The 65,526-nt window shown below is 37.0% G+C and overlaps 4 protein-coding genes across 4 annotated transcripts; 3 read left to right on the forward strand and 1 right to left on the reverse strand.

The window, feature by feature from the left end:
• Nucleotides 1-5,851: 5,851 nt before the first annotated feature.
• On the forward strand, nucleotides 5,852-7,616 carry LOC121426785 (histamine H2 receptor-like). Its single transcript, XM_041623186.1, has one exon. It carries the CDS (start codon nucleotides 5,925-5,927, stop codon nucleotides 7,005-7,007), a length of 1,083 nt encoding a protein of 360 aa, XP_041479120.1. The 5' UTR covers nucleotides 5,852-5,924; the 3' UTR covers nucleotides 7,008-7,616.
• Nucleotides 7,617-14,761: 7,145 nt separating this feature from the next.
• LOC121426758 lies at nucleotides 14,762-24,906 on the forward strand. Its single transcript, XM_041623144.1, has 6 exons — nucleotides 14,762-15,391; nucleotides 16,933-17,123; nucleotides 18,081-18,269; nucleotides 19,719-19,832; nucleotides 21,890-22,028; nucleotides 24,104-24,906. Exons 1-6 carry the CDS (start codon nucleotides 14,889-14,891, stop codon nucleotides 24,285-24,287), a joined length of 1,320 nt encoding a protein of 439 aa, XP_041479078.1. The 5' UTR covers nucleotides 14,762-14,888; the 3' UTR covers nucleotides 24,288-24,906.
• Nucleotides 24,907-30,293: 5,387 nt separating this feature from the next.
• LOC121426432 (monocarboxylate transporter 10-like) lies at nucleotides 30,294-38,260 on the reverse strand. The gene is made up of 7 exons (XM_041622730.1): nucleotides 38,228-38,260; nucleotides 37,139-37,435; nucleotides 36,408-36,528; nucleotides 35,606-35,849; nucleotides 34,859-35,084; nucleotides 34,244-34,387; nucleotides 30,294-30,768 (listed from the first exon to the last, which is right to left on the reverse strand). Exons 1-7 carry the CDS (start codon nucleotides 38,235-38,237, stop codon nucleotides 30,566-30,568), a joined length of 1,245 nt encoding a protein of 414 aa, XP_041478664.1. The 5' UTR covers nucleotides 38,238-38,260; the 3' UTR covers nucleotides 30,294-30,565.
• LOC121426433 lies at nucleotides 38,261-46,765 on the forward strand. The gene is made up of 2 exons (XM_041622731.1): nucleotides 38,261-38,594; nucleotides 44,873-46,765. The coding sequence occupies exon 2, from the start codon at nucleotides 44,873-44,875 to the stop codon at nucleotides 45,617-45,619; it is 747 nt and encodes a 248-aa protein (XP_041478665.1). The 5' UTR covers nucleotides 38,261-38,594; the 3' UTR covers nucleotides 45,620-46,765.
• The last annotated feature ends 18,761 nt before the right edge of the window (nucleotides 46,766-65,526 follow it).

Below are 65,526 nucleotides of genomic sequence, written 5' to 3' on the forward strand. Positions count from 1 at the left end.
AAACTTCAATTTTCATCTTATCTATGTAGGTCGGTGCATTTCCAACGTTTTATTTGGCAGACTGAGCATCCAGTTTAATTGGAAAGACTTTGTATTGGCTTCATAACCAATCGCTGCCGAACCCGCCTCGATTGATACATGTCAATTAATTGCAGAGGGCTCTATATTACTGAAGCATGCATGGATAAAACATCAGTTACTGAGCCTTTATGATTATTATGTTTTTTTTTGTCGACAACTTTCTTTGAATTATGTTTGAACTTGCTTTCGAGCTTGAAGGCACCAGTTCGGATTCTCACATTGTAGCGCGACATCGAACAGAGAGCAAGACTGTCTGTTGATTTTTTTTATCTACAGGATATGATTCATGAAAATTCGTGCATTACGTAAGTTTCATTTTCAGATAATTCATTAATTTTCAATTGATTATGCTGGATGCTACGTGTTGTTGTATTTTCAGCTTTCCGTCAATAAAAGGAAGACAGAACGAAAAGAGGAAATATCGAAAGACAAAAATATGAAGACCCCCCCCCAAAAAAAAAAGGAAAAAAAAATTGCCAAGAATAAAAGTATGTATTCTGTATCTAACTATCTTTTAACATTTGTTTAATTGATGTGTTCAAATAATCATCTTTTAATAATTAGAATAGTTAGGCCCATACGTGTGGCTTACAGTTTAACTAAACAATCTCTTAATGTTTCAGAGAATTAAAGAAGGACATTTAGTGTCTTGGACATGTTGAAATCGATTTCAAAGTGGTTATGTCATTTTGTCGTATTAAATTCACCCATATAAGCCTACTATGAGATTAATCTATATTCGAACATGAAAAAAAAATCTTATAGAGACAATTAAGACAATTTTTTAAATCATATTCGTGCCGAAAAGGATATTTTATTCGCTATGAAAGATACTCGTTTTCATGAAACTTCATACTATATTGTTAAAATAAAGATTGTATTTTTCTAGTCCTGTCCGAGTACGGTTTCTTTATACTTTTGAGTACGCTGCAAAAAAAAAAGCAGCCCGGTATCTACTCTGTTAGAAAAATTATCCTTAAAATAAAAGAAGTTCCTGCAGCAGAGTCTCGAGAACACTTGTAATCTTACCAGATTACGTAATTTTACAGGAAATTTGTGTTTGGTGTATGGAACCTTACAAATTTCCTTCAGGAAAATACCCTTTCCTCCTTTTTAAACAGACATGTTCTGTAAAATTGCAGAAAAATTCCTGTTTTGTGAATTTAAAGAATGATTATGTTATTGCTTTCTGCAAAATCTTCTTTTTCTCTGCAAAATCAGGTTTTTTTAACAGTGTATATCAGAAAACACCAGGAAACTGTTGAAACAACATCAGTTAAGAATTTAGTCGATATTTGGTTTAACGCTTAGTGTTGTACCTGTGTGGTATTAGCATAAAGCCAAAATGGTGTTGTTTCCTCTGCTGTAGTTTACACTTTGAAAAAAACTATCCCTAATTGAATAAAATACAAAATGGGGATATTTTTTTCACACAATACAGTTAGGATATCGACTCATCTACCAGATGATTCAAGTATTTTTTTGACAAAATGTTACGCTTGCGTGAGAACTGCCAATCTTTTAAAAGCTTGCAAAAATCGGTTTTGCGCAGAAATTACGATTTGCGCTATATTTCAGTGGGTAAGACAAAATAACGAAGCAATTGTTTTGTTCATTTTTAACTTCTGAGAGACATTTTGGGTCAATGGAATAAAACAATCGCATTGTAACTTTGTATAACAACGTTTCTATGCGATTAAACCCCGGATTAAACATTTTAGGCTTAGTTAAACAAAACATTTAGGCTGTTTGTGTCAACTGGATATGAGGACATAAAATGAAACATATCATTTGCAATATGTGCAATAATCTTTTGTTGGATATATATCTTGTTCTTTATTAAAACTGTCTATTAAACTGTCATTTTTTTCAGATCGAAATATCAAAATTTTCAGGTCGCGCTTCGTCTCGCATCTATTGTTCTTTTAGGTACACATCTTAATCATTGGTACCAAAAATCTTAGAATATTTAGCTTTCAGGTCAGAATATAAAGAAATTTCAGCTCGCTCTCGGCACTCGCATTACCTGTGTAGTGATATATGAATCCCCATGAGTTAAAACAAACAGTCCTAAACATGTACCTTTTCCCTGTTTTCATGTCATTATACTATAAAAAAAAAATCAGCTCGCGCTTCACGCTAGCATTAATTTGTTGGTGAGAATATATGTGTCTATTTCTCATGAGTCATATACATAGCGAGAGAGAGAGAGATACTATGTGTGTGTGTCTGTCTTTCTGTGAGGGTGTTTGTGGGTGAGTTTGTTCGTTTTGTGTGATCGAGCTCCTTTGGAACGTTGATTCATAATTTTGCCCCCCCTTCCAAATCTGAAAAATGGATCGACGCCCCTGCATCAAGTTCATGATCTCTACATCATTATCGTCTCCCTTTTTTCATATAACGATTTTCAAGTTCTGCACAAATCATTTTCACGAGCTTTTTCAAAGTGTTGCTCACCGAAGCGGGAGGGAGGATTTTCGAAGTGCAAACCTTTTTGATACGCACTGTATAAATTTCGAGCTGGTGTTAATATAACACCGGTATTTCTACAGGTCATAGAGCATTTTCAGATTTTATTTCTTACCTGGAAGGAATGTGCATTTTATGCCTGTGATTAAAGGCTAATATCACAAATCACAAATTTCAACATAAATCATCATTATTTATCAGTAGATCTTTCCATTTTCTACAGTTCCTCAGTTAGTGGGTAACTGATTCCAGCGCACTGAAAAGTTTCAAAATTAGCGAGATGTGTGGAGGAAATTATATATACATTTTTAATTCAACATTAATAAGATGTTGAATATCTTCTTTCTCGGAGTGGGGTCACATTTGCCATAATGCAAATGAATAGAACCCGCTTTTGCATTGCTCGATTTGTCACCAATTCAATTTATTTCACCTTCTTTGCTGGTGGATCACTATTGAGGATTTATTCGTGTTAGCTATCAATCAGTGATATTGATATTTATAATTAAACGAGTTTCGATTTACCATTTGTATAAATTCCGCATCTGAAATCAACGAATCTCACCTATTTCAAAATGTCAATTCATTCCAAATTCTTGTCACAGCTTCGGATGCCATTTTGTGGATTTAATGACTACCTTTTACGAAGATGAATTTTGAGAATATTGTACTCGAAAACAGCAAATTAGTTTTCGTGATATTTCAGACAGTTAACATCTCAACGTATGAGCTTTTTGTTTGTATTGGTCATGAACATTTCGATTGACGATTCATATTTTCTATTCTGAGGTTTGTAAATGATAGATGTAGCACTTACGAGTAATTGTAAATTCATGCTTGATTCAGTTTGTGCTGACGTTGCCTGGGTTTTGGGCTTCATATAAATATAATTTCATAATTCAATCGGAAAGTGATAGCTCAATTTTGCAATTCGCATATGCGAGTTTTGCTTTTATAAGTATACACGATGCCACTCAGTCAACACATTACCAATACTTTGAGGTTATATAAATAACCATTCTCGCGCACCAGATAAATTTATATATTTATTTCACAAGGCCCATTATCGATTTAAGCGATCAATATAATTTTACGAATCACTAAATAATTCAAGGAGGCATTGAGTCAATGCCTAAAAAACAGGTTGAGAGGAGCTTGGAATTGCAAATTATATATTGTACCTAATGGCTGCTATAAATATAATAAACCATCAGCCCAAATTGGTCATATCTAATAAAAATACACGTTTAGAAAAGGAGCTTGGGAAAGGGAAAAAAAAGAGTTTATACGCTATTGCAGATCTGTTTTTGATAATTAATTCATTGGCCTTATCAACGCAAATAATAAACTGTAACATAATCCCATACATGAGATTTTGGAAGCACATCAAACAACCCAAAACGAAAGATATGAATAAAAATAAATGATTGTAGGCCTATTATGCTGAAGGTTTTTTTAATTCGTCTAATGTCAATTCATCCAATTGCCAACTCATCTGATATCATCAGGTCTACCATCAGTTTGCACTATCCACATGGTCTAACTGCCATTTCCTCCTTTCACCATTTCATCTAATAACCAGTTGGTCCAATGGCCATTTAGTCTATATACCATTTGGTCCAATTTGACTTGTGCAAAATGAATGAAAATGAAAATGGATATCAGACCAAATCTGGTTATGAGACGTAATGGTGATTAGACGAAGTAACGATTGGACCAAATGATATTGAACTAAAAGGTTGTTAGACGAACTGCTGATGGACGGAATGGCATTAGACTAAATCAAAGTAAACTATTTGGTGAGTGGACGAGTTGACAACTGACGAATTGGCAATCTGCTAAGTAGTCCCATCGGCACCAAACCGACTCCGAACTGACAGAATGCTAAGTTATTGAAAATAACGTATTAGTCTTTATCGGTAAGGAGTCGGTTTCTCTACATATAGTTTGACTGTGACAAAGAGATAACAAAGTAATTGATACTAGGCACCGCGTTTCATAGGCGGCGGAAGCGGGGTACGTGGGAGGGGGGGGGGGTCAGGTCCCCCTAAATTTGAGATGGAAGGACGGACCCCCTAATTTTTTTTATAACTTTTTTTTTTGCTTGTCAAATTTTTTTACCTCCGTCCATCACAAATTTTCAGGTGGACCCCCCCCCCCTAATTTGTTTGGCTGCCGCCGCCAATGCCGCGATTCAACTGAAATTTCCTCATTCTGTAGGCTGCAGTATTTGCCATGTTTGAAAGGCATCAGCTTACTGACAAAGAGATGAACAAGTAATTATGCCATGTAAATACAAGAATATGAAAGATAAACAAATGAGATGTGCGATGATTGGAGCAACTTCAATCATCATTTCCATGATTTCGGAATAAGACAGACAATCAATTTCTCTCCTGTTCTGCTTTTCATTATGGTTTAGACAGTTGTTCTTAACTTCATACCCAATACTTTCATAATTATGTGTTATTTCTATCTTTACCACAGGCTTCCTCTACATGCATGATCGTCTTTAAAGCAATGATGACTGGTGAACTGGAAGAAAACAACAAGAAAAACAACTGAACCATTAACTACATGATATACTTTTGTGAATAAAATCTTCCAGGATTGACACCCATTATTACAAGCCTGCTATTAAGCGATCTTCATGAATGACGTCATGGGCTGTATGGAATATATCCCAGTGTTGATATAGCTCTCCAATCGACCATAACAACAATATTACAAACTCTCATATGATTGTCGTCATGGCACATCACTCGTATATTGCCCTATCATCTTGAAAGAGCTACAACTCAGAATGAAATTAATGAGATAATAATTACCTTCTCATACGGACAATATTTCTCAGAGATATTCGATATTTCATGCACCTCTTGAATTTTCTTTCATAGAACGGAGTTAAATTACTTATTCTACTGAATGCTTGGCTACAGCTTCTGAAAGTTTAGAGCATCTCGTCTTTACCTCACATCCGCGGCACAAAATATTGGATTATCTATATTTTGATGGTGGTTTTATCATATAGCATGAGTGGATGTGATCATCCCAAAAGGCGGTGCTTCCCCAATGCACTTCGACAGATGTAACAAATAATTAATCTTTAAGGAGTTTCCAAGAATAATTTACTGAGTATTATTATGAATGTTCATTCATTCATAAAATAACTTAAATAAGCAATAAAAAACATGACGAATAATGTGGAACATTCATAAAGTAAGCTGAGTGAAAACAATTGCCTTGAATCTTTACGAAAATTTGGGGCCAAATGTTTTAGTAAATGAAATCTGATATCAGGATTAATCATTTTCGTGGCTTCATTTGAAAATCGCTATCTTCTGATCGAGAGTTATATTCTAGAGGATATCGTCATGTGTGAGACGGCGAACTGCACTGACGCAGATGAACCCATAGTGTACCAGAACTACTCAGAGAGAATCATCTACGCCACGGTCACCGGCTTGATCTCCATCTCTGGTGCCTTCGGGAACACCTTGGTCATACTTGCGGTGTTCATCAGCAAGAAACTACGGAACAAAACCAACACCTTCGTCGTCAACCTCGCCATCGCAGACTTGATAAGCTGCCTGAACCTTCCCTGGACAGCCCTGGCACTGCTTTGTGAGGACGAGTGGCCTTTGCCAGACTGGATCTGCATGTGGGAAGGTATGATCCTGATGGTCAGCACCGGTTGTAGTCTGTACACTCTTGGTGGCATCGCGCTAAGCCGGGCTTGCCTGATTACATTGCCGAACCATCGGTACCATGAGATCCTGACCCCCAAAACTCTCTTTGGCCTCATTATGATTTTCTGGTTGATACCAGTGACGACATCCATCGTTCCGTACATAGTTTCAGACAGCTTCTTCGGCTTCAATGAGCGGTACAGCATGTGCATCTGGAACACTACGCATCCCTTCTCGCCCTATTACAACTTGATACTTGCCATTACCTTCTACCCCGTCCCACTCTTTATCATCTTCTTTAGCTATTTCCGCATCTGGCGCCATGTTCGTACTAATTCTCGTCGCATGGCCCGGGTCACCACCAGGATCGTCACGGTCTCTGGGCAGTTGGCCGGCCTGGCCAGGAAGAGCACATTCAGCAAGAGGCAGATGTCTGTCACGAAGAACCTCTTCATCATCATCGTTGTCTTTCTCATCTTGATATCACCCTACAGCATCCAGTTGGTCATACCAGGAGGCGAGAGATTGGTTCCTGCCTTCGGGATGATCTTCCTGTTCAATTCCTGTGTTAATCCGTTCATTTACGGAACGCGCCACCCTGACTTTAAGGTTGCCTTCAGAAGCATCTTGCGATGTCCCGTGAGGTCAAACCAGTTGATGGATTCGACAGCTTCGGCCGGTTTGCGTGTTCAGCCTTTGATAAGGAGACCAGCCCAAAGAGATACTGAATTCATTGCTCCGAATTCGACAAGCTCTTCAGAATCATAGTAATGAAGTTCGGTGGCCTCAATGCAGGTGATATTGGAGACACGAATTGCTATGTCATGCAAATCAGATTGACGAGGAATAATTAGTGGCAACTGCGTTAAACTGTGTTTATTCACCCCACCCCAATTGTCATTCCGATAATTTTTTCATCTGTAATGAACTTAGATGCCCTGGGCCAAGAATTCAATTTTGTAGTTCTCGTGAGTTTTGCAAAAACACGAATCTCTTGGTCACAGAATAGGCAACGGATTGAGGGATCTGGCGAATGCACGAGTCCTATGCTGTTATACATGTATATACCTTTCTGAGTTTCCTGATTCCCCGCAAAATGCAGATCTAGATAATTGAGGAAATAATTATATTGGATGTTTTCTTTCTTGTGCAATAGTAGGCTTACTTATCTCTTATGAATGTGTTATTTGATGATTGATGGAAAAAAATGAATGTTAGAAAAGTCGAATTATATACATGCGATCCGCATTTACCGAATGGCTATCCTGTGTTAGTTACAAATGACTTTTGGATGTGAAATTATAGAAGTGGGTTTTCAGTGTTATCGTTCATTTTCAGTCTGGTCTAGTCCTTTGAATGATAGTGTAGAAGTAACAATTCAATCCTACATAAGTGAAGTGATCGTTATGTCTATTTTCTTCACAAAATGATGGTCAAGTTCACTCTTTTAATATGTTTACTGAAATAATGGGGGTTCAAGCCCTCATCGCCCCCGGTTCCACGATGTTATAAAGAATCAAAGATGAAAACGGAAGCCATTGAAAACAAAATTTTATTAAACCTTCCCAAATGGTTGTGATTGTTGAGAACGAATGTATGCTGATTATCTTTTAATCATTAAAGTACAATTACATTACATTTAAGAAATCATCCAATTTGATTACTTGATATTGTCTTATTGAATGATGGGTTGATAATAATGTTCGATTGGTTCACACACTCTTAAAGGTGGTGCATTTTGCATTAAGCACTTTATTTGTTTTAGTGTCACTGGCATGGGGGCCTAAATTGGAGCCATGCACCCTCCCCCTCCCCTCCCCCCCAAAAAAAATGTTTCACGACCAAGGAAAGAAAAGGAAAGGGAGAGAGGGAAGAAAACACAACATTTTATTCTTGATATTATATCAAAATCTATACAAAAATAGGTCTTTTTAAAAAAAGATTGAAGATTTGTTCGGTCGCTTCACACCCTCGCATCTTTTTCTTAACCTTTGTTCCAACCGCTAAACTTAGCCACTCATTTTTTTTTAGCTTATTCCGCCACTGCTTTTTAGTGTGTGAGTGAATTAGTGAAAATTATTTTGATTGATTGATTGTTAATTATTGGTTGATTGATTGTTTGACCGATTCAACGATTGATTGATTGATTGATTGATTGATTGATTCTTTTATCCTTTCATTTATTTATTTATCCCTTCATTTATTTATCTATTTGTATATTGCTTGATTGATGAATTTGTGGTTGGTTAGTTAATTGAATAATTGATTGATTGGTTGATTGATTGATTGATTGAAATTTAATTCAATTCAAATCTTTATTTCATTTCTATTCAACATGTTTAAACACAATACAAAGTAATACAAATCGGATACAATTTTACAGATGAGCATTCTTATCTCATAAAAAAAAGATTGATTGACTAGTCCGGTTACACTTCGTAATTCCAAAGGTTCTTTATTCCGAAGGTTCGTAATTCCGAAAAACGTAAATTGCCTATACCTCGATGTTCGTTAATCCGAAAACGAAAAAGGGTTCGTTAATCCGAAAATTAAATAAGTTTCGTATTTCCGAAAATGAAATAAATACATTTTGGTAACAAGAACGGTGTTGTTCTTGCAAGATAACAGGATATTATGCAATGATAAACTAACAAACGATTATATATGTGTGTGTTGTTGCCAAAGCATTTATTGATTTAAGTGCACTTACATGCCAAAAAGGGCATTTGGTGCAAACGGATATTTTCACCAATATCATCTGTGTAAAGAAGTTGTGTGTTTTTGTAGTAATTAAGTTGAGCGAAGTTTTTTTAATTGATTTCTGATTGATAACATATATTTAGGTTTTATTTTTCGCGAGAAAGCGTGGCAAGCAAGCGGTTTGGCAAAAAATCAAATCTGAAGTTGTAAAACTCGCTTTTTTGGTCAATTATGGACTTAATTACTGTTAAAAGGGCATTATTGTGAGATGTTGCGAGCGAATGACGAGCTCAAACTTTTGGAAATTTCATGTAGGCCTAATAAGACATAATATTAATAATAATAACATTGGTATTATTTACCAAGGCATTATTTTTATTTTTATTACTAGCAGAAGCTCTTATTAAAAATGACATCCCCCAATTTTCAACGAAAACTATAGCTCGCGCTTCGCGCTTGCATTATTTAACAAGGGCTTTTGATATTATTACATATTAACTTTATTTTTATAATAATTATTGGCTATTAGGAATACCCTTTCAAAGAAAAAAAAAAAAAACAACTTTAAAGCTGCCGATCCGGGAAATTGTGGGTGAAAAAAAATTCGCCCCCCCCATTGGCGAAAGTTGGATCCGCCGGGGGAGGGGGTAGCAGGGGGCACTTGTACCCCTAAAAAATAACAGGGAAATGCTATTTTTCTAAAATGGGGAATTCTTTTTTTTTCTTCAAAATAAATACTTTATTTAAAGTATACATTTTAGATTAATTTTCAGGAGAAGCTCTTATTAAAAATGACATCCCCTCCAATACAAATCCTATTTTCTGGAGGTTACTCGAAAACGACCAACACACTTAATCCCCTAGCTGCATCTTTAAACCATTTGCTTGGACAGCATTTGCTCAGATTAAATCGAAATTAAGCGTATGTTTGATCCGGGCGCCTATTCTTAGATCAATACATGCTTTGGCCACAAAAAAAAACAAATCATCGTTCGTTAGTTTATCATTGCATAATATCATATTATCTTGCTAGAACAGCACCGTTCTTTTTACCAAAATGAATTAATTTCATTTTTGGAAATACGAACCTTATTTAATTTTCGGATTAACGAACCTTATTTCGTTTTCGGATGTACGAACCTCATTTCGTTTTCGGATTTACGAACCTTCGGAATTACGAACCTCATTTTGTTTTTGGACTAACGAACCTTCGGAATTACGAACCTTATTTCGTTTTCGGATTAACGTACCTTCGGAATTACGAACCTTCGGAATAACCGAACCTTCGGAATAAGGAAGCTTCGGAATTACGAATGTATGCGGACTAGTCCCTTCATAATACAAAATAATATTTCTACATAATCATGACGGAAATTCATTGACAGAAAAGAGTTTGAATGAAAATGAGTTTCTGCTCGTAATATGAATGTCAGATCTGTATATGAATTTATAATACATGTGGATACATCATCTTTACAGCGTGTCTAACGTCGCGTGATGTATTATGAAGAACCGCCCAGGTAGCATGTTTTCATTTCATTGAGAACACCGATGGCACAAAGGACAATTTCGCGTCTAAATAGGCTCTTGAGGTCGTGTATTGTCATTATGAAAACAATATGGTCAGAATAATATGGTGTACTAGTATATTTGATGCACTTCTTTCTTTGTCAGAGCCTCTATATTTATTCAATTTATTTCCCCTTTCTCAGCACTATATTACGAAATTTTGCATCTTAAAACTGGGTGAGTGGAAATGGACAGCCGAGGTATACAATTATTTGTGTTTATATTGGGCCTGAATGACAATAATAACGTCAGTTTCATTTCTCAGAAATTCGACCATTTTCCATGATGGGAATGGTATACGGTCAGTCCAAACTAGACGTATATTATTTTAATAATGCAATCTGAAAATACACTCGTTCAATTTGCCATAATGATCCAGGGATATGTCGTGTCGGTAAAGGTAAATTGACATGCCTACATGAAAAAACAACAATACTATTAAGAATAGAAAGAAGACCGTTACCTAATAACATTGAGTAAAATGTATATTAGGTAAATCTATGTCGAACTTGTACTTTTTATTGTGTTTTTTTTCCTTCTTCATCTTCTTCTTAATCCTATACTCCTCCATCTCCTTTGTTCTTCTTCTTCTTCTCCTTCTTCTTCTTCCTTTTCTTCCTTTTCTTCTTCTTCTTCTTCTTTTTTTTCTTCTTTTTTTTCTTCTTCTTCCCCTTCTCCACCTTCCTCTTTCGTTGTGCTTGCATTCTCAAATGATTTCTTTTTATAATAATTTCATTCCTTTGAACCGATTGCGTTCCGGTGGTAATTGAACGTAATTAGAAATAATAAGATACACATAAAAAATGTATAATATCAATATATTACGTTATAGAATATACTTCAAGAAATGAGAAATATCATATCAAAATATCATGATTATCAAAGAACGTATGGATGGTTAAAAAAATGCGGTCTGTACTCGACAACGAGTTTCCCACTGGAAAATTGCCCTACTCTAATGATAAAAAAATTTACAAGTAATATACGACATAATGTCCTAAGAAAAGAATATATATTCACGACCGTATCCTCTCCCGTTCTTTAGGAAAGTCTTTCCTCAAAGAACGAGATAGGATACGGTCATACTTAAAACTATCACAATAGTCTGTAATTACAGACGCTATTGACGAAGTCTCAATTAAAAGACGAAAGCTTATGGTCAATTCCAGCGTAACGGACATGACATTCAGACAAATTTTTGTAATTCAAAAGTTTATACAGTAGAATTAGCAGTCTTTTGATAATTATTGCTAAGCTTATCAGACACATTTATGTATCTGTTACATACACATAAAATTTCAAATCCTTTCGTTGAACAGTTGCGGAGAAATTGCACTCTTTGTGAGCGTAACGGACATGACACGAAATGGACGAAGCATTTTTACCTCTTATTGCTTATCAAAATTCCTGTGAATTCTTAGATTGCATGCACCTAATGTTGGTGTTAATTTAACCTTAAGATCATGCTTTATCCATAAAATAGTGTTTAACAACAGTTTTGCAGTGCATTCTGTATTCCTAGCTCAAAATGTAGCGTAACGGACATGACACACGAAGCGTAACGGACATGACAGTTTCGTCCACTTTTTGTAAGCGAATATAATTATTTTATTACAAGATATGGTACAAGTCTAATTGTTTACATGTTAAGGCTAGAGGTTGGAGACACATATCATAACTGGTAATCTGTAATATCTCCTATTATTTTGCAATTTGAGAGGGGGTCTTTTTGTACAATATTTATAAAACAAAAAAATATTTAAAAAAAATTATTTTACACCGGTTAACAACAGTTAATGAGTATTTTCCTGTTACTATCATCCACCACACATAATTAAAGGAGAAAAAGTTGATAGAAAAGATTATTTTTTATTCATGCCTTAATATTTGATAATATACTAGCGTAACGGACATGACACCCTTACGAAGTGAACTTCATCAGCACTTCTTAGTTTGAAAATGAAAGAAATATGAATAATGAAAGTAATTATGTAACAGCAAAGTACCTTTACTAACACTCTAAAGAAAAATATGTAGATATTATTAGCAGGTATCATTAATTTAATAGCTATAGCCTTAGTGATAATTCTATATTGAATACAATGTTTATCATACCACTACTGCACACTGAGAAGACCAAATCTCATTTTTGTGAGAAGAAAAAATGTACCAGACCTGTATAAATCCAAGATGAACATATTATGGAATGTATTGTATGATAAAGAACATGTACTAGTATTAATGCCAGTTTTAAGATTACAAAAAATGGTGTTAAAAAGTATTTTGATAAAAATTTAATAGCAGTACCTGGAAACCGGTCTTTCATTATCGATTATGTATGAGTTTAAAGGTAATCGGAATGTTTGTAAATATGCTTCTGAGATTTTTTTTCATTCAAAATAACTATCATCCTGAGTATAATCATCCTTTCATCAAATCTTGGATGTTCTAAATCTTACAATCTTGCTTGCTGACAAATGTGGCTGTATAATTTCGTTGTATTGTCCGCGCTGCTTGAGTACAATTGAAGATACATCATTCAAATTGTGATTATGGCTGACCAAAATACTATGATGACATAATTTATTGATGGTGCCACATTCTTTCCACAGCCCCTTTGCTTTGTGATACTGCAAAGAAATGCCACTGTAGATTCATGGATTCATAAAGCTACATCATGTAACACAGATATCCGAATACAAACTTGTTTTTAAATGTGAGCCCAATTCCCATGCCATCACTGAAGAAGTACATGTAGAGGTTGGTAAAAGTCAGATACTTTGAAGTAATATCATCAATGATCATGAATTCACAAGTTGGAGTTTTATCATGCTCCAAACTGTCAGTGCAAAAACCTAAGATAATCAAAAGTTTGTTCAAACACAAATGATGCAGATTGTGATCTGAGTATGTTGCCAGATCTAGCTGCATCTTATCCTAATATTATGTGGCATACCCTTAATTCTCAGAAAAATCTACCAGAACAAGAGCTGAACTTTCATCATTCACCAACTTCTAAAAATAGCTTGAATGACATGCAGATTCTAGGAAATATTACATTCAGCTATCCTCAAACAATTGAGACTGACCTCGGTCTGTGACACTGAGCCTAATATTTTGTTTTTGTGAATGCTGCCTTTTGCCATATATAAGGCGTCATGTCCGTTACGCGAATTGTCATGTCCGTTACGCAATTTTTATGAAAATGAGAAGTGGTAAGGGAAAATGATTGCTACACATGGTAGGGGGTTTAATTCTAACATAGAATCTGAATCTGCAGTACCTTTAGACAAATTTCCTGTAAGCTGTGAAAACTTTAAGTGAAAAACGTAACGGACATGACACTGATAATGGTAAAGAAATCACACAAATCTGAAGACAGATTTCTCTAAAATTGATGAATGACATAAAATTTAACAATTATTTTCTGTTGATTTAAACATTAATCAATTATTCAAAAGTTAAAAGAGACCTCTGGGACCTTGTTTGCTTTTAGTAGAGACAGGAAAGATGAATTGTTTAAAAATAGCCACATTTTTTACATCTTGCAATTTACTATTCTATTTTTTTGATGATGGAAAAAACTACAAAATTTTATCAATATTGCGATTTTTTTATTGGAAATTGAGACTTTATAGATTACTTTTTAAGAAAATTTGACTGCTTAAGTGAAATCTGAAACTTCATTTTTTCTCTTAAGTGAACATTTTCCATGGAATTGCCCTTAATCAAATAATGGTGTCCTTCGTCATCTGTTGAGTTGGCCTCGCCTCGTCTCATAATATTGTTAGACTGAAAACATCAAACCTTTTGTCTATAATATCTGAATATCCTTAAATTTCTGGGGGGCTTTATTTTCCTCTAAAAATGTCAATGTGAGTCGCTTTCAACTGAAAGACAGAAACAAAGTACAGAAATAATAATAAACCATGAAGGATGAAAACCATGCCCTATTAGGTCTATCTCTTGAAAATACATAACTTACCCTCTTTTTAAACCATATTTTACTTTATAAAACAATATAATATATGTATCGAATTCAAAATCGTGCATATTTATTACTAGTACAAGTGCATATATATGTTCATATTCTGGTGAAAAAATATGAGGATACAGAATGACAATCGACTCAGAATAAGCTTCACCATGTTGAATAATTCCCGCAGGCTTGGCCAATTATTTCCCAAAATTTTCCTCATACTATATTCATCCACTTATTTTCGGATACCTTAGCGAAAAGGGGCGAGGACGATGTCGTCTGAAAGCTTTGTTTCTCATCAACAAAAGTCGTGTAAGCATGTAATTTTTAACTGGAACAGTAATTATCAAGTAGGAGATTCTATATTGCTTATTTCTCAGAGTAAATCATAAATATTTGCCATGACGAAGCCCACGAAACGTCTTAACAAGCGAACACCGACTACCAACAGGGCCGATGGTTCATCAGCGGGCGGTGGGAGGAATCGCAGCGGGGCAGGTCAGGCGAAGGCTCGCAAGAGTATTGCGGACAATAAGTATGTACGGGTAGCGGCCATAATGTTTTTACCCATCCTGTTTGGTGTATTCGGGCTCATTGTTTTCCCTCCATCTTTTGATTTATCAACAAATAACGTCACCAACCCATCTAACTCGACACAGAAGGAGCCAATTATCCATGGAAATATGCGCAAAAATGACAAAATAAGAAGAGACAAAACGAAAAAGGACGTTGAAAAGACACAGTCACAAACAAGGAAAGATAAAAAATCAAAGGAAAGGATCTCAGAGACGGAGAGCTTCAAGCCAGCTATTCTGGATTCTCTTAGAATGCAGGAGATTAAGGTGGAGGGAAACATTGTCACTCCTGTTGAACTCACCAAAAACAACCCAGCATCTCCAGTGAAGTAAGTTTGGCCGGCCGTAAGTTTAAGAACAGACCTAAAATTTGAGAATATGACATTTCAATTACATAGTAGACCTACATCCTACATGATATAGAACTTTATCGGCCTAGATCTAACCAGTAACCACCAATGTTTAGACAAAAATAATTATCTGTTTGGGCCTTGGGGGAATATGGAGGCCTACTGAATTACTGATTATCCTCCATAAATGTGAAAATGTGTAAATATTCTTTGTACCATTTCTAATAATTAATGATCCCAGAATACTTAATAGAATTAGATATTTTTTCCGAGGCATAGATCTAAGCCTAGGCTAAATTGCATTTACATGTATGTCCAATGCCATGGTCTGGAAGCTGTCAATAGGTTTGTGGAATAGTACATTAAGTCTTTGTAATGATGAGTTATGCTAAATGATCAGTGATCCAGTATTACCCTATAAAAAATTAGTAATCATAACCTTGTTTATTGAATGAGTGCCTATGCCCAAGTTTTGTGAATATGGTCCTTATACTATTGAAGATATAGCATTTGAAAAACTCAACTTTGGTTCTGATTTCAAATGTACTACAACTTGTGACCAGAAAAAAAATAACACAGGCAATGTTACAGTGGAATAACACTATGTCCATTGTATAGGAATTAGATTTAGAGGTCACCTGTGTTAGATTAGAGGGCCAGGCCAGGGAACCCCAGTGTAGTTCCCGTAGTCCATCTGCATACCAACAATCAGATATATGGGGAAGGATGGGATACCAGGTGGGTGTTTCATAAAGCTGTTCGTAAGTTAATGAGTGACTTTAAGCACTCATTCAATGAACAAGGTTATAATATAACCTTGTTCTCAGTTATATCTCCATGTGTGACAAAATAAAGGTGGCAATGTTTGGCTTATTTTCTCTTTTTCTTTGGGGCAAATGCTTGATTTTTTTACACTGACAGTTTCCATTAGACCTGTTAATTCATACCGCTTGGCTCTTATTTAAATTTGATTCTTTATATCATTTTTTCTTAATTAAAAATAGAGATAAAAAAATGAAAATTTTCTTGCCATATTACTTTCCACCAATAGAGGGCGTACACAAAAATATGCCCAAAATTCAAGTTTTTGAGCGCTCTGGTGAATACAAAAATTATTCCCACATTACTAATGATAAATAAATTAAAACTATATGGAAATTAGTAATTTTGGTCACAAAAGTGATATTTTAATGATTTTTTAAAGTGTGTGCTCTATACAGCATTGGCATACCATAGTCCTACCTGTAGATTCTCCACAGGCCAGATGGTAGCAGTGAACAAGTGACTTTAAGAAGGACTGGTGGTCCTTGTGGTAAATACTATATTGAATTGGCGATGGCTTAACTCGTAAGAGGGGTTCCCCAATTGTTCTTAAAGTTGCTCTTAACTTACGAACAGCTTTATGAAACACCCCACTGCGTTCCATTGTGATTCAGTTCACTTGCTTCCTGGGTACAAGTGATATCAAAATGATAATAAAATATATTTCGGTATTCTTTCTGTCATGCTCTCTCCTGCAGGGTGTACAAGATTGAAGGTTTTCTGACAGACCGAGAATGCAGCGGCTTGATGCGGGTTCACCAGCATTACCTCACCAAGACCAGCTCTCAGAATCCTATCATTTGCTTTGACAGCCTGAGCACACTAAGACGACACATACAGGATGCAGGGATGAAAGGTGTTACTGTGTCTTATAAAGATTTCACAGAAGGTAATATGATGGTAGATTTGGCAGGATTTCTTCTTCTTATTAACCATTTCAAACCTATATTGAACAACGCCTACTTAGCTTGTTGTACACCAGCAAATTAGAGGCTGAATGTCAAACATTTGTACCGTCGCACACAAGACGTACCATCCAAAATGTACTGTTGCATGGCTTTTGGAGGTGATGTCACAATAAGATTTAATTCATTGCGCTCATTAAAACGAAGGTACAATAAGCGTATAAGCCTGCTGGCTAAATGCGCAATGCTGCCCAAGGTCATGTGCGCTTGTGGGATTTTGCCTTTCGCTTTAAAATTTTTGCTCCCTTTTCATAAATTACTGCAGGGAAACACTCTTTTTTTTCTTCATATTTTGCTAAATTCCGAGGCGTTGTACAACACAAATAATAAATATTCTTATTTGTGCAATGGTGCGAGATTTTGCATTCGGTGAAAGAAAGAGATGCTCTATTCAACTCGGTTAACGCCTTGTTGAATAGAGCATCTTTCTTTCATCTCATGCGAAATCTCACACTGTCTCACTCATGACTATTCTTTATTTTTATACCATTTACCAGATAAGGACGTTTATGTTGATTTGATACTTTAAACGGCATACAATCATTTATTATTATGTGGTGTGGGCTAGTAGATTAGTCTCCGTACTTTGAAACAGAGAGTCATGGGTTCAAATCCCCAGCCATGGCATGAATTTTACCAGCAAAAATTTGATACACATTGTGCTGCACTGCACCCAGGTAAGGTAAATGTATCCCTGGCAGGAATTCCTTCAAATGCTTGTGGGCTGTAAAAGGCTGCCAGGCTAATCTGGGGTAATAATATCCAAGTCCCTATGGGATCACAGGGAGACATTGTATCATAATTAAATTTGCTCTGTAGAAGAACTGTATATCTTTATTTATATATAATAATTTTTAAGTTGGATTATTTTCGATTTTCAGGAACGGCCTGCATAAATTCCAGTTTCTCCGAGAGGCTTGGTTCATCCTTGACATGGTCCCGCAGTACATCCTTCTACCCGACAGAGAGCAAGTTTTCCACCGTCTTTGAGGATAGGGTCTTCAAAGCTACAGGGCTCAAACAAACTAATGGCGGGAAATTCCAAGTGACCTCCTATCCAGAAGGAATAGGTGAGTTGAAGAAAAACGAACTTGCAGTAAACCATTGATTTCATGAGAATGTATGCAAAATCAATTTAATTGTCACCAGAGGCCCGTTTATAAAGAGTTGCAACATTTGTCACTTTGCCATTATGGCAACTACCATAATGACCTTGATTCTGATTGGTTGCAGAGCCCTGTTATAATGTTGGTTGCCATAATGGCAAAGTTACAACAGTTGCAAGTCCTTTATGAAACACGCCCCAGATTATCCTAGGTATAGGTCTGGTACAGTTTAAACTGAACTTTATGGCCCGTACTCTGAAGTCAGGTGTAATTTAAACTCTGGTTTAATTTGTGGTTTAACTATGGAAAGCCAGTTGTTACACAAATCTCTAACAGTAGAGGTACAATGTATCAGCTAATTTGACTCCCAAAACATTATTAATTGCCTGGGAAGGATAAGTATGACATTTAGCATGAGAAGCAATCACTGTGAACACAATTTTGAAAAGTTTGGCTTCCCATAATTTTAGCACAGATTTAGACCATGGTCTAAGTTAAACCGACTTCAGAATACGGGCCAATGAAATCATGAAGTCTAATCTGAAAAATGATCTCACCGAAGACAGCCAACACAGATAATCAAATATGGGACAGTGTATTATTATTGCTAAGGGAAAATACTCTAGAATTTGGTGAAATATCATGCTTATTTCACCTGTTTCTCAACAATTACACAATTTCTTCCAGAACCCTTGGGAACATATTGTTTATTCATATGAATAGATATTTGCATGTTCATTTTGCTGGATTCTTTACAAACTCACTTTGAATTAATTTCCACAACTGGCATATTTACCTTTAAATAGTTTCGTTAGTCACCCCCTCTTGAAAGACACATAATAACGATGTTCAAGGCCAAAAAAAAAAACAATCTCACTGAGTGTTCCAGCTACTTTTGTATTCATTATTGTAGAATATAAATGCAAGTAGTAAACTATTAAATTGGATGTTGATATATACAGATCCATGTTAAAATTGAAGTATGCCAAAATACCTTTATGAATTTTGATGATGGTCATAACCTGTGCCAGGTGCTTTTCTAGACTAAAAGTTTTAGAGGGCTTGAGCAATATTCAACGTTGGTTTATTCAATGCAACGAAAAGCAGCATAGTGTATGTGGGAGACTGTACTGACCAAGCACCTATTTATTTGAAAAAAAAGAAATTGCTGCAAGGCAGTCTACTCTGTATTTTGAAAGAGAAGATTTAGAAAGATCTGGGGCCCGTAACACAAAGCTTAGCAATGATCGTAGAACATTTTTCTACGATGCATTCTATTGACTACCATGTACAATTAATCGTAAATATCAAGCGTACAATTAATCACTAACCTTTGTGTTACGGACCCTGGTATTCATAAAACATGACCCATGCTTTGTAATAAATTATTTCCTCTTTGTCATTGATGATCAGGATACAAGACTCACACAGACTGTACTCTGGGTAACCAGGACAAGAGGGACAGGTTTGCCACCATACTGGTTTATCTGCAAGATGTGGAAGAAGGAGGAGAGACAAAGTTCCCTGGCAAGTAAAAGGGAGTTTTTCGTATCACGCCGCAGAACGCTTTCAAGATCATAGAAAGTGTGTTGTCAAATGCCTTCGTGACAAAGAACAACCAAGAAGTCTTTGTCAAAAAATGATGAATCAAAACAACCTTCTTGTCCTGGTGGGTATTTCATAAAGCTGTTCATAAAGTTATGCAGAACTTTACGAACGACTGGAACCTGTTCTTGTGTCATAAATCAATTACACAGTGATATCATATACAGTGTAGCACAAGAAAGGATCACCAGTCGTGCGTAAAGTCATCCGTATTTTACAAACAGCTTTATGAAACACCCATCTGGACTATTGATAAAGGACTATTTGTAATTCTTTTTGAGCTCTGAAACTAGGACAAACTGCCGTTCGGGTTCACCATTTTTTTTTTACAAAGACCTCCCTGTTGTCATTGTCATTTGATGGACATTTTCAATACATTTACTGTTTTCTAGAATTTGTTCTGCGTGGCAGTGCTAAACTCGCTATGAAATGGCACGATGCACATTGCTCTTCAGCCCTTTTGCATATTGACTTTGTTTAATGATAGGATTGGACAATCGGTGTACAGAATTTTTGGTTTAACAGGTGCCCGTTTCATAAAGCTTTTCATAAGTTAAGAGCAACTTTAAGAACAAGTGAGTGAATATTTCTTATGCGCTAAACCATTGTCAATGAACGTTTTGGTGTATGCCATTCACCACAAGAGAGGATCACCAGTTGTTCTTAAAGTTGCTAACTTACAAACAGATTTATGAAACACCCCCTGGTCTAAAAGCAGTTGATCTCCTTCTCAGATAGACTAATAATTATTACATGGGCTTAATCCATTTGGTTTGCCATCAATCCTTTTATGGTATTTAGATATCGGGATGCAAACTTTTTCCATTAGATACTTTTCAAGTTGGAGTAGATGGCGGCCTTCTGACCATCACTCATGTTGAAACGACATGAGAAAAGACAGTGAAAATTTAAAAAAATAATCATTCTGAGAAGAGGAATTTGGACAACTCTGTGACACAAACAATAAGATTCCCCGATATTTTGGGCTAACTCATGATGATATGGAATTTGAATACTGAGGGAAAAAGCAAGGAAAGTGCCGATGACCAATGCCATCGGGGATGGAGCTGGGGAAGCTCGGAGGCTAAAGCCAGTGCCTTGGCCAAGAAGAAACGGCGCATTAACAGTGCTCCATCTGATAATAAGGGGACTGATCGTGACCTACTTATACAGCTAATCAACAAGATAAACTGCTTGTTTGGAAAAAAATTGAACTATTTGTACCCGTATACATCTGAATTTTCAATCATCTATTTTCTTTATCTTTATATAAATAATTTTTTTATTAACAGAAACCAAGACCCAAGTAGAAAAGCAATCTTTTTGGATAGAGTAAAACAAGAGGAACAATTTAAAACAAGTTTCATCAAATCGGTTATGAAATAGCCAAGTTATGGATGTTTGATAGGTCTTGTTGTACTTTCTATGGGGATCCTCAAATTGGCAAACATGCTTCAAAATGGCTGATATTGTGGACAACCCTCCATTTATTTTTTACACAAATTTTCCCCTTTATTTTACATGTTTCACGTCATTACCTCCTGACCTTGACATACGTAGTGTGAATTATTTTTTCCAATGACATATAGTATGCTCAATAAGAGGCATGCAATTTGAAAGATAATAGGGAAAATCTGAAAAATTGTGTTAAAAACAGATGGAGTTGTCCAAAAAATCAACCATTTCCAAGCATGTTTGCCAATTTGAGGATCCCATAGAAAGTACAAGAAAACCTTTTAAACGTCCATAACTTGCTTTTTTTAACAACCGATTTTCATGAAACTTGTTTTAAATTATTCCTCTCATTTTACTCTTTCCAATAAGATTGCTTCTCTTCTTGCGTTTTTGGTTTCCTTTAAGTGTAGATAATCTCAGAATTTTTTTTCGAGAGACATTATTACCTCATACATGTATCTTCTCAAAAAGCATTGCTTATAAAATTGACATCTTTTCCCTTGTTTTCATTGCTTCTGGCACAGAGTTGGGAATCAGCGTAAAACCAAAGAGAGGTCAGGCAATCGTCTGGAATAACATGAACAGCAATGGAGAGTGTGAACCCATCTCTGTACACGAGGCAGCCCAGGTCAGGAAAGGACATAAATACATTATTCAGAGATGGTACGTTTCACCATTTACATGGAGCGTTTGGCCTAGTGGGTTGGTCTTTAAACTTTGAAACAGAGGGTCGTTGACTCGAATCCCAGCCATGGCGTAATTTCCTTCAGCAAAAATTCATCCACAGTGTATTGGCAGGAAGTAATTCCTCAAAAAGCTGTTAGAGCACAATCAGTAGACTCCCTTAGCTGGGGTAATAAAAGAGTGTCTTGGACACCTAGTAAGTATTTGGGAGTTTCTTTGGTTCCAAAAAGGGCTATCAGGTGTGTTACACCTGGGCCATTGACCCAACTTTTGCTAAAGTACCTGTATGTATAGCAAGCTGTTTTCTTATTTTATTCTATTTCTCGATATCAAGAATGTTGCAATGTTCGCCAGGTAGTGGGGAAAGACATACATTGTGTCTGAAAAGGCGATGATTTTGGGAACGTTTCATCAACAGTTTTGTCCAACAAGTTGTCAGATCTGACATCTTTCCTTGAACCTGATTGGCTGAGAAGCATCATTACTATGGTAACTGTCGGATAAAATGGGACTTGTCGGATAAATGTCTGACAAGTCCTTTCATGAAACGCTCCACTGGGGTGGTATTCTAAGATCCATTTTATCTCAGATAAAATAAAATATTTTATCTCCGTTAAAATCAGTGAGATAAAATACCCTTAAAATCTCTCCAAATTGGTATTCTGAAAATCATTTTATCTCTGTAAGACACACCTACTTTTTAATCAATATCCAATTAGAAACGTGCTTTTATACATGTAGCTCTTTCGTGTCAGTCAACCAATTGAAATCCTTTCCACAAGGAGGTGTGGCAAAGGGGTGATATTGCGTCAATTTTTTACTTCAAATACGCTTGCACTATACGCTCGCGCGTCTTTTCTTTTTAACAAAAAGGACAATGCTCTCATCTTTTTTAGAAGTCTATATCGCATCTTTTCAAGCATCATTTCAAAGACAATATTAATAAAGACAAGTCTTATAAAATACTTTCTTATTGTACAGGAATAACGTTAAGGTGTTATTCTTAATGTAGATATTATTTTTTCTTCATTTTCATTTCAACATTTGGGGTTAATTCACTTAGAAATATTGGTGAAATCAACGTCGCGGAGATAAAATAGCCCCCACCCTCTTTTCAGTTTATTTTTTTTTCTTCATACTATCTTGGCAGCAAGCACATCATCCGCGTTGCATTACCCAGATACGCGATGCCTTTGTCTATGCAGGCACTGTTTTGTTGCGTATCATTAAAGTTACACAAGATAAAATTGTAAATTTTATCTGAGAGATAAAATGTCATCTCAGAATACCAATTTTAGTTTAAGAGATAAAATAAAATATTTTAAAGATAAAATGACCTCAGAATACCACCCCAGGGAATGATTGTAAACCCTTCTAAAGCTGTTTGAGTCATTTTACCGATATAAAAGCGGAAATCTGATATTGTCATCGTGGTCAAACCTACCTTCCTAAACAACTGCCTTGTGTAGAAGGAACAACTGTCTATACCAACTGCTTGTTTTGTTTCCCTATAATAATTTTTCCACATTGTAACATGTATTGCAAAAAAGCTTCTATACAGACCACCTGCTCATAACTTAGACTACATTTCTCCCTTGTGTAGTCTTTTAGACAGGTTTGAATGTATTAATTTGTATAGGTTTATGGGTGTCCAGCTTAAAGGTAAAAACAATGAAGTAGCAAACAAACAGTTGTTTTATTAGAAAGTCTAGATTAATTGTCAGCCTATTATTCTAGATCTAAACCGGGTACATTGACATAAAATTCTCGTTGTCAAATCATGAAATCTTAGCTGAAAAACTGACAACAGATCACTATAAAGCATATATGGGACAGTGTAGTAATATTGCTTGGAAAATACCAGGCATTTGATTGAATTCCTTGTTTATTTTGCTAATTTCTCAGCTAGTATTACACATTTTCTATCAGAGCCATGCAGCACCTATTTTTTATTTATGCGTACAAAAAATTGGGTGGTCATTTTATTAGATTCTGTTTTAACTCAGTGCGAGGTTGTTACCACAACTGGCATTTAATCCTCTCCTTTATCCCAGGTACTACTATCAGAGCTTTGCCTACCTTGGCAGGAGGGCACCTGAGCCAGCCTTGCCTGCCAGAGCACCGGGCCAGCCTAGGGTGAGCTGTGACGAGTACGAGCATGGAAGCTGCCGATGGTACGATGAATGGAACAATGACCACCTGACAGAGTACAGAGCCTTGCAGTCTGGGTTATCCTGATCTAGTAGCCGAGGTGCTGTATCCCTCTCCATAATGATAGTAATGTCCTTTTATGCATTTGAGGTTACCAATGGGATCCTTTGTGGCCGGCGTGCATGTGATTAATCATATGTTTGGCCTAGTGCATAGATTTAATAATGACCTGCTATTAGCGGTCATTAGTAAAAGAATAATGACCGATCACGGTTTGGGACGAGGATGAATTGAAATAGCAATAGTTACACTCTGCTTGTTCAGGTGATACAGGAAACATCTGCATTCTGGTTCCATATTTCATGAGGCCCGAAAAGCAAAAGGAATATGTAAACAGAATGTAGATATTTTCCATATTCCGTATTAAAAGGAGGTGTGACACTTTTGATCTCCTTAGAGTGTATCCTTATATTATTGCAGAATAAAGGACATCAGTAGAATAGAACCCAAAACTGCAAAACCCTGCATTAATTCATGACATCACAATGATCACAGTAAAAGGAATGTGCATTTTGACATTGAAATTAATTGTGCAGATAGTAGTACACAGAGCGATGCTTTAGTACACTAGTCACTTACATACCATGTAATATGGTCTCATATTATGTGGTTGAAAACAGCTCTGGCATGCGTGTTACAATGAAAACAATATCAAAACAACAACAGCTGAACATTAAACAGGTGATATGGGTTCATATTACCCGTGTGATCTTTTTTGAGTTAAAGTAAATTAGGTAAATACAGGATTTTCTCACAAATAAAATTGACCAATGAGATTATAATTAAAATGGTACACTAAAAGCTAAGGATTCACATCACTATATATCTCATAAAATATATATCATATGACTTTGCTTGAGTATTAGAATACTTATCGTCATTGAGACCACTTAAACCATTGACAATGCCTTGGATGTGTTCAAACTGTAACTCTTGCATCTAATTCAAAGTTATATCTTACATGATGTGTATTATTGTATATTTTTATTAGTTCTCATAAACCACAATAAGGGTCACTTTATCGATCTCCTGTTGACCTCTTATGAGTATAATGACTGACCATGGTTTTCCAACTCTCATGGTCGTGGCAGATCGCGAAGCCTGGCGTACCATTGTTGATTCATTCTCAGATGCTTCTGATTTGTTGTGTAGTATAAGTCAAATATTTTTCTAAGTGGAAGCAGTTATGCTACCATGCATAATTTATGTATTCTAAATCAAATTTTTCCTAAGTCAAACAGATTTCTGGACATGGTCAAAAGGTATTTGACTTTGGCATATTCATCAACAGTGCGTATCAAAAAAAGTTTACACTTTGAAAAAATCCTGTAAAATTATGCATTTGTAATATCCTGAAGATTTTTCCACATTTTAACATTGGTACAGGTCCATTAAAGCAAATAACGATATAACTGTCAAAAAATATTTCCGCTTGAGTGAGCACCACTTACTTTTGAAAAGTTAGTGAAAAATGATTTGCGCAGAACATTGAAATAGTTATGCGAATAAAAGTAGACTGTAATCATGAAGAACACATGGAATTTAGCTAGTAAAATTGATTTGAAGATATCTTCTACTTTGTTAGACTTGTTTCCTTGCCCAAAACACTTCGAAGAGTGCATTTCGCCCTACCCCACTCCCCCACACACCGAGCCCATCGTGACGATATTTGCTTTACACTGAGGTGTGATTTTCATTATGTTTATCATTGCTAAAATTGAGAAAAGTTTGGAGAAACAAGTATTAAATGAAAAATGAAATGTAAACCCACTTTCAATGATAAAAACTTTGTGAAAAAATGCTGGAGATGTCTGATGTAAACTTTTATTCAGATTCAGTTATGTCCTCAGATCCAGCTGGCACAAAAAGGGTAAAGGTTTTGCTTACTAAGTGTTGAAATTTCAAATTCGGGCGGCAAAATTGTTACAAAATGCTTGAATGTATCCGTTTTATTTCAGTTGACTAAAAGTGCAAGGGAAATGTATGATAAATGTTTCGAAGGGTAAGTTTGATTTCGTCCTTTCCCCTTGATCCAGCATGAAAACGACCAATTCTGCGCAAACAGATTTCTCCGAGCTTTACAGAAATGGACAGTGCTCACTCAAGAGTAACATTCTGACAAAACTTTTACTTTCATTGGATAGATGAGACCCAAAAACAAGATTATACGTGCAAAAATTACCCACATGTTGTATATTTTTGAATTCCCAGGGGTTTTTCGAAGTGTAAACTTTTTTTTGATACGCACTGTATATCTAAAAATGAGTATATATTTTATTCCAAAAAAATGTTCTGATAAGTTTGTCAAGTAATAAATGTTGGTGAAATGGAATCATCTGAGATTAAAAAAGACCTTCATATCTATACATTATAGTGTATTTGAAATATGAAGAAAATTAATTTTCAAGAAAATAACAAAAGGAAAAAAATATCTGTTGTGAGGTTTCACCAGTCAATTGGCTTCTTTGGGCGCATTCACCCGTACATTGGCGATTGGCCTCATCCCTCCACTTTTTTATGGTCAGTCCCTTCCCACTTCCAAAACCATTCCATGGCCCCTGTACTGTTCCCATACACATGCAGTTCATGAAGCTGTGAATATATTTTTTCTACATGTTTTTTTTTTAAATATAGTTTAATGACAAAACTCTACATCTAACATTAAGTGACTGTACTGTGTGATTTTTTGTCAAATTTAATGTGCAATAAATGATTTCTACCGAATTGTTGTAATTATTTCTAAAACACTGCAATGGTTTGCTTCTATTAATTTTTGTGAAGTAAAATTATCTCTCTTAGTAAATTCTCAATACTTGTAGACTAGATCATAAAGGTTATTAGAGAGATAGAGTCTTGGGGAGGGAGGGAGAGAAGGAGAGAGAAGAGAGTGAGAGAGAGAAAAAAGGTAGAGGGGAGAGGGAGAGGTGCATGTGAAAAAGATATAGGTTGAGGGGGTTTTTTGTCTCACCTTCAACATTCAAATTTTAACCAAGGTTAAGCTTTTGAAATCCCATCTTGACTTGGAAAGTATGTGGACCTTATTAATGGAAATTAATAGGTGATAATTAATTAATGAAAGTTCCAGGTCATATGACCAATGTCGTCCAAGTTCAATGAACTTTGACCATGTTTGGGATATTTTTAGAAATGTCATCATAACTTGAAAGTTTGGGACCAATTTCAATTGAAACTGATTACCATGGAGGTAAAAAGGATGGAGTGACCACAATATGCAAATAATTCATGGATTGAGCTTTAAATTTCTAAAAAGAAGTCCAAAGGAATACACAGGTGCAACAGTCTGTAGCTTTCGATGGTGACCTGTAATGCTGCAAGTTTCATGGGAAAAATGAAAAGTGATTTACATTGAAAATAGATAATTTGGAATATTTCAAATTTTATTTGATCAAAAATTGTGCGTATCAATGAAATTCACATGAGAATTGTTTTTTTTTTCTTAAAGCCTCATTATGTCCTGAAATTGAGCAAAATATTGAATGATAACTTCAGAGAAAAACCCTCAGAATTCTTAAATCAACATTTTACAAATTTACAAACACTTTGACATTACAAGAAAAGAAGACTAGTTATAGGGAAGATATACATTTGTAATTTCATGTGCCACAGGTGCGACCACTCGAGTAAAAACACATTTTGATAAACATTGCATTTTTTTTTGGGGGGGGGGGGGTTCGCAGTGTGTCTGCTCATACTATCCGACCACAGGTAGTGGTCATCATGACTAAAGAATATTTCTTGGCCCGTAAGTCTGCAGCGAGGTAGGGATCATTGTGTACAGTCTGCAAGGAAAAATCCAGTTAAAGGGATGGTCTGGGCTGAAAATATTTATATCTTAATACAAAGAGTATAATTCACTGAGCAAATTACCGGAAATTTCATCAAAATCGGATAAAAAATAATAAAGTTATTGAAGTTTAAAGTTTAACAATATTTTTTTTTAAACAGTCGTCATGAATATTCATTTTAGTGGGCTGATGATGTCACATCCCCACTTTCCGTTTTCTTATGTTATTACATATTTTTTTTTAATTATTTCATACTTGTGTGAATATGTCTCCCTTATAATGAAATAAGTTGCAGCAATTGATATCTAATGCACTAAGTCAGTTGTCGATCAAATTTTATCTAGATCTTGGAGGAAAAAATTGAATAAACCTAATTTCATATAATTAAAATACAAAAGAACAAGTGGAGATGTTGCATCATCGGCCCACCTAATGAATATTCATGAAGAATTTTTTGACAAAATATTGCTTAATTTAACAGTTCAATAACCTTGTTATTTGTTATCCGGTTTTGATGAAATTTTCGGCATTTTGCTCAGGGAATTCTACTCTATTTATTTAGCTATGAAAAATTTCAGCCCGGACCATGCCTTTAAACATATGCCTGCCATGTGTTATCCCTGCGGCATCAAACGTGGCTTCAGAGGATATGAGTGAGATGGTACTCCATCCTCTTTTACCTCCATGGTATTACTGATTGTCTTGCATGATTTTTTTTTTGCTCTTTACGATATTCTGAAACGATCAACACAGAACAACAAAATTTTCACCGACAATGATATAATGTATGTATTGAAGTAATTTATTTTTCATGAATAGATTGTATGATTCATATAATTGGCAAAAATATATAATAATACAGTAGAAAAACATATACATAGTATAGTAGAACAGGTTGTCAGTAGATAAGTTTGTCAAGTCAAACATGATCTAATTAATTTGCTAAGTCGGGTCAACGTATCATTGTCTGACTAACAAGCGACTGTATCGCCTTCAAAGCTGTTTTTTCTTCTTCATTTTATTATGATATGATGACGTAATGACGAAACGATCCGTCTTGTACTACTACTTTCTTTGCCTCTCTGCACGATGCATGTATACGTTTTTAGCTTATTCAAATAATTTAAGAATTCCATTCATTGCATAGGATATAGTAGGCCTATACATAAATAGGCAATGTAATTTACTTGAAAAGTAGAGAACGATGTTCTTTTAGTTCTTTGATTGATTTTCATGGATTAATATCAATAATATGCACACAGAGTTAACCTCAAAGGACTGGGCTATTTGAGATGTATTGTGGACGGGGGGGGGTGCATGATGCCCCCCTTCTGATCTCAGCCGCCTTTCGTCCGATCGCGCAGAAATTTGACTCGCACATTCTTTACCATATAAACCACAAGCCAGTATATAAAAGAAATATGAAAATAATTATTTTTATCATGAATAAAATATGCAAATTTATTCGTGAAAAACATTTTCAAATTTAACACCCAATTTCACTTCAAATTTTCTTCCTCTTATTTTCCAGATGTCATCTTTATAACTTGATTTTTTCCTCACTTTGATGTACTAATTTTGGAGTATATCTTTGTTTTTAGGATTTAATTTTCAATGGGAATTGTCACAAACCATTTAACAACTAAATTAAACTTTTAATTAATTATGCAGACCAATTAAAACGGAAAACATTCCCCCTTTTTTCAATCTCATCTCCCATAGAGTATAAAAAGTTAGCCATTTTTTGGCATGACATTGTCTCGTAACAAGTTACGTGGCGTCCCGATGATGTACCCGTATGTCGCGAATTTGGTCTAAAAGGTTGCACGACACTTCAAATAAAAAAGTCATACAATTTTGCGGCACTATCTTTTTGCGTTTCGGAAATATCACGCAAATCTTTGATTGGGGTGGGGCATCATGGTGCCTCCCACTCCTTTAATTCCTGGGTTGTGCGTAATTTCTAAATAAATATCGTACATGTACCATTACAATAATACAAAGTTCGCGCCATCAACTACTATTGATCACATGATTCAACCTGCACATTCAATATGTCATCAGTCACATTCTCCTTTCGTAATCATTATTAAATCACATTAAAGATGGAAATTTGTGTAAGTTATACCGTAGATGCTATGATTATATGGGTATAGCTGCTCCGCGCCCGGCCATGTGATGTCATACGTAAAAAAATGAAAAAAAAAAGCAATCAGTAAGCTATATTCTTTGTTGGATTTTCAACAAACCATCTTTGAGATGTTTCTTTCATACATCTGCTATAAATAATAACCAACTTGATAACATTGCGGACCTTAGTAATCTCTCCGGTGCTGTACTCGAAATAAACACCATCCATTAAACTTGATTTCTTCAGCTCCTTCATGTCGACATCTATATCTTTATTTTTTTAATAATGTTTTTAAATCTTTTTAAAATCTTGCATTTCCCCATTGCCATGCCTAGCCTCCAAGTATATCTTGTTTCCAACGTTCCCTTTTATAGGCTCTTCGTTGCATAGTTTTCATCACTGTGTACACGTAATTGTGATTTCGCTGATATTCTCACAGCTTCTAACCCCCTCTTTTGTCGGCGGCGGTACAGGAGGTAGACAACGGCAAAGAGAAGGAAGGAAATACCCCAGAATACTGCACAAGTAATCACCGTGACTGTATAAGATCCAGTAAGACCATGTGTTATACCTATACAAGAAAATCCAATAAACAAAGCAATGAATGAACCTATTATTGCAAAAGAAAATTAATTATGAAATGTTTATGATAGGTAGGGGAAGGCGGGGTAAGTTGTGACACTTTTTGGATTTTGCATGTTAAAATTGATATCACCTAGTAATATTGTAGAAATAAGTACCCTTACCTTTAAATTGAATTCTTCTGAATATTTTTCACCTATATATAACTTTCTACCCCCACACTGAAATTCATTGTGACCTTTGAAAAAAACGATGTCAAATGGCTCAACTTGCCCCATATGTGGGGTTAGTTGTGCCATCTTCTGGGGTAAGTTGAGCCACAAAAACTATGTACAAAATGTATGCGGGAAGAAGCAGCATGTCATTTTTTTATTTCAAGTGTTTTCACTTGCTAATTCTCTATAAATACTAACATCCTCTAAAAGTAAAAGAACTGTCATGTGAATTTACACCGTTATGCCTGCATATCAATGGCTTTTCAATTTTTTTTTATTTTTTTTATTCTTATATATTACCATAAGAATTACCATGGCTCAACTTGCCCCATGTTGGCTGGCTCGAATTACCACAGTCCGAACTTAATGCGATATTCTCACATCCAACTATTTCTTATGCATCCATCATGTAAAAGACTATGACAAGTATGAAGATCCATACCTGGACTAACAATATTGTTCTTATTTCTTTATTATATTCAAAGACGTGTGTGGGTAAAAGGTACTCCTCTATTTTACACATTTTTTTACCTTTTTGGCTGAAATTTGTAATTTTCCGTCTGAAAAAGTACCTATTGTTCCAAAGTCGAAAACAATATGGTTGGGTAAAGGGTTGTGTAATGGGTCATCAATACATAACACCACCACAATGTCTAACTCATTTATTATTTGCCTGGGGGTGGTGGCTCAACTTGCCCCTATGCTCATCTTACCCCGCCTTCCCCTACAGGTTTGTGACATGGGGACAATTTTATACAGCACTTGTTTGTCATTAAAAATATTTCAAATATTGTACAGGATTTCGAATGCTGCAGCATCTCTGAATATATACTTAATGATTGTACAAAATCTTTCCTTTCTACCAATATTCAATCAACCCATTATATACTCCCGCCGGTCATATTATGCAATATCTGAATAGAATCTCATAAAACGGAGCCTTGATATTATCTTCAAGGGAAGATCCGGGCTTTTAATATTAATATCTAAATAAATAGAGTAAAGTTCACAAAGCCAAATGCTGAACTTTCATCAAAATCGGGCAACAATTAATTAAGTTATTGAACTTTAAAGTTTATCAATATTTTTTGAAAACGGTTATATGCACATCGCATGAATATTCATTAGGTGGGCGGATGATGATCCCTACTTCCCTTTTTTATTGTGTTATTACATGAAATCATAAATGTTTCATTTTTCATACAATTCATGTGTAAATGATGTGTCTCCATTATTGAAATAAGTTGCGGAAATAGATAACTAATGCAATCAGTTATCAATCCAGTTGTTTTAGTTCTTGGGAGATTTTTTTTAATAAACCTATCACATACTTTCATATAATAAAAAACAAAAGAACAAGAGGGGATGTAGCATCATCAGCCCACCTAATTAATATTCAATGATAAAGACACGCCTTGAACTTTTGCACCGGAATAATGCAAATCTGTAAAATTCAATAAATTTGTTATTTATCCGATTTTGATCAAATTTTCAGCATTTTGCTTTCTGAATTTTACTCTATTATATCTCCAGCCTGGACCATCCCTTTAATGCTGCACATCACTAAACCGTTTCCCATTATCTCCTTCATCACTATTATTTTGTTTGATCTTTCGTCTGACGGACGTTGCCCAACAACCTAGGTTGTGAAATTCTCCACGAGCTTCCTTGATCGTCCTTTATTACTGTCGCCCCGATTTATACGTTATCATATGATTTTAGTAGTTGCACACATGATGTCGCTGATGCCTCTGTTTCTTTCGTCCTCTACTGCACGTGCCATTGATTCCTAGAAGGAATCAGCATTGGCGTACAAACAGAGGGCTTGGGGGACCCTCCTCCCTCAAAAATATGAGATAATAAATATTTTATATACTGTATACAGTGCGTCCCAAAAAAATGTCCCTCTGTCATAGGACTGGATTGATTCTAAAATGTGGAAGGATTCTCAAATAAATGTTGATGAGTAGAAAGCTCATTTCATGATCTAACTTCTATGAAAATTTCATTGGTCGCGCTTCAGCGGTTTTGAATACACACTCTGTTACGTAACAGTGGTGCATTTTAGCCCATTCCAAGTTTGCAGTATTGATGCATTTCTTCATTGTCTATGGCATGTTAACCCCTATTCTTACATCCAGGATCTGAGCAGGGATATTTCCCTAATCATATCCAGGCTCATTAAATCATAAACTTGAGCATGTTCAGAAGGACAAGAAACATAAAAATTAAGTTTGTTTGATGATTGATAAGGGGAATCAGTGCACCAATTTGAAAGAAAATGTGAATGATGGATGAGTAAAATAAGCTGAAAAAAGGGGGAATCCACAAGTTAATCACCCTTTGCGTAAAGGAACTTTACCATAGAAAATTTTGACTTTTTTCTTTTAAAAAGTTACATTGAATTATTAAACTTGACCTCAGTAGCTTATTAACTAAACAAAAATAAATTAAAACAAAAATGCAGTATTGTTGGAATTATGCATGAAACAGACATGACCTGTTGTCTCAATCATTGTGCATCTCCCGTTTATCAAACATGAAATGTACTGTCAAATACTGTTTTTGCCCTTCTGAACATGCTCCAGGTTGTGATTTGACGAGCCTGGTTAGATCATGGAGATTTCCCTGGTCAGATCAGGGAATTCCTTGGTCAGAGCAAGGAGATAGAGTTAATATCTCCTTGGTCAGAATGGTCAAAGGGGGTTGATATGCAAGAAAATGCAGAACACAGAGCAGTGCTGCATGCATGCAAACTTGGAATGGGCTGAAAAGCACCACTGTTACATAATAGGCTGTGTATTCAAAACCACTGAAGCGAGACCAATGAAATTTTTACAGAAGTTAGAACAAGAGATGGGCTTCCTATACCTATACATTTCATTGAGAATAATTTTTATTTTTGGAAGTTATTTAGCCGCATATCAGAGGGACATTTTTTTTGGGACGCGCTGTATATATATATATATATATTTATATACTGTATATATATATATATATATATATATACGAAAATAACGACCCCCCAAAATTAAGGAGGAATGAAAGAGGGAAGGGTGAAAATAAATATTACTTTCTGAATATTATTCTAAGATTTTATTTTTTGCGGAAAAAATACAAATCAGTGTATATATTATATGTACTCTCATTTGTGCTATTTGTTTTCACTTTCTGAATATCAATTAATATTCAGAAAGTAATAATTGTACAAAAATGTGAATGAAACGCGCCACTGGTTTTTGGTCTCACCTGGTAACACGGCAGCAAGTACTCCGGCTATGCCGTAAGCAAAGAACAGTCCCACATACCCCTGAGCCGCATTCGTGATACCAAAGAGTTCCACCGCAAGTCCGGTCGCCAGGGAGAAATACAGAGCACGCAGAAAGCCTACGGCTGGAAAGACAGGGAGACAGCAAGTGTACTCATACCTTTGCCCCTTTGGCGTATCATGCACTGAATTTATAACTATCAGTGATTAATATCGAATAACAAAGAGATGAAGACAAAAAGTCTACTTTGATAACCATGAAAGCAATTCATCGCTACCAATAAAAAAATGGTTTAAAAATCTACAGAATTTATAAAGTTACTTTAATGGTGACTTATATGTAAATATTAATAAATATATAAATATAACAGTGAGGCCTTCTTTTCATACTTCATGCAATATCGCATTCAATAATTTAAGTTTGTGTGTGAATATAAATCATTTTTATTCCTTTTTTAAAACATGTATTAAAATACCAGTACGGTTGAATCCAGGAATTAGGAAATGGGCGGCACGGGAATTGGGTCGCCATTCTTCGGAATAATTCAATTAATATTTCGGGGAGACATTGTTTAAATTGAAACTTTGACTCATACCTGTGGAATAGATGTAGAGTACCGGTAAACTGGATGTTATTAATATGAGGATGGAGAGGAAACAATTCAAGATGGCGATGATTGGATAGATGCTTGAAATGGGGACGGGTAGTTTATGGGAGAGAAACATGACGAGGGACCGCCCGAGTACCCCTCCTCCTGCCAAAGACGAGTGTAAAATCGCAGTAACTCCAGTAGAGATTCCGACGGAGTAGAGGTAGCTGCCCTGAAAAGATATATCAAAATGATAATGAGGATGGAGAGAAAATAAGCGAGAGCGTAGAAAACGATATTAAAAGGAACCAATTCAATCTTTGCTTTAGTTCGCATTTATGTTGTCCACGATATTAAATCGACACAATTCGCCTGTTTCGTGAGTAGGGCCTACATATTTGTTAGCCAGGTTGAGAAGAATGATGTCAAACATCCGAAGTGGTGCATACATGAATTAGCCTGCGTTTACATTCGGTGCAAGATTTCCTGTTTTAAGACGAATTGACCAAAATCGAGTGACTAAAACTTATGAGTAATGATTCTTCTTATATATTTGATAGGCAATATAATTTGCTCTTCCTAATAGACAAAAGAGTGACAGATAATCATATTAATAAAATAGAAAATTGGTCAGTTATTCGATGGAATCCCGGGATGGAATTCGAAATTATGTTGGGGGATAAATGCAATGGTCTAGCCAGCTTGAAGAAAATCCCCGTGGGTGTTGGATAAAAAATGCTATATTCCACTCACGAGATTAATGTTGCTGAACGACAACGCTGTAAACGATAACATTATGCTCAACTCGAAGACCCAGAAAGATGGCATCGATATCATCTTGATGTATCTCTCTCGCGACGTCGTCACCGCATCATTGGCCTCGGTGTCTTTCGTGGTCGCTAAGCATGGTTCATGGACATCGATTGCCTCTTTTCCTTGATCTTCATCATTGGTGACTGGATTGATAACCCGTCCCGAGAGATCTAACGGAGGTTGCCTAAAAACACAGATTATACATTTAAACCAATAATTCAGATTAAAGTAGCATTAAATCAGCCGCGGATTTTCATACGAGAGAGGGACAGGGAGCAAGTCATGAAATGACAATTTTGAAAAATGAGGATTATCGCCACTCGTGGGTAGCATTTTCCAGTACTGCAGTTTATTTTGAATAGTTAACTTGTTTATTTCACCTAGGTTATTTCGTCTTATCTTACTCGTAATTAATATACTTTCGATTGACAACCATTTAGAATGACTTGTGATTCTTCGTATAAATTCTTTGTCATATCCCCCCCCCCAAAAAAAAAAGAAATGCTATTACGCAACCACATTTATTCGTATAAAATCCAATTTTCATTTCACATGCATGCATGAACAAATAGATTTCTAGATACCATTTAGCATATGATTCATCTCTGAAATAAAAGCGAGGTAACGCAGTCGTATAAATTAATGTAAGACGAGACCGTGCTTTCGTGCGCAATAATTGCATGTTACGTCATAGAAAACTGACCAATCGCAGAGCGTGTTTATATACTATTGACTCTGTTACCTGATGAATATAACAAGAAGCCCAGAACAGACAAGTGTGCATGAAGAGAGGAGGCGAACCGACCAGCGCCACCCCCATGCATCGGCAGTCACCTGGATGATGGGACTAAATACCAGAACAGCTGAAAGATATGGTCAAGTCGAAAGATTACGTTTAGTCGAAAGGTGTCGTGTAGTCGAAGGATGACATATATTATGGTTGAAATTTAACATATAGTCACAAAATGACGTAAAGTCGAAAGATTATAGCCGTAATAATATAAACGTATCGTCAAGTGATAACGTAACATCGAAAGATGGAAAATGCAGATCGAAGTAGGAGGCAATTGGCTATGTAACCACCCCTTTCAAAAAAAAAAATAAATGAATAAAATAACATTTAAAAGAATAATACAAAAAAAAAACCTCATGGAGCGTTATTTAATCTGTCAAAGAATTTTCCGTAATCCGTAAACTTTGATGGTAACGATTCTGAAATTCTACGTTTTGGAAATGATGATAGCTGTCGGTTTGGCATCTCGCGAAGCAATGGAAATTTGTGCATTCTTCACTGATGTTATAACGGCATCTGAACGGTCTCTCAATTACAGATTCGTCATTGAGCCGACTACCATGCTGTTGCAATTGATCACACAAAACAATTCAATAGAATCATCTTAGGTTTCGGCCATATGGTCAATCGCTATAATTAAGCTCCGTCTTACGGAGCTATGAAGTGCAACACCATCTTACCTATCTCATAAAAGAATCCCATGGAAGACACCGGACCGGTACAGGACTTCTGGTCAAAGTAACCTGTGACATAGATACATCCGGCAGTATAATAAATAATCGTGCTTCCGCCGAACACCAGACTGTACGTGAGATACATCGGCCATATCTGGTGCGGGAAGCTGGTGGCAAAGAGCCCAATGGCGCAGACAAGGTTAGACCCGACAAGAGTGTAGCGATATCCGAGGACTTTGACGATGGGTGTGGTGAGTGGTGAACACACACTGAAGAGAATCCATGGAAGACTACCTAGCCAGTCTAGGAAGCATACAGAAATAAGAAAGTTGATTTTACAATATTTCGAAAATGTATTCATCTCATTCCTCTGCCAACCATATACAATTTCCACTTTATATTCTTTTACAGAAAGAGTATTTGGACATCTCTTGGACAAACTACGTGGAACCTGTTTCCGTGGAACCAGAAACTCATACATTCTGTGATTCCTTTGAGGAAAATTAGCGTGAAATCATATTGAGTGAGATATAAGAATGATCAATCTCTGTTATTTTTTCCTGGGTTAGAAACTGGGTCTTGCTTTGGATAACACATCCCGCTCTGACAAAGTAATTTTCCCACACAAACGTCCGATATAATGCCCGGGTACTTCGTGATGTTGATTCCGGGATCTCGAAGTTGAGAAACAGATCAAAGGAGATTTACGAATACTTAATCTGTTCGTCATTTCTTCCTGGGTCAGCTAGGAATCGGGTCTAGCTTTTGATACCACACTCCGTTCCTGTAAACTATTAACCCGGACAAAAGTCCGATGTAATGCATGGGTTCGCCACCATGTGTACGGAATCTTTAATCATTAGTTGAGAAACAGGGAAAGGACCAGACCTGATCCGCAAATGGATGCTTCTTACCTTATTCCGGGTGCTTTTTTTGCCCTGAATGAGGTGTGGCACCAACAAACCCAGTGTCCAGATTCAGTTATCCCGACCCGGTTTACGAAAGAGGAGTAAGGGGAATGAGAATGTGATTTATGTGTTGACGGTACAAATTAGAACCAAATTTTGGTGTAAAAATACATGTATCTTTACTTACTTAATTCCATCACGGATGCTTTAAGATCCTCTTCGATATTGTGACGAAATAGGCCTATAGAGGGCGCTTGCTAGAAATAGTGTCAGGGCCAGCCAGAGTTGTTATATATATACATAGGGACTGTGTGTGGACTCAGTTCAGTTCAGTTAGGTAGTTCAATCAGTGCAGGTGGTTGTGTTACATAAGTGGTCAGTGCATGCATGCTGCAGTGCACTCAAGTCAGTTTCAGTTCAGAGTTTATCACAGTTAGACCTCCAATTCAGGGTGCAATCCCTACAGTTCTGCTTTACATTTATATTTGTTGAAGACCTCGATTGTTCGGAGGATACGTGCTGTTAACTTCTGAGTAATAAAGACAAGTTGAAAGGTATGAATTATTGATTCAGATTCGATATCTTTGTGTTTATCGTTTGATCTGATGTTGATTGCGATGATTGTGATTGATTATCCCGTAGACAGTGTTAAATTAGGTAAACTAGTTGAACAATAACAGACCAGGCGAGCGAGCAATGAGTGAGAGTAGCGAGACAGTAATCGTGCAAGCTAAAATACCATATACTTTGGTGAGAAGCCCTTTGCTCTCGTGAGTGAGTTATGTTCCCATTCTATTGACCGCTCGGGAGCGGGAGCAAGAGAGGAGCGAGAGCTGGGGGAACCCCTAAAACGCTACAAATGGTGGCAGCGGTGTGGGATTTAGCATGCACGAAACACTGACTCGCTAAACAACATAGTGCTCGCTGTGCTCATGAGAATGATGAAATAAATGCTCACGAGATCCAACTCAAAGTAGATGAATTAATGCTCTTTATTGATGTTGGATGTGAAGTTTATTTGCTCACACTGGGTCTGTTCACATTATTGTCTGTGAGCAATCAAGCACGGCAAGCACACAATAGGGAGACATGACCGTTGATTTTCTCAGCTCACTGAAGCAATGGCCATGTGCTTTTGGAGGTTATCAAATTAGCTTGCTTGTCACACTGCTCGTGAGCAAGTCGCGAGCAAGAGTTACTTCTTAAAATCTATAGTCTAGTTTAACAGCTCATTTGTGATGATGTTAATTATATTCTAGGCATAGACAAGGAAATGGGTAGATGATAAAACCATTTTGTTTTGATGTGAAAAATAGTATGAATCTTTTAGAGAATCTTGTTATATAAATAGACGAGCAAGGATTGGAAGTTCATTGGTATTTTTGATAACCAAATTGGGTAATGAGCACTGAAAGGGAAATGGAGAGCAAGCTGATTAGACTGCAAGAAGAACTTAATCGTTCAAGAATGGAAAGAGAGCTGCTTGCGTGGGATAAGAAGCAAGTTGAAGCCAAGTTGGAAAGACTAGAGGGCACAGGAACTGACATGAATTATAAAGGACTTGGAGAGAGTGAAACTCCTAGTCGGTCTGAAAGAAGAGTGAGTGAGTCACACTACCAGACTGAAGATTCAGAGGTCAGGTTCAAGTTGCCAAGCGTCAGAACTGAACTTCATAATGAGACTTCAGGATTTATGTCTCATGAGCGCACAGCTCATGAGCAAGCTGCCCATGAGCAAACTGCTCATGAGCAAATACTCCCTACATCCTACTCACCAGAACCTCTCGGGTCCTACAAGATGTCTACTCCTTCCAATCCAAATGCACAGCATCCTCAGCTCATGAGAGAGATGTCAAAAGAGTTGCTCACTAGCAAAGAGCATGGTGGAATGATGGATGCTCATGTTTCTCGGGAAGCGATAAATATAGCTCCAAGGGTATATGGACATGGAAGTGTTGCAAGGCAACCAGTTCCAGAATATCAATTGAATTTTCATGCTCGTCGTGAGCGACCGCTTATGACACCAGATAGGTATGATGGCAAAACCGCTTGGAGAGAATATCAGCAACATTTCGAAGCATGTAAGGAAGTGAATGGCTGGGATGAGTCGCAATCAGCAATTTACTTAATTGCTAGTTTGCAAGGAAATGCTCTTAGGTGTGTCAGTGATTTGACACCTGAAAGAAAGCAATGTTATCCTGAGTTGTTGAAATTACTCAGCCGACGTTTCGACACCGGACAACAAGCGGAGAATTTCTTGGCGGAGTTGCGTCATAGGAGGCAAGGGCCAAGAGAGTCATTGCCAGAGTTAGGGCAGGCAATCCATGAACTCGCCATCAGGGCTTACCCAGATATCCCAGCCTCATCAAGAGATAGACTGGAAAGAAATCATTTCATTGATGCAGTGGAGGGCCAGTCTGTTAGGGAAGGCATTTACAGAGCTCGACCATTGACTCTGGATGAAGCGATACAAGCTGCTATTGAAACAGAAAACTTCGAGAAGATTGAGATGCAGAGACGAAGTGAGCGTATGAGGCCTACTCGATTCACGAGGGCACTCGATCAAGACACAGATGATCGCTTGCAGCAGATGGAAAGCATCTTGGTCCAACAATCACGACAAATGGAAGGCATCTTAATCCAGCAAACAAAGCAAATGGAAGCCTTGACAAACGTGATAATGAATGCAAGTTTGCATACATCATCAGGAGAGCAGTCAAACTCTTCTACACAGAAAAAAGAAAAGCGTGTTAGCTGCTATAGGTGTGGTGAGAGTGGTCATTTCATCCGCCAATGTCCACTCCCTGCACCTAAGAGAGATATTAAGAAGAAGGGAAACGAAACACAGCTAACCGGAGGATCCACGGCCAAGCTGGAGAGCACACAGGATCCACAGAGTCAACCTCAAGTACAAATGACACAATAGAAGAGATCCGGACTTTCACCCTTCCCAGTGTAGCGAACAACCCAAAGCAAGGGCTCTACATAAAGGGACAAATTAGATTAACAGATTGTAGGTATTTGTTAGATACAGGATCAACCGATACTATTGTGAACACAAGCTTATACTACCAAATGGAGCATGAGAAGAGACCAACTCTAGAAGATCCAGCAGTAAGAATCTTGCAAGTAGATGATAGCCCACTTCAGATATTAGGTGCAGCTAACCTTGACGTGAAAGTGGGAAGGACTATTAGGTCTATTAGGGTCATCTTTGCTGATATAAGATGCCAGGGGATACTTGGAATGGATTTCCTCATCCCTACGCGTGGACTTCTAGACTTTGGAAAACTCACACTTACAATCAACGGAGAGGAGATAGAGTGTATTAGCCATATGGGACATGCATTCATTGCACGAGTCGAAGTTGCTGAGAGCAGACAAATACCTGCTGGACATGAAGCCATCATACCTGGTCGAATTGCAAAGAGGAATGAAAACATAAGCGGACCTGCCCTTATTGAGCCAATGGAGGGAGGTGGGGAACTAGCATCAAGAGGACTTGTTTTAGGTCGAACTTTGGTTGATGCTGACACTGATGTCATCCCCATAAGAGTTTTGAATCCTGGAGAAGCAGATTCTGAAGTACCAGAAGGTATGGTCGTGGGAATGATCATGACAGCAGAGGTGGAAGATACATCAAGTGATAATGCTGATGATGAACAGCAACTTCCTCCACATATGCATGACCTCTACCAGAGAAGCATAACTAACTTAGATTCTCACTATCATGAAGGAGTTAGGCAATGCTTGGTAGATTTTGCAGACGTCTTTTCCAAATCCAACAGTGACATTGGATGTACCGATGCAGTGAAGCACTCCATCAAAACTGGGAAAGCAAAGCCAGTGAAACAAAGACTGAGGCGTCATCCATTATGTAACCAAGAAGAAATAGACAGACAAGTGAAAGATCTGGAAGAAAGAGGAGTCATTGAACCAAGTGAAAGTCCATGGGCAGCAAATGTGGTATTGGTGAAGAAGAAAGATGGGACAAAAAGGCTGTGTATAGATTACAGACGTCTTAACGAAGTCACTGTTAAGGATGCATACCCTGTGCCCCGTATAGACGAAACATTAGATGCACTGGGCTCTGCAAAATGGTTCTCAACATTGGATTTATCATCAGGCTATTGGCAGGTAGCCCTTGATGAGGATGCCAAAGACAAGTCCTCATTTGTAGTAAGGAATGGTCTCTATAGATGGAAAGTCATGCCATTTGGGCTGACTAATGCTCCTGCTACATTCGAGAGGCTAATGGAGAAGGTAATGAAGGGACTCCAATGGGAGATTCTGCTCATTTACCTAGATGATGTAATAGTCTATGGTCGCAGTGTTGAAGAGGAAATCAAGCATCTGAAAACTACCTTCACAAGACTACGTTCAGCTAATCTGAAGTTGAAGCCTAGTAAATGTCATTTGTTTTGCAAGTCTGTACTCTATCTTGGTCATGTTGTAACATCAGATGGTGTAACCACCGATCCTGACAAAGTGAAAGCGGTTGCTGAGTGGCCTCAACCCAAGTGCAAGAAAGATGTAAGAAGTTTCTTGGGGTTAGCCTCGTACTATCGTCGCTTTGTGAAAGGCTTTGCTGAACTTGCAAGTCCCCTCCATAGTTTGACAAAGAAATCTGCCAAATTTGAATGGAGTGATAGCTGTGAGCGTGCATTTCAGGAGCTGAAGGAGAAATTGCAGTGTGCACCAATCCTCACCTACCCAATTCCCCAGGATGATTTCATTTTGGACACAGATGCAAGTGCAAATGCCATTGGAGCAGTCCTGTCTCAGGTTCAGGAAGGACAAGAAAGGGTTATTGCCTATTACAGTAGAAAACTCAGCCGTGCTGAAAGAGCTTACTGTGTTACCAGGCAAGAACTTCTCGCTCTAGTCGAATCTTTGAAGAACTTCAGGCAGTACCTTTATGGAAGGACAATTACTGTCCGTACAGATCATGCCTCTCTGAAATGGCTGACTAATTTCAAGAGTCCAGAGGGTCAATTGGCAAGATGGTTGCAAGCAATATCAGAGTACAATCTAATGATAGAGCATAGACCTGGCAGAAAGCATACGAATGCTGATGGTTTGTCCCGTATGCAATGTAAGCAATGTGGAAGAGAAGAAGAAGTAAACGTGGATACTAGTGTCCTGAATGATCCTGCTAAGGAAGAATGTAGCATCAGGGGTATCTCCTCTCGGCCTTCACTAATAATTGCTGAGTTACGACAAGCACAACTGGCAGATGACACGCTGAATTGGATGATAGTGATGAAGGATGACAATGAATCTCGACCAGATTGGAGTACAATAGCTCAGAAGCAATCAGCAGTTAAAACGTATTGGGCTCAATGGGAACAGATTGAGACCCATGAAGGAGTTCTGTATCGAAGATGGGAGTCAGATAATGGGGAATGTGTCAAGAGGCAAGTGATTTTGCCTGAGAGTCTCCGCAAGGAAGTGATAGCGGAAGTACACGGAAACCCATTAGGAGGACACCTAGGACTGAAGAAAACCCTGGCAAAGATAAAAGCAAGGTTTTACTGGTGCGGAGTAGCTGCTGATGTGAGATCCTATCTGAGGACTTGTACCCTCTGCGAGAGAAGGAAATCACCTTCAAAGAAACGGCGTGCTCCACTGCAGCAGAGTCGTGTAGGGGCACCTATGGAGAGGGTCGCCATAGATTTGATGGGCCCATTTCCCAAAACGGCATCAGGTAATCAGTGGATACTGGTTGTCGGTGATTATCACACAAAGTGGATGGAGGCATACCCTCTTCCTGATGCTAGGGCGGAGACGGTGGCAAAGGCACTTGTTGAGGAATTTATATGCAGATTCGGAATACCACTGGAGCTCCACTCAGACCAAGGATCAAATTTCGAATCCCGGTTGTTTGCTGAAGTTCGTGAGATCTTAAAGATCACCAAGACTAAGACAACGCCCTATAATCCGAAATCTGATGGACTTGTAGAACGCTTCAACAAGACTTTGATCAACATCGTCTCTATGCTTCTTGAAGAGGATGCAGGAAAGAAGAATTGGGATCAACATCTGGCACATGCTACGAGTGCCTATCGAACCACGCCGCAAGAGTCGACAGGAGAAAGCCCAAATATCATGATGTTGGGCAGGGAGGTGAGGATTCCAATTGATCTGATGACACCCACCTTGGATGACGAGGAACAAACTAGTGATGAAGATTATGCCATGAGATTACGAAATAAAATGAGAAAAGCTCATGAACGGGCAGAGCAATGTTTGAGGAAGTCTGCAGCCAGGCAGAAGAAAAATTATGATCGAATTTCTCAAGATCATGGTCTTCAAGTGGGAGATTTCGTCTGGCTTCATGATCCTTCGAAGAAGAAGGGTGTATCACCCAAACTTCAACTACGTTGGAAAGGCCCGTACTTAATAGTCAGTCGTCTGTCGGATGTTACGCTACGGATACAGGCCAGTCAGCGGGCGAAGCCGTCAGTAGTTCATGTTGACAGGCTTAAGCCATACCATGGGCCGGATCTCCCAAAGTGGACATGGAAGCATCCTGATACTCCTGTCCTTACAGAGAACACAACTGATAATGAGAAAGATACAAATCAAGATGTAGAGGGGGAAGACACAGTGCAAACCGTTGCGGGGGAAAATGAATCAAATGTCATTAATACCAATGAACTTCCAACTACCTCAAACTCAGATAACATAGTTTCGAATGACCTTAATGATTCTGTACATGTTGATATAAACAGTGAGAGACGTTACCCTTTAAGGAAACGACGAAAACCAAAATACCTGATGGAGTATGATGATTCTTAATTTTCTCATTGTCTTCTTTCTTTTTGCTCCAGATGGCTCCATCCAGAAAGGCGATCTTTTGCAGAGATTGCGGAAGAAAATTCTATGACGGACAGGAACTAAGAAGGCACGTCAGAGAAAAACACCAATTGGAGGAAAGACAGGAGGACAGGGGACGAGAGGAGCCAGAAAAGAGGAAACACAGATGTGAACGATGCAAATATAAAACAACAAGATCCTCCAACCTCCGGCGCCACATGATGTTGGTGCACGAGAAGAACTTCTGTTCAAGAGACCCACTTGGTTTGGATGTAACAAGCACAGGTACGTCGCAGGGACTGCATCCAATTAGTCCAGTAGCGATTTCTGTCACCACTTCAAATGGATTTCAGACGCCACCAGCCCCTCAGCGCCCTTCTGGCAAGCCCCTTGCAATGCTGATGCAAAGTATGGAGGACACGGATGAGGAGGAGGAGAAACCGACGTCTCCAGCACAACCCACAGAAACCCCTTTGACTCAGCCTCTACCTGAACCTGTTCTGTCACTTTCATCTGCTTTCTCTTCACGGCCCGAACCTGCTTCATCTCCATCTGCTCTATCTACGCAACTTGTACCATCTTCTGTCTCTTCCGAATCGTCTTCTGGGTCTATCCTTGTCACTGTCGTCGAGAAGAGGGTCCAACGCTTTTATTCGCGAGGAAAACTTATCCGACAAAAGGACTCAACAGAAACATTTTTACAGCTTGTGCCTGCTGCTTGGGACCAGCAACAGGACTGCCACCACCAACTGCAGAAGTGATTTAAGAGACTGTATTCCCGTCTATTCCTGATGCCTTGATATGTTATGTATTTTGTTTTTAAATGAAAATGGAATTCTTTCTTTCTTTTGCACTTTTCCATTCTCTTCTCTAATGCTCCTTCTACCTTCTCTATCTTGTATCTTCCTACTATTTTTCTTCATTCTTTGAGTTTCATGTTGTCATTCATGATCGCCATTTTTTTGTTGTTGTAAATATGTACAGTACCTGATTTAAACAAACTGCCAAAAACTATTTTTGTATTACTGCCTTTAACTCATGTGCATAAGGAAGTTAGAGATATCTTTTTATAGTGCGATGATGATACACCTTGATCTTGATACCTCGGGTTAGTTTAATTGTGTAAACTAAACATTTGGTGCAGTTTTGTCTCGATATGATAAGTTTATGTTTTATTGCTGGGCAAGCACTTACATACTCTTGCCGATTCTTTTTGATAGTTCCATATATTTTGATCAGTACATTGTGTCATTCCAGTATTGTGCCAAAATGCAGTATTATTGCCTTTTATGCCATAAAGTTTTTTTACTATGTTTTATACCAAAAAGTCTATTTTATATAAAGCTGATGTTTTCTATGAGATATTTTTTTATGCATATTGTGTATGTTACGTATTTCTTTACCTTGATGACTAGTTTGGTACTGAGTAGTCGTTACATTTTTTTTAAAGTTTACAATGTGTTTTTTCGTTAGGTCATTATGTTTTGACATTGATATTTTATAACTCGCTATTTCGTCATTCTGTTTTAAAGTTATTTTTTTTGAAACAGGGATGTTTCAAAGTTAGTGGGGGGTCATGTGACGAAATAGGCCTATAGAGGGCGCTTGCTAGAAATAGTGTCAGGGCCAGCCAGAGTTGTTATATATATACATAGGGACTGTGTGTGGACTCAGTCAGTTCAGTTAGGGAGTTCAATCAGTGCAGGTGGTTGTGTTACATAAGTGGTCAGTGCATGCATGCTGCAGTGCACTCAAGTCAGTTTCAGTTCAGAGTTTATCACAGTTAGACCTCCAATTCAGGGTGCAATCCCTACAGTTCTGCTTTACATTTATATTTGTTGAAGACCTCGATTGTTCGGAGGATACGTGCTGTTAACTTCTGAGTAATAAAGACAAGTTGAAAGGTATGAATTATTGATTCAGATTCGATATCTTTGTGTTTATCGTTTGATCTGATGTTGATTGCGATGAGTGTGATTGATTATCCCGTAGACAGTGTTAAATTAGGTAAACTAGTTGAACAATAACAGACCAGGCGAGCGAGCAATGAGTGAGAGTAGCGAGACAGTAATCGTGCAAGCTAAAATACCATATACTTTGGTGAGAAGCCCTTTGCTCTCGTGAGTGAGTTATGTTCCCATTCTATTGACCGCTCGGGAGCGGGAGCAAGAGAGGAGCGAGAGCTGGGGGAACCCCTAAAACGCTACAATATAGATGAAGAACATGCTGAAGTCTCCAATAATACCAAAGTTGAAAATGCTGACCGAAGCCCAGATGAAGGTACTGATCCATCGGAAATACGTTGGGTCTTCCCACAGAGCCTTGCAGGTAATGTTTCGTTTGGCTGAAGGGTTTTTGAAATCAACGTCATCCTGCTTCGAATAAACTCCATCTTTGATGGCAAGTTTATGTTCCACAGCCTTACCCTTAGCAGTCATGACTAACACTTTTTAAAATATGTTTTCCTGAAATCCGGTGTTCAGATGCCTTCAGACTTTTTATTAGGTCTGCTATGTTTTCAGTTGTTTCAATTAAGCTATTTGTTATCCAGTGTATGAAGATGAAGTAGAAAGTGTATTATGCTGTTGAATCACTGATGCAACAAATTGAGATTTTTGTAGGGGGAAACAGGGAAACATTAATGTTCAATTGTGAGACATATTCTCGTATCAGCTGCACGATGCGAGATATCGGTGCCTTTTTAATAGAGCAGCCATTCACTAAATTCTTACCTCGAAACTGAAGTACATATCAGTTATGTCTAGATGTGTTTACCTTTGACTATTCTATAAAAAATAAAACGGCATATTATAAGATTTATTTAAGATGAAGGCAGCGAATCAGCAGGTCAGACAGACTATCACTTGTTTACTTTGATATGCAATGCTAATCGTAGCTCTGTTTCCGGTTCACTGGCGCGAGCTTGGACATCTTGTGAAGGGTCAACATCTGTATGACAATGAAATTAAGACAAATTAATTAGTTACGTTACGTTTTACGTTTGCATGGAACAGTAATTGCTTCCGTTTTCCTGGGAAGGAACCCCAAGATTTTTCTTCGCTGCATAGCTTGGTAAGATGTGACCAAGATATTTATTTGCAAGCGACCACCCCCCCCCCCCCCTCTCTCTTTTCCTGTCATTTTTTTTGTCTGACCAAATTCACCTTTATATTTAAGCGTATTTGTGTTTGCTTGTTATTCCTTTGCTAATCAAAACCACGTTCACCGGCTCTTAAAGGTATTGTTTGACTTTGTGAGCAGCCGATTTAAAAAATTCTCAAACCAAGATGAAACATGTGTACAAGTGCATGTATTAGAACTAATAAACCCTGAAAACAACCATTATTGAGAATGAAAAGCTAAAACTACAAGGCAAACCCTGATTTTGTAAATAGGCGTCTTATAGACACCTAAATAGTACACATAAGTGTATGGGATGAAATTAAGATGGTGTTTCCGGTCACTTTATATTTCAATATTTGAAGCACTAAATAATTATTTTCGAACGCAATTTTTTCTGGGCTTCATTTTTGTAACATATCACAGACACAGGTGACAAGTGTGACCTTCTAGCTCAGATTTTTTAAAAGTCAAGCCAGTGTTAACCAATCACTTTAAGCAATTAAAATTTCGTTCCCAGGCCCCTGGTCGCATAAACGTCAGTTGATATTTCCTTGTAAGTCACATGTACAATTTACTTGTTTTTACATCTATAATTATGCATGATTATATAGACATTGTGCTTATACACTACGTTTCCTGTAATATTTTAATAGTTAAATTATTCGGATCTTTGTTTACACTTATGATTTGCCTTTATTGGTGTCAATAAAAACAATAAAGATGAAAGAATATTTCCAAATGAAATAAACACTTCGTAATTCCGAAGGTTGTTTATTTCGAAGGTCCGTAAGTCCGAAACACGTAACGTGCCTATACCATGTATACCTTCATGTTCGTTAATCCGAAAAAGAAAAAAAAAGGGTTCGTTAATTCGATCATTTGTGGCGTCATTCCGGAAGTTCGTTAATCCGAAAACAAAATATGGTTCGTCATTCCGAAGGATCGTTAGTCGAAAACGAAATATGGTTTGTTACTACGAAGGTTCGTTAATCCGAAAACGAAATAAGTTACTTTATCCCGAAGATTTGAAGTCCGCAAAATAAAGTTAGTTATAATTTTTTTTAAATGTCGTTTGTCCAGAGTCAAGGGCAAAGCTATTGTTCTGACTCATCTATTTTCGATATGGACTTAATTCTTGGTAATTGCTCTTTCTCATGAAGGGCATTCGAAAATGCATTAGCCATGTTCTAGTAATCGTTCTGCATCCCGTCTGCATCACGGTGCAAAAACTCTCCAATGCTTATGTTTTTTTTACTCCAGAGCCCCGTCTTACAAAGAGTTACGATTGATCCAATCAACTGCAACTATGGAAAGCCAACAACGTTAACATCTAAACTACGTGTTTGTTCCAAATAGTTTCTGGATAATAATATGATGGATATTCATAAATTTACTGTTTTCTTTACATTTCAAGACGTTTTTATTTGTTTTCAATTAAAGGAAATTGTGACAATTTTCTAAAGAAAGATTTTATGTCGTTGATGGGTTTCCATAATACACTGCAAAAACTCTGGTGTTGATTTAACACCAGCCCAGAATCTATATATGTCCACACCAGAGAAGTGTTCAACAACACCAGTTTATTTTGGTCTAACACCAGAGAAATATTGAAACAACACCAGTTTGGAATCAAACCGATGCTGTTTTAATACTAATTCGTGTTGTATAAACACCTTCTGGTGTTAGACCAAAACTAAATTGGTGTTTTTAACACCTTTCTGGTGTGGACATATATAGATTCCGGGCTGGTGTTAAATCAACACTGGTGTTTTTGCAGTGTATACTTGAGGTTGATCGGATCAATCGTAACTTTCTGTAAGACGGGGCTCTGCTGACTTGATGTGTAACATCCGCAGAACAATGCATGACAGACGCCAAAATTGTCATAATAAGAATGTTTAATGAATTACATTTTCTGTTTTTAACAAGTTTAAAGCGTTCAACGTAGCGGTGCCAAAATTCCGTATTGTACTGTCAGCATATTCAGTGTAAATCTTAAGATGATTTAAGACAGGAAATGTTCTCTTGCAGAGTGAAGGAAGGTCCTCTGTAGGATGCCACATAAGGGAGGGGGGTAGGGTGTTTCATAGTAAATTAATTATACTGCACAATGGGCAAATTAGACGCAAAAATCTTGAAAGTGTAATAAAACCAACAAAAAAAGAAACCTTACATTACGGGTTGAGTAACTTCCTTTATAGAATAAGGTTTCCATTTGTAAAAAAAATATTGGTCAAACATCGGCAAATTTTGTTACATTTCTCGTCCTTCCTGAGAAAATCCGAACTTTTCGACAAGCATCAAGAAATCGCCATTTTGCAAGCAGAGGTTTCCGAAAAGTAAGGAAAATTTGATACCAACTGATTTTAACCTCCATCTGATGCTATTATCTTTGCCCTCTTGGCTTCTTTTTTGAAGCTTTTCTAAATTATCGTGCATGAAATAAAATGTCACAATTTTTTAATGACACATTCTTTCATTCGAGGGCGCACTATATAGTCTGCTAGTCAATCGCCGTATAATGTAGCGATCGCGAAACTTGTGAAACCATTGGCCTACTTTAGAAATTTGTCGAGCTATTTTGATTGCAAGGTCGTACTTTCCGTTTGGTTTACGATTTTAGTTGAATTTTTACCAACTGTGAGAAATTTTGGATTGAATATCAACTTTTTTAATAATTTGTTAAATGTGCGCAAATTATGGTCACTCTATAATACGGAATGTACAGAATAGTGCATGGTCATAGTTGACAGTTTATTTTCTAATTATCATATTATACCATCCTAGTAAATGTTTATTTTCTATGTTATTTAATTTCCTTGTATCGTCGTAGCATTATTCGTACGCAATATTAAAGTACATTTTCATATAAATCAGCTTTTTCCTGACTAGATATTTTGTTCTAATAATCAATTTAAATGAATATGCCAGATTTTGAAATATCGCTGAAAAGGACTCTGTTAAAAACATGACAGTAAGATTTGCACGTCTACTTCAAGCTAGAATTTCGGTGGCGACCGAACTTACAATCTATGTTAGATATGCTCATGTTCTGGAGCCAATGGCCACGACATGTTGTTGGCCCACGTCCATAGCATTCATAGGCTATATTAGACTTGAACCTATACGTCATAATATTTTTGTCTTCTTGCCAACTTGCAATTCCATGACCTACACGGAGTAAGATGTGGACACCGGAGGGGGGGGACAGATGTATCGGCTTACACAGGCATTCGTGTTCAGTGTGTTTCCAATATACCCCTATGGGTTTCTACGGGAACCATCCCTAATTAGGGGTTTCTCATGAAAACACGCTCTAAAAATGTTTTATTGAAATACATGTATATTCCTCCCATATCACTTCCTCATACACGACATAACTATGTGCAAATCATAATAACCTTTTGAAAACTAACATCATATGCGAACTGACACAATTCTTTTATTTATTTTTTTATACTAAAATGCAAAAAAATCAACAACTGCAAAATGGAATTGTATTTCTGTTGAATTACAAAACCAGTATGGAAAGTATACCCTATATTAAAAGCGTTTTACCACTTTGAATGCAAAGCCTCGAAAAAGAACTCCCATTTAGCATGTTTAGTTTAAATTCTATGTAACATGAGTATTAAGCGTTCATGAAAATGTAACGTTCTGCATGTTTTGTCGGACGCGCATAATGGTGTAGGCCGAGCATGGGTGGAAATGCCCGGGGGACGTCCCCCTGGCCAAAATTGTAGGGGGGACACTATGAAAATTAATGCCCCTTACTATTTTGGTCTTTTATGATGGAAAGAAATACATCAATCAAAATCGAAATAAAACATTATTTTGGACGAAATGACCTTACGTTTGAGGGAATAACCTTCTTTTTTTTGCTTGCTTGCTTGTCAAATTTTCTGGCCCCTGCCCCCTACCTTTCGGGAAAAGATTTCCTCTCGTGAGGCCGAGACTGATACCCCCCCCGGGGGTATTCCTCTTTGAAAAAATTAACTTTAAGTTAATTTCTCCACCCCCCCACCCCCATCATATGTAAACAGATTTATAAAAAAAAGAACCCGGTTATATTAGGCCTACAGACAGATTGAATATAGCAAATAGGGGAAATGTTTGAAGTTGTGGTTTGATTATGGATAGTCAACTTTGACTCAAATATCCAACTGTAGAAGATAATGTACATTTATTGTGTGTTTTCGGTGACGTCATACATTTGTACTTTAGCAGCCCCTCTTTTTAAATAGGCCTGTATGATGACAATTATATTTTTGGTGATGTGAATATGGAGAAAAAATACATGTTTCTTTGAAAGTTAAATGGAAAAATGCATGTCGTCATTAAAACATTTGGGCCTATATAGTTTATAATTCATATACTAACATGATACATCGTGTAATTTTGATTCAGTAGAAGCATTCGTTTGTCACAAATTACTACGAAGAGAAGCCATTATCAACCTAAAGTTGTTGGCATATTATCAAACATTTTGTATAATTATTCTTAAGATATTAACCTACCGTATGATGTTTGATTCTGATGCTGGCTGAATCCGACTGTCTTTCTACTTCTGTCTTGGAGACCAGCTCTTAACTCTAAAATGACGGCTGGATAGCATGCAGTGACTGGATTTGGTTTTCAAAGCTGAGTTGAGATGCTGTCACAGTCAGAACAAGAAATTGTCAACAAATGCCAATGCAGGATCCCCTTGTCATCGTCTATCATCTCTGGATGTCAAAGTTGCAACCATGCTGCGCTTTGAAACCTTAATACCTATTTAAATACCAAGCAACATAGAGAGAGTGCACTTGACCTAGCTGCCCGCAGCTGTAGCCAGGCTATCCAGACTTACCCAGTTTTCAAAACAGGTCACTTTGTACATACTGTAGACGTCTTGCGTTCACGCATGCGCAGGCCAGGTCAATTGAGCAATATATATATAATGAAGTGTTTGATTTGCAAAATTATTCAGTCTGTATAATAATTGTTCATTGTGTTATCGCTTAATGCCTTTTTTTCAAATATTTATATTGCCGCTTTTCAATGGGGCCTATATCCAGATTTGTATCAAGTGATGGGATATCCGCAGGAAGAAGAAAATGCCAACGTCTTAAAACTTGTCGTAGAAAAGGTCGGAAAACAGGGGGGGGGGGGGAGGGGGCGTCTAAAAGAGAGACGTCAACTGTTGAGGGTTTGCCTAATGAGGGCGGTATAACCCTTCCAGTTACAGCCCGGGGTTACAGATGTAAACAACATGATCATCGCGCTAAATGGAATATAGGGCCTCTGCCACTGATGGTGCACGGTGCACGATGATTTAGGTGCAGTCAATTCAACAATATAAGTTTATTAATAATCCATACAGAGATACTGTACACTCTAAAAACAAATCAGTAAAACAAATGACTAGTTAATAGGGTCAGCTGGGTGCAACTGTTAGTTATAGTCATATTTGACTACTTTCAATTCGTATTTTACAAAAACAGATTTATTTCTAACTAAAATACGTCAGAAATGTGACTAGCATATCAGTTGCACCCAGCTGACGACTTGTCTAGTCAATTTGACTGATTTGCTTTAAATATACACTCTTAGGGCGAGTGTGATTGATTGATTGATTGATTCATATACAGTATATGATATGCATCATTGTCAACATTACAAACATTTATCATTAGTATGATCACAAGTATAATTTACGTACATGAAATAATCATCAAGAGCTTGAGAGCGATGTCCAAAATATGTTTCAGGAAAATCAGCTATTTTCGCAACATTTTTCAATCTATTGTCCAAACAAACGAAGAACCTCAATTTGTTTTTGTGGTAATAATACCCGGAGGGGCCACTTACATTGACGAGTGGATACCATGCGCGACCAAAAAACACGTAAAAATTATGTTTTTTTTCACGATAGGGCACGTTACGTACGTAACGTGATAAGGGTGTCAAAAACACAAAAATAATGAAAAAGGGTATCTATTTCGCTAGGAAAATTACGTGTTTAGGGTCGAATTTGCGGGGATGATGAAACAAAATTCAAATATTTATAAAGGATGTTCTTTTTGCCCCAATACTTCGTGTTTCGAGTCCGATTTGTGCGAGGTGTACTAAGATGGGGTCGTACTAAACCAAATAAGGTAAAGCCGACGACCGAAGGACCCGTAACAATAAAACATTCCTGTACTTGTTTAGGGATTCATTAATTTCAGGGAATATTTGCCAAGAGTATATCGTTTTGTTTCCAATACTTGTTAAGGGTAGGGTTTCACACGCCAATACTTGTTAAGGGATGCATTTTCAGAATATGGAAAATGCGTGTTTAGGGTGCTTTTCGAGACCCCATGCATGGTCGTGCATGGTATCCACTTGTGAATGGAAGTGGCCCCCGGGTAATATAGGTTTTCCCGTCCAATTTCATCAGAGTTGCAATCAAATTAATGAAAGGACGTTCGAATTCGAAATATTTCGTGCACCCTCTACACACATAGTTCATTTTCATTCATTTAGCATTCAATTCCGTTCTATATCATTCCTTTGAATTTTGTAGAAATTCAATTCAGAGAGAAACTCGTTCAAATTAATGGCCCTTATAGTCCGGCAGCCCAGGAGGTTTATTCAACCGAAAGCCGGACAAGCAAATGACCCCATAGCTGGATGGCATGGACCTTGAAGTTTACAAAAATGCATTGCTGCCGGGTTCTATGCGTGGTCTTCCCTCCGAAATGACGTAATATATGACGTCACTACAAAATGGCCCTATTTCACCATTTTTCAGACATTGTACACACATCATGAAGTCAAGGGAGAATATCTCAGCCAAATCATGCTTGTTTTGTATGAAACTTTTACAATGTATTGTTCAAGTAGTGCACAAGAGATATGCAAAATTTCACGAACAGAAATTATTGTTCACATATGCAAATTACGTAATGAAATTTGCATATCATTAGTTTTGGAGATTTCTCGCATAAAAAATTGTCAAAAATCGATTTAGAAATTTATTTTCTTTTGTAGTGTACTTTATTTGATATTTTTTCTCTCAAGCATAATATCATTGTCTTCATCTATATCTCTACTTTAAGAAAATATATAACAGTAATTGAAAAAGACATTATAGACTGTGATTTCAGCCCCCTTTCCAATATGGTGCGCACGTAGAAATCGTGCGTTTTTGGCCTATTTTCACCATATGGCTGAGGTGTGCGAACGATATGCCTACTTTATTGATGTTTCCTGCATTTTGCATGATATTAAATCTTCCAAACAACATATTTTCTTCTTCATTATGTCTCTGGTGATCAATCAATGATTTCAGCAAAAATTGATTGCCCACTGGGCAGTCTATAGGCTACGTTTTCAGCCTAGTTTTCAACAACGAACCTATACCATGTATGACTGCATCGTTGTAGTCGAGTCGGAAAAGGGGGTTTCTATGTACCATCAAAACATTTTTCACTCAATGTTTTGGTATTTGCCTAAAGTGTCTAGTTAATGAATCTTGATGTTCCCTTCCCAAAATCGTGTCCAACGGAGTTCAAAATTGATATCTTTGGCGGCCCTCTTGGACATTTTTAATGAAAATCAATTATTTTCATATTTTATTGCACAAAGTCTGACAATGGGAAATTTTAAATCAATACGCATTTCACTAGGATTTGGATAGTAGAAGTCGGTTGAAATTGTTTTCTGAATAGTCCGGTTAATATATTTAAAAAAAGAATTCATCAAAAATTTCGAACCAAAATGTTCAAGTGCATTGACATCTATCTGTTTCATCTTGCATCCGATCGCCTTTGTTGATGTGCCTAACATGCAGAAAATAACGTACTTAGCGATCGATAGAAAGGTATGTATTACTTGTATCATGTGTATGAGGGTAAAAGGCATTTTCTACACAATGCAATTTTTATGATAATTAAATCTCTTGAAAAAGATAGAAGTTCGAGGCATTGCTCTGCATTTTCATTTTGCATGCAATTACTCTCGGGCACCTTAAAGTATAGTCCCACAAGAACCAGTAAAATGTTACATACAGTACCATACCATTATCCATAGCTTGACTATTATGATTTCGTGCTTTTCGGAGCCCCCAATGTGGTAGCATTTTGTTTTGAGTATGTAATTTTTTTCCTTTAAGTCACTTTTCTCTATCAGCTACATATAAAGAAATTGGGGCATAGCAAAGCCTAACCCTCAGGGGGCTGCCAAAGTCACCCAATCTTTTTTTCGTATCTTGCCAGTTTCTCGGAAAATTAGTTTTTTTTGAGGCAAACAGTGTTTCTGCCTTGCGGTAAAGCCCTTGTTTTTGTTTTGTAACCACATTCAGATGACAAAGTAGGATCTTCTTTATCAGTTACATATGTCTATTTTCATTCTTTATTGTAAAAAAATGCAATGTTTGAGCCCCCATTCAGACAAAAGGGCATTTCTGCTATATAGTAAAGCTAGCTTTGATTTTGGAAACCACTTTGAAATAAAAGAAGAGGCATTTTTTTCTATCAGCTACATGTAAAAAAAGTGCGGTACATCGACTGCTACCTTCTTCAGAGGCTCCAAGATTGGCAGATTTTCCGCATATTGGAAAAAATATGGAAAAGGGGTGGGTGACTTTCGGAACCCCCGGAGGGGATAGACTTTGCTGTGCAACCACTTATTAGCAGCAGATTGAAGAAAGTCTACTCCTTTAATTCCATGTAGTTTCAAAAGAATGAAACTGGCTTCACCATATAGCAGAAACACTTTTTGCCTGAATGGGGGCTCGAAAATAGCACATTTTCCCATAAACAGGTAAAGTATGGAAAAAGGGTAGGTGATTTCGGCGACCCCATAAGGGGGGTATGTTCCAATATGCCAACACCTCTTTATATGCAGCAGATAGAAGAAACTCTACTCTTTCGTCTCCATATAGTTTAAAAGCAATAAGAGTAGTTTTACTATATAGCAGAAACACCTTTTGCCTCAATGGGGGCTCGAAAATAGCATATTCTCCCCCCAAAATAGTCAAATTATGAAATAGGGTAGGTGATTTTGGTGACCCCCTAAGGGGGTATGTTCCAATATGCCAACACCTCTTATATGTAGCAGATAGAAGAAAATTCTACTCTTTCGCCTCCATATAGTTTAAAAGCAATAAGAGTAGTTTTACTACATAGCAGAAACACCTTTTGCCTCAATGGGGGCTCGAAAATAGCATATTTTCCCATGATTTTGCAAATTACGTAAAAGGGGCGGGTAACTTTGGCAGTTCCTAAAGGGGGTAGGCTTTATGGTACCAGCACTTCTTTATATGTAGCAGATAGAGGAAACTCTACTCTTTTGTCTCCATATAGTTTAAAAGCAATAAAAGTAGTTTTACTACATAGCAGAAACACCTTTTGCCTCAATGGGGGCTCGAAAATAGCATATTTTCCCATAAATAGGTAAATATGGAAAAAGGTTAGGTGAATTTGGCGACCCCCCAAGGGGAGTATGTTCCAATATGCCAACACCTCTTTATATGTAGCAGATAGAGGAAACTCTGCTCTTTCGTCTCCATATAGCTAAAAAGCAATAAGAGTAGTTTTACCACATAGCAAAAACACCTTTTGCCTCAATGGGGGCTCGAAAATAGCATATTTCCCCTAAATAGTTAAAATATGAAATAGGGTAGTTGAATTTGGCGACCCCCCAAGGGGGGTATGTTCCAATATGCCAACACCTCTTTATATGTAGCAGATAGAGGAAACTCTACTCTTTCGTCTCCATATAGTTTAAAAGCAATAAGAGTAGTTTTACCACATAGCAGAAACACCTTTGCCTCAATGGGGGCTCGAAAATAGCATATTTTCCCATAAATAATTAAAATATGAAATAGGGTAGGTGATTTTGGTGACCCCCTAAGGGGGGTATGTTCCAATATGCCAACACCTCTTTATATGTAGCAGATAGAGGAAACTCTACTCTTTCGTCTCCATATAGTTTAAAAGCAATAAGAGTAGTTTTACTACATAGCAGAAACACATTTTGCCTCAATGGGGGCTCGAAAATAGCATATTTTCCCATAAATAATTAAAATATGAAATAGGGTAGGTGATTTTGGTGACCCCCTAAGGGGGGTATGTTCCAATATGCCAACACCTCTTTATATGTAGCAGATAGAGGAAACTCTACTCTTTCGTCTCCATATAGTTTAAAAGCAATAAGAGTAGTTTTACTACATAGCAGAAACACCTTTTGCCTCAATGGGGGCTCGAAAATAGCACATTTTCCCATGAATTTGCAAATTACGTAAAAGGGGCGGGTAACTTTGGCAGTTCCCAAAGGTGGTAGGCTTTACTGTACCAGCACTTCTTTATATGTAGCAGATAGAAGAAAGTCTACTCTTTCGTCTCCATATAGTTTGAAAAAAAAATAAAGGTGGCCTTACTACATAGCAGAAACACTTTTGCCTCAATGGGGGCTCGAAAATTGCATATTTTCCCATAAATAGGTAAAATATGGAAAAAGGGTAAGTGATTTCGGAGACCCCCTAAGGGGGTATGTTCCAATATGCCAACACCTCTTTATATGTAGCAGATAGAAGAAACTCTACTCTTTCGTCTCCATATAGTTTGAAAATAATAAACGTGGTTTTACTAAATAGCAGAAGCACTTTTTGCCCAAATGGGGGCTCGAAAATAGCATATTTTCCCATTAATGGGCAAAATACGTATAATTATCGGGTAACTTTAGCAGTCCTCAGAGGGGGTAGGCTTTGCTGTAACAGCACACCTTTTTTGTAGCAGATAGAGAAAACTCTACTCTTGTCTTCACATAGTTTAAAAACAATGAAAGTGGCCGTACTACATAGCAACAACACTTTTTGCCTCAATGGGGGCTTGAAAAAGCATATTTTCCCACAAATAGGTAAAATATGAAAAAGGATGGGTGATTTCGACGCTCCCTGAAGGGGTATGCTTCAGTATGCTAGTAGCAGATAGAGGAAACTCTACCCTTCTTATCTCCATGTAGTTTAAAAAGAATGAAAGTGGCTTTATTCCATATCAGAAACGTTTTTGCCTTAATATGGGCTCCAAAGTGGCATATTTTCCAATAAATGGGTAATAATGGTATTTGCCCTTTAACTAAGCAAATAAAGACATAGATATTGTCATGAAGCGTTACAGTATTTTCGGTATATTATATCCTCTTTCGTGTCGAATGCTGATATTTTGAAATAGTTGTTGATGTTAATGATTGAACAGATAGATATCAATGCACATGCAAATTTTTGACCAAAATCATGCCCATTTCGGGATAAATTTTATTTCAAAATATATCATCAGAAAACGAATTAAATCGATTTCTACTATCCCAATCATAGAGAAATGCGTATTGATTAAAAGATTGTCCCATTGTCAGACTCTGTGCAATAAAATATGAAAATAATTGATTTTCATTTTAAAAAAGTCCAAGAGGGCCGCCAAAGATATCAATTTTGAACCCCGTTGGACACGATTTTGGGAAGGGAACATCAAGATTCATTAACGAGACAGTTTAGACAAATACCAAAACGTTGATTGAAAAATTGAGTGAAAAATATTTTGATGGTACACATGTACAGTAACCTCTTATCCGACTCGACTACAGCGATGCAGTCTTACATTGTATAGGTTCGTTGTTGAAAACTAGGCTGAAAACGTAGCCTATAGACTGCCCAGTGGGCAATCAATTTTTGCTGAAATCATTGATTGGTCACCAGAGACATAATGAAGAAGAAAATATGTTGTTTGGAAGATTTAATATCATGCAAAATGCAGGAAACATCAATAAAGTAGGCATATCGTTCGCACACCTCAGCCATATGGTGAAAATAGGCCAAAAACGCACGATTTCTACGTGCGCACCATATTGGAAAGGGGGCTGAAATCACAGTCTATAATGTCTTTTTCAATTACTGTTATATATTTTCTTAAAGTAGAGATATAGATAAAGACAATGATATTATGCTTGAGAGAAAAATATCAAATAAAGTACACTACAAAAGAAAATAAATTTCTAAATCGATTTTTGACAATTTTTTTATGCGAGAAATCTCCAAAACTAATGATATGCAAATTTCATTACGTAATTTGCATATGTAAACAATAATTTCTGTTCGTGAAATTTTGCATATCTCTTGTGCACTACTCGAACAATACATTGTAAAAGTTTCATACAAAACAAGCATGATTTGGCTGAGATATTCTCCCTTGACTTCATGATATGTGTACAATGTCTGAAAAATGGTGAAATAGGGCCATTTTGTAGTGACGTCATATATTACGTCATTTCGGAGGGAAGACCACGCATAGAACCCGGCAGCAATGCATTTTTGTAAACTTCAAGGTCCATGCCATCCAGCTATGGGGTCATTTGCTTGTCCGGCTTTCGGTTGAATAAACCTCCTGGGCTGCCGGACTATTAGGTGTCATTTAATTTCGCGACGACTAACTGATCGTTTAATTTCGCCTGAAACACCATTTTCAATTTCATTTATCGGCACACATATTTGCACTTTAAACTTCCAAATTCAGATAATGTTTCTGTATTCATTTTTTTTTCAAACTTTACCCTTTATTTCTATTTTTTGCGGATCTTTTCAGTTATAATAATTTTATTCCATTATGTTTGATAAAGACGTAATTCATGTAACACTTATATGATATGGTTATAAACGCTTATTCTTTTAGTGATTGAGTGGGTGCAGCGGCGGATCCAGGATTTCCCAAAAGGGGGCACATTTTCCGGAGGAATTCGACGAGTAAAAAAAAGAAGGTTTTTTAACCAAAGAATAAGGGTATTTCGTCCACGCAAAAAAAAAAGAATAAATGTGCTTCTAAAGGGGGGGGGGGGGCACCAGTCGGCTGTGCCCTCCCTCTGGATCTGCCATTGAGTCTGTCGATGACTTAGTATGCCAATGGAAGGTATTTTTTCTTCATAATCTTGTCCTTTTTTATTTACATAATTGTATATATTTTAAATCGTTTTGGGGAAGGGATGGGAATCATGGTATTGACCACAGTCTATAGTTATAAAAGTGGAACAAAAACGAGTTGTCCCGATGATGGTCTGTCAGATGTAAAATTTCTAACATCCAATTTAGGGGTAAAACCCATTTCCATAATTATTCAAAAGAAGTGAAAAAAAAGCAACAACGAAAAACACTGTCCATACCTTGTACGTGATTGCATATTAATGATTTTGAATTCCTAAACGTTCGCAAGGAATTAGGTACCGGTGCGAATTTGAAAACACTGCTCAGCTATTTTAATTTGATCGTTCTTTATAAATGTTTAAATGAAATAACTATGAAATCGCGTGCCAGTAGAATTGAATTAAATTAAGTATATTGCTATTTAAATGCTGATCTCATAGGTCATTCAAATTAGTTGCAAATTGAATTATTACATCATTAAATCGGTTGAAATTTTGACGAAATTGGACGGAAAACCTAAAATAGAGTACTACTGGGTAGAAATAAAAAAGACAACCAACACAGATATACTGTCCATGGGTGAATTAGAGGTGAAGATATTGCGTGTCGTACGGGTCATTTCCGAGTCCCGTACGACACATAACATTTTCGCCCTTATAATTCAGCCATAATCAAACATTTTTTTGTTGGAATCAGTTTTTCACATGACTACCCACTATAACTTTATTATTGACCAAAAAAATTGTTCATTACTCAAACATCAGTTAAGAGACTAGACATTGTTGACAAAATGTCCCGTACGACACGTATGGAATCGCCCTCAAGACTTTGACGATTTCTCCTTTCACCGGTATTTTCACGCAAGAATAGCGGGAACAGGAACATGAAATTTCGGGGTCAGTAGTAGTAATTTGACCATTAAAGCTCGTTCAACATCAAATACATGGATATTTTTTACGCAAGGATATAGCGAGAACCGGAACATAAGATTTCGGGGTCAGTAGTAGTATAATGTGACCATTAAAGCTCGTTCAACATCAAATACATGGACTACCCCATTCCAACTTGCTAAGGAAGTTCATAGGACTAATCATAAAGGTTATGTATGAATTAAAGTTTAAAATTTATACCGTCAGAATGTATTAAAAATAGGTAATTAGTTAAACATCGACCTTTGACATTGTTTATCGTCAAAACTTTCTTTGATCATAATGTCAAACGTGTCTAATCCGTATGCCTTATTTATCATCTAAAACTGCATCAAACCTAATTTCAGCTCTTAACATGCTTAAGGGGATGTGACGTTTAGTGCTTACGGCTAGGGGTTCAAGTTTTAATTGTTTATTTCATAAACCCTTAAGACTTTTAAGACTTCTCCTTTCACTATTATCACGTAAGAATAGCGGGAACCGGAACAGGAAATTTCGGGGTCAGTAGAAGTAAAGCTTGTTCACCGTCAAGTATGGACATATTATTTCGGGGGGGGGGGGGGGGATCTTTAATGGTATTAAAGAACAATTTATTTACCACCCGAGAAAAGCAACTGAGCTGATGCCGGAGGTGTTTTGTATTCAAACAAGTCATGTTTAATGATCTGGTCCACGTTGAGCTATAGGGGCTCTTGTTTTCAAAAGACAAGTCAATCCCAATAGAAATATGATTTGAATAGAAATAGAAAAATAAAACAAGAATAACACTGAAAATTTCATCAAAATCGGATCTGAAATAAGAAAGTTATGACATTTTAAAGTTTTTCTATATTTCACAAAACAGTTATATGCACATCCAGGTGAGTATGCAAATGAGGGGAACCGATGACATCACCCACTCACTTTTTCTTTTGTATTTTATTACATGAAATGTGAAATATTTGAAGTTTATCCTCATTGTCATGCAGAAAAAGTTTTATTCCTCCCTGGTCATGTGGAATTCAATTGTTTTAACAGTTTGTGGTTCAAACAAGATGGTCATAAATGTCAAACCCGTAAAAAATGAAATATTGTATAATTAAAACAATGACACAAAAGAAATAGTGAGTGAGTGACATCATCGACTCTCTCATTTGCATATTACTGAGTTGAGCATAGAACTGTTTCGTGAAAAATAACCGACACTTAAAAATGTCATAACTTTCTTATTTTCCATCCGATTTTGGTGAATTTTTCAGCATTATTCTTGTTTGATTTTTTTCCATTTATTCAAATCATCTTTTGTCAGGGGTGGACTTGACCTTTACATACTATGCAATAGAATGATTTGAAATAGACCAGGTCCATGCCCCTCGTCACCACCCCTTCCAACTTGCTGAGAAAGTTCGTCAAGGGTGACAGAAAAGGTCGCTTATGATTTTCTTTCTTCTCGAATGACCATTATTGTTCGCAATATTCCTGTTTTGATAGAGTGTTTGATACAAGATTTCCTGTTATCGTACTTAAAAATTACAATCATCACAGGTGAAGCGGCCGTCAAAGATAATGGGTCATTTCGTGTTCACTGTTCGGGGTAGATTGCAGGTTGCACGGACCTATTAACGACGGGAATGTAAAATATATTCATTCTCATTTTTTTTATTGATATAGCTAATTGACAAAGTGTGTGAATATGATTAGGGTAACTACTGAACTTCCTTTTCCCAAATTGGGAAGAAATATTACCAACTATTGAACTATATTTGAATGGTGGAAGGATTAGGGCTATTTTACTGTTTTTTGGATGAATTTGATCCCGCGCGTGCAGGAGATGTTTTCACAAATGCCGATTTATTTTTAAAAATGAATCGGTCGAGGTATACCCTCCGGGTGTACCATTTTCTGGTCAGATATGGATTGTCAGATAAATCCTATCAACTGGTAGTACACGTTCGATCCCTGAATTCCACCCTTATTTTTTACGATTTCTTTTTAAGTGCCACTATTACACACGAGACAATGTGAAATGCTTTAGGCCCATGAAACCTTCAAAAGCAGAATCAACTGGAATTTACAGCCCCTGTGACACTTCATTTGAAGGAATATTTTTTTATTATTTAATTATTTTTATTTTTTGCTGATGGCGCCCTTGCACAATCTGATGCGCAAGTATTAAGCCGGGGTGCCGTGGCCGAGTGGTCTAAGACGTCTGACATGGAAAGTCCGGGGTACGATCCCGGCCGCAGCACCTATGCGCGTGAGCAAGACATTAAATCGGCAATGCTCTTTATCCTGCATTCGAAATGAAAATGCTATATTATTTGTAACTAGGTGTGCACTCGTTTGCTTTTGGATGAAAATAGAATAATAATAAAAAAAGTATTAATGAATAAAATATCCAGTCCATTCTCGGACATATTGATCCAAACTACTTCAGAATATTTAGCAAAATTTTTGCACTTTTAGTGTAAGAAAAGTTAATTTCGTGATAGATTTCTATATACTCGATCATGTCCTTAAAAAATCGCCAAAACATGTAAACGTTTTACCAAAGTAAAAATGCCAATATTGTCGAGGAACATCGTTTTCATTCCCTGTTTTTAATTTACATGTCATATCAATTATTATTGTTTTCTTTTTGTAAAATTGTGGTCATTCTGTCTGGGGTCTCGATCCTGGCATATACCCAATTACACATAAAATATTTTACGTCAAGATTAATCAGTCATAGCGGCAGACCGTAATAGACGATAGAAATTACTCTCGGGCGTTTTTTGCATGCCGTTAAAGTGGAGATAATCATAATAATTAATGACAGAGCTGGGATTTGAACTTACAACCTTTCAAACACGTATTTCTAGCTCGTCGTGATTTTAAAAGGGATCACTACGTCAATAGGTTCTTGTCACAAAACTTAATTCAATTGCTGCGGTTGTGAAAGTAGAATGGTTCTATCATTTACTTACTTGAGATCACTCCCCCCGGAAAGTTAACACGTTCGCGTGCACCCCCCCCCCCCCGCCCCCAAAACCCCTCATCGTATATGCGATTGAAATACATGTACATTATTGCTGTTATCCCGTTGCACAACTTACGTCTTCCTATTTTGAGAATATCGCATTTTTTTACCTTCTTTTTTTTCCCTTTAAAATTATTTCCTAATGAACGAAGTTTTAAAATAATTTGGCCTAACTTTATTTACACACAACACCAACAAATAAATAAATACAACTTTTTTCGGGTAGGGATAAAACTGGAAACGGGTGTGCACAACAGACGGTTTATATCCAATTCATCTATTCGTCCAATTTCCAACTCGTCTACTATCATTTGGTCAACCTTCAGTTCTTTTACTATCCACATGGTGTAATATAATTGCCAATTCGTCCACTTACCATTTCGTCTAATATCTTGTTATTCTAGTAGCCATTTACGGGGCCATTTAGTCCATGTACCAATTTGGTCTTATTGGATTTAGGGGGTGTTGCATGAAAATATTTGCGATCAATTGCAAATATTCTGTATCAATTTTACAACTGATCGAACTTTTGATGTAGAAAATCGGAAAGTTAAACCTCTTGTTTAAGAAAGGGGCAGATGAGCCACCAGTCACTTATCTGCAATTAAAGGGGAAGTTCACCCTGACAAAAAGTTTATTGTAAAAATAGCAGAAAAAATAATAAAAAATATTGCCGAAGGCTTG

The sequence above is a fragment of the Lytechinus variegatus genome, chromosome 13 (genome assembly GCF_018143015.1).
Source record: "Lytechinus variegatus isolate NC3 chromosome 13, Lvar_3.0, whole genome shotgun sequence".
Lineage (NCBI taxonomy): Eukaryota > Metazoa > Echinodermata > Echinoidea > Temnopleuroida > Toxopneustidae > Lytechinus > Lytechinus variegatus.

What these genes read in the sequence shown, in the direction of transcription:
- LOC121426785 (XM_041623186.1), top strand. Translation starts at nt 5,925, where the DNA reads ATGTGTGAGACGGCGAACTGCACTGACGCAGATGAACCCATAGTGTAC.
- LOC121426758 (XM_041623144.1), top strand. Translation starts at nt 14,889, where the DNA reads ATGACGAAGCCCACGAAACGTCTTAACAAGCGAACACCGACTACCAAC. An exon ending in CTCCTATCCAGAAGGAATAG is followed by an intron (nt 18,270 to 19,718) that starts GTGAGTTGAAGA and finishes ATTGATGATCAG; the next exon opens with GATACAAGACTCACACAGAC. An exon ending in AGGAGAGACAAAGTTCCCTG is followed by an intron (nt 19,833 to 21,889) that starts GCAAGTAAAAGG and finishes CTTCTGGCACAG; the next exon opens with AGTTGGGAATCAGCGTAAAA.
- LOC121426432 (XM_041622730.1), bottom strand. An exon ending in GGGATTCTTTTATGAGATAG is followed by an intron (nt 36,529 to 37,138) that starts GTAAGATGGTGT and finishes CATATCTTTCAG; the next exon opens with CTGTTCTGGTATTTAGTCCC. An exon ending in CTTCTTGTTATATTCATCAG is followed by an intron (nt 35,850 to 36,407) that starts GTAACAGAGTCA and finishes CTGTGTTTTTAG; the next exon opens with GCAACCTCCGTTAGATCTCT.
- LOC121426433 (XM_041622731.1), top strand. Translation starts at nt 44,873, where the DNA reads ATGGCTCCATCCAGAAAGGCGATCTTTTGCAGAGATTGCGGAAGAAAA.